The 70,644-nt window shown below is 43.2% G+C and overlaps 5 protein-coding genes across 6 annotated transcripts; 1 reads left to right on the top strand and 4 right to left on the bottom strand.

The window, feature by feature from the left end:
• Window positions 1-31,376: 31,376 nt before the first annotated feature.
• On the bottom strand, window positions 31,377-36,494 carry LOC119007546 (transmembrane protein 182-like). The gene is made up of 5 exons (XM_037077306.1): window positions 36,179-36,494; window positions 34,221-34,347; window positions 33,816-33,914; window positions 32,204-32,341; window positions 31,377-31,924 (listed from the first exon to the last, which is right to left on the bottom strand). Exons 1-5 carry the CDS (start codon window positions 36,350-36,352, stop codon window positions 31,704-31,706), a joined length of 759 nt encoding a protein of 252 aa, XP_036933201.1. The 5' UTR covers window positions 36,353-36,494; the 3' UTR covers window positions 31,377-31,703.
• A 382-nt stretch (window positions 36,495-36,876) lies between these two features.
• Window positions 36,877-43,546, bottom strand: LOC119007455 (sodium/hydrogen exchanger 2-like). Of its 2 annotated transcripts, XM_037077169.1 has the most exons (13): window positions 43,291-43,546; window positions 42,805-43,027; window positions 40,659-40,899; window positions 40,321-40,571; window positions 40,021-40,238; window positions 39,711-39,907; window positions 39,508-39,597; window positions 38,967-39,037; window positions 38,573-38,710; window positions 38,228-38,324; window positions 37,961-38,089; window positions 37,571-37,634; window positions 36,877-37,218 (listed from the first exon to the last, which is right to left on the bottom strand). In XM_037077169.1, exons 1-13 carry the CDS (start codon window positions 43,544-43,546, stop codon window positions 37,052-37,054), a joined length of 2,142 nt encoding a protein of 713 aa, XP_036933064.1. In that variant the 3' UTR covers window positions 36,877-37,051. The 2 variants fall into 2 exon arrangements, with proteins under 2 accessions (XP_036933064.1, XP_036933065.1); XM_037077170.1 differs by lacking the exons at window positions 42,805-43,027; window positions 43,291-43,546 and adding an exon at window positions 42,794-42,799.
• A 3,383-nt stretch (window positions 43,547-46,929) lies between these two features.
• On the bottom strand, window positions 46,930-48,504 carry si:dkey-237j10.2 (uncharacterized protein LOC568721 homolog). The gene is made up of 2 exons (XM_037076097.1): window positions 48,231-48,504; window positions 46,930-48,072 (listed from the first exon to the last, which is right to left on the bottom strand). Exons 1-2 carry the CDS (start codon window positions 48,391-48,393, stop codon window positions 47,393-47,395), a joined length of 843 nt encoding a protein of 280 aa, XP_036931992.1. The 5' UTR covers window positions 48,394-48,504; the 3' UTR covers window positions 46,930-47,392.
• A 3,327-nt stretch (window positions 48,505-51,831) lies between these two features.
• sh3bgrl (SH3 domain binding glutamate-rich protein like) lies at window positions 51,832-64,992 on the bottom strand. The gene is made up of 4 exons (XM_037077093.1): window positions 64,676-64,992; window positions 56,285-56,470; window positions 53,084-53,164; window positions 51,832-52,703 (listed from the first exon to the last, which is right to left on the bottom strand). Exons 1-4 carry the CDS (start codon window positions 64,718-64,720, stop codon window positions 52,668-52,670), a joined length of 348 nt encoding a protein of 115 aa, XP_036932988.1. The 5' UTR covers window positions 64,721-64,992; the 3' UTR covers window positions 51,832-52,667.
• Window positions 64,993-65,644: 652 nt separating this feature from the next.
• Window positions 65,645-69,333, top strand: hmgn7 (high mobility group nucleosomal binding domain 7). Its single transcript, XM_037077095.1, has 6 exons — window positions 65,645-66,095; window positions 67,041-67,073; window positions 67,263-67,292; window positions 67,998-68,045; window positions 68,139-68,258; window positions 68,356-69,333. The coding sequence occupies exons 1-6, from the start codon at window positions 66,081-66,083 to the stop codon at window positions 68,401-68,403; spliced, it is 294 nt and encodes a 97-aa protein (XP_036932990.1). The 5' UTR covers window positions 65,645-66,080; the 3' UTR covers window positions 68,404-69,333.
• The last annotated feature ends 1,311 nt before the right edge of the window (window positions 69,334-70,644 follow it).

Genomic DNA, 70,644 nt, shown 5'->3' with positions numbered 1-70,644 from the left:
TACTTTTAGTTAACATTTCTTGGCGTGAGCTGTTGTAGAAGATTTCAACAAATAGTTTAGTCAAATACAAAAAAAAATAATGATATGATAACAACTAAAAAGCTAATTGTGCATTCTGCCTTTAAATAACAGTCACAAAACACTTTCAGCATCAAATATTTCGACTAGTTTGTAACTTTCATTATTCCAGTCTATTGCTCCTAATACAAGTTTCTCTGTTTTCAGTGCGTCTGTCTGTCCCATTACTAGTAATATTCATATTCGAATCCATTTAATACATGAATTAAATTGGTTTAAATCAACACAATTTTGTATGAATTCCACTTCAATCGAAGCGGACGTGGCGGTTGGGACCTTTAGCAGGATTAGCTTGGTTTCTATTTAGCATCATGACTCATTTTAGCAAGTTCCTCATTAATTATTGTGGAACAACAAACTTAAGGGTTGTGTGTTAATCAAGACGGACACTTTTCATTTACAGCTGGAAAGAAAATCAATGAATAAATGTAGTTTCAGCTTATGCTAAAGCTAGCGGGCTATACCATTAGTTAGCTTTACATTAGCATACAGTACATCTCAGCAAAATATAGTCCAGTTACTACAGTTTGGCTTTGCTTTTAGCAAAGCCAAACTGTAGTAACTGTCATGTCATTTATACATTTCGATATTTCAAGTCATGTCATTTATACATTTCGATAACATAATTCATTTTCTACTGTAAGAAGCCTAAAGGTTAGATCCTGGTCTTAAATCAATTTTTTAACACATTAGTATTTCCCCCTGTGGTGCACAGCGTTGCAGTAAACTGGATCAAGTGCATACGTACCGCAGGGTGCGGCCCTGGAACAGTCTGTGTGGTGGAGCCTACAAGAGTGCGCTATTTGAGTTTTCCCTTGAAAAATGACCACGCACCCAGGCCGAGAAGTCGGACTGAAGGTTTAATTTATGCCCTTGTCGCCTGTCAGGAGGCTTGCCAGCTCCAGCCCATTTGGATTTCACACCGTTGTGTTGAAGGCTATAAAACATTTTATTTGTAATTTTGGTATTTTATAGCATATTAACACTGATGATAAAGCAACACAGTTAAGCTGTTACTCCCCTGAATGCAACACCGGATTATTTATGTTGATCCACAGTGCATTCAGCCCGTCCAGATGACCAATTAGTGTCTAAAACACGTGCAGGAATGCGACTATGGTGGCTTATATCAGATAAGAGAAACGTAAATCAAACACAACGCCACTTTCTTGAGCTAAACAAACGACAAAGGATGGATTTCATCTGCGGAATAACCGCCTCGCATTCATCGCATTTGAAAGGACCGTCTGCATTTACCAGCCAGGAGAGATGAGGTGCAGTTGACCTTGGCATGTGTGCGAAACAGACGCACGCGAACGCAACACGCGCGCACGCACACGCCACATGGGGGGGGCTGACAAATGGCAGTTCAGCAGCTCAGCTAGATGGTAAATGTGTGTTTAAACAATGCAGAGTGACGCTTACACACGCAACACTTAGTGGCCGGTCGGCGATATAAGATTGATTTGGTTCACTCTCTCACTCTCACTCTTTGAAACACGCACACACGCAGACGCACACGGACACACACTCGGTGGAATATGAGTGATGTGATTCAGGACACCTCTCGGCAGCCACTCTGCTTTCCATCCTAACGCCTGAGCAGAATACTAATCACTGGATCACATTACAGAGAGAGAGAGAGAGAGAGAGAGAGAGAGAGAGAGAGAGAGAGAGGGAGATGGTGGCAGCTATAGGAGGAGAAGAAGCAATAGCAGGGATTATATCAGATAACGGTAATATAAAGGTGGGCTGAGCAGACCGTGTTTTTTTCTTTTCATTTTTTTTTTTTTTTTTTACACCTACACCTTCTTGCCAGCTGCATGCAAATACCGGTGATGTCGGCAATGAAAAAGTAACAGCAGGGCTGGAAACATGTAGGAAACAGGGATGAGATCAGATGAAAGGCAAAGAAATAATGTCCACCTATGTGAAAGTCGTCTGCAACAGGCGGCAGTTTACAGGAACAGTTTCATTACGCAGCTTCTGTTAGCTTTTTTTTCAATTTCATTTCTATGCTACATAGAGGCGCAGTGTACATTTATTTAACAGCTACACCAACTGCATTTGGAATATTCATATTTTACTACAACAAATCTATAAAATAAAAGGTTATAGATCAAAATATCCAATAGTGTGTCAAACAATAAGTTCCTCGAGGAGTTATTACATCAAAGCCTTACGTTGAAGCATCGGTAGGAATTTTAATCCAGTATTATAATAGTATCAAAACACTGAGCTGTTCTGCTGCGTACTAGGAACCTTGTTATCTTAACAAAGACAAAAATCTATATGCATCATGGGTTTCCTGTAAAGTTAACCCACAGAGATTATCACGTCGTCTGCATGTTTTTCAGGCCCGCAACTTGTGGTGCGCGTTGGTTCACTCTCACGGCTCTCATCACTGTTGTGTGCAGCAGCTGCGATGTTTTAAAAAATCCCTCTGAATATACAGTACAATTATGGCAGAATCTAAAACCTTATAAACTGCTTAAGGTTTTTACCATAGTGTTGTCTTTCGAGCTGATTCCGCTGCCCCCAACTGGCTAAAAATGAACTAAGGGGGGATACACACATAATGATAATTGGGCTGATTTTGCTCCGATTTTACCCCTTCCTGACCACAGAAGATCATCTTCAGTCGTATAAGATTATCCTATACGATTATCCTGTGGTCTGTGGTGTGTTAAGAGTCAATTTGTCCCGATAATTTGCTTGGAAACGGGTCGTGGCCGACAATCATAAATGTTAAACTTGTTAAATATTCACGACGAAAAATCTTCGTGTGTGGGGAAAGCCGACGACTCCTGAGTCACTACTCCGTGAGATGTGACGTGAAACGCAACGTAGCCAACCAGCTGACTGAGGAACACGGAGGCGGACGTAAATAAAAACAGAGGCGAGATCTAACTTTTCCTATTGGGGTGTTTGAATTAGCCATTTTAATGTTTTTAATGGGTTTAGGGTCGGGTGGTTGCAATTGGTTACTGTAGATCACGTTTGATCACGCGATATTTCTGGCTCGGAGGACTAGATTCTAGATCGGCCTTGAGACAGATAATCTTTATGTGTGTGGTGTCCTGTGCTGAGAATATCGGAGCACACCATACACAGTACGATCAAAGCTGATTTTTTAATCTTCATGTGTGGAGGCTCTACAGATAAAATATCTCTTAAGATTTATAAAATCCTTATGTGTGTACCCCCCTTTAGGCTGATTTAAGTTCATTTCTACACAGAACATTATGGACCTTTACATTTAAGTTAGCTCTAAGTTAGCTGATTGTTGAGTCTCATCCCCAACTTGTCAGACACTTCGGTTTGGTGGCTGGACCAACCTGCTAATGAAAGTGTCACTATTGGACCACTTTAAGTAACATTTGTCTGCATTTTGGACAATTTTGTTTTGTTTTCCTCATGGACTACTGTTGTTTGTCTGTAGGCTTTCAACTATGTTATTTTACATGTGTAGTAATGATGCGTCCTTCATGAACAAACCAGTTGTATGACTCTGCCCTTTTAAGTGAGTGATGGAGGCCAGCTCAGATTTGTGTTTGTTTGTTTGTTTGATAAATGAATACAAGAATAATAGGTTGATAAACATAGTTGCTAAAACAGTTCTAGACACATCTGAATTTGGCAAAATTAAGCTCTAACATACACAACATAGTTCAATATAAAGAAAACTTAACAGTGTTCGACATTCTTTCATCATTATTAAAGGCTTTTATACGAAACATAATGTAGAATTTTGATATTCTGCAAATTAAAAATAAAAAAACCTTCACCAATCTAACTGATATATGTGTACACATTACCATCTTAGGTCTAAAGAGCCGGTTCTTTACGCTGAGCTGAGCCAAATGCTCCGGCTGCCTACAAAGTGCCAAGTTCCCGTCAATGGTGTGGATGCATTTTATTGATGGATACATAACTTTAATTACTGTTATTATTTCTGCAGGTCATCGTGTTTGTAAGCCCCAGGAAGACTAGCAACAACTTTGTGGAAGCTGATGGGGATGGAATAATGAACTGGAATGGCAGTAGAGTGCATACCTCTGCTCGATGTCCAACTGTTCTCATTAATCATAAATGCCTAAACAAAATCAAACATATTCAAATTTCTTAATATCACTCATAAATACCTTAAGACATCTTAATATGCCTGATTGTTTTTCTACATGATTCATTCTTAAAATGATTCACTCTGACATCTCACAATTTTAAAGAAAGTGAGAAAAGAATCCTGGCTCTCTATCTTTTATCAGGATCAAAAATTCCCAGGGTCTATCCTTAGCCGAGAACCATCCTGCATTTAAGTTCAGTGGAAATCTGTTGAGAAGTTTTTGTGTAATCCTCCTGACAAACCAACCGACATGTGGTGGTGGAAGTAATAAAGAAAGGACTTCTACATGTGGGTGGTGTATTTTCACGCTCGGGTGTCGCTACTTTTACTCTCAGGATCTAAAAATCTTTTTTCCACCACTGCTAGAAACAGAGATCACATGAAGGAGGGGAGGAAACGGAGCTCGGTCCACCTGTACAGGACTCGTCCTCGAGAGGCCGGCTGTGATCGAGACATTTTGCCCCATCAACAGAAGTTACCAGAGATAATTGCTGGAGCTCTTTCTCATGCGCAGCGACTCGGATTAGAGCTCATTTTCAGATTAATCCCGACCATCAAAAGCCAGTTCAGGTTGTGCGGTGTCCTTTTTATTCTAAGCGCTGCACTTGCCTGTGCGTTCAACATGCAAATACAAACACTCCAACCTCACACACTCTCCTTCTCCTCCTCCTTGCCCTCCCTCCCCTCCTCCCCTCCCTCTCCCCAACCCCATGCTGAAGCAATTATGTCCAATGTGTGAGTCTTCTACAGGCAGTGTGAGGGTGATTGATGATGCTGTCAGCACAGGGAACATGTTTTAACGTCAGAATAATCTCCCTGCTAATATATTACATCCACTGGATAGGGTTCAATCATTACTAATAGCGCTGCTAAGTTGGTGAGAGGGGAGCCGGCGTTGAGAGCACGTGCCTCGGCGTGTGTGTGTGTGTGTGTGCCCGTGAATTTGTGTGCGGGTCTCATTAATCAGAGCAGAAGTAGAAGGCAGGGAAATCTAGTAAGGCCAACCAATAAACAAGTACGCAAGTGCAAGGTGGAATAAGCAGCCAGAGAGAAGTGTTTACTTCTTACATAATTACTCACTCGTATCCTATAGTCGGTGAATCAACTGAGACGCCGGTATTGTGAGTGCGAGAGTCTTACCACCACTTGATATAATATCGTCTTATGAAATGAAAGAGGTGGAGAGAATGGAGCACAAAGGCGCCCGACGCTTCAAAAAGAGGCAGCCTTGTGGTGTCTAATCCGCGCTGTCTAATCTCTCAAATTGCTGTGACGTTTGATGAAGGGGATCGAGCTGGTGTGAGGAGAGAAACGGGCCCAGTCACAGAAGGAGTGTGTGTTTGTGTGTGTGCGTGTTGTTGTTGTTGTTGTTTTTTTGCTGATGTGTACAGTACAGATCCAGCTGTGCCCTCCGCTTCCGAACAAATCCTTCTTTAAATACAAGCTGTGTTGTTTACAGCAGTCCTCTGCCTCCAGACACCATCCTCTCTCCCTCTCTCTCTCTCTCTGCCTACACTGCCTCCCTTCATTTGACACTGCCTCCCTCTCTTATCTGCTATACGTACTGATCAGACGCACCATCCCCCCACTTTCCTATAGCTGGGTGGAATATGCATGTCGCCGCATGTTGCGTGCGCAGGCGTACACTTGCATGTACATCTGGGAACAAGGGAGGAAGAAAGACAGAAAGAAAGACAGAAAGACGGAGGGAAAGAAAGACTGTGTGTGTGTGTGTGTGTGTGTGTGTGCAGGAGAGAGTCTGTGGGGATTGGTGTTATATTCTGCTGGTGTCAGCTGGCTCGTGGCCTGCAGATTAATGTGTGCGTGTGTATGTGCGCACACGCATATGTGCGTGGCGCAAACAAAGGCGCCCTCACAAACACCCGTAAACAGATTAGCTCGTCTGCGGAGAAACAAAGGGTTAAGAGAGAATGCAGATTTCACAGGGAAGGGGAGGGAGCAGTGCGTCTAGTTTTGGGGTGTTTTTGTGTGTTTATGTGTGTGTGTGTGTGTGTGTGTGTGTGAGGGGGTGAGCGGGGCCAGCGCGGCGGTGGAGCGTCGTGATCCCTCTCCCTAATACTGTGTGGAGAATCTCCTCGCTGGGCTCAGCTGCCAATTCTCTCCACTGTAACAGTCCCATTCTCCTCCTCAGCCGCTGAAACAATACTGCCGTGCCTTTCTGTGCATCTCCACACAAAGAGCCCGGCGCTGAGACAGACGCTCAGAGCGAACTGAGACACAGCACCGGGACAATAGGCCGAGAACGGGTTTTTGTTCGGCATTGTGTTGCGTGTTTGTGGAGACAAACAATAAAGAAAGTTCCAAGGGGACGAGCAACTTTCTCCTCATTGTTGAAACTTTAAGAGGATGCACAGTTTACAGAAGTAGGGAGCCGGGGATTTGCTTCTTTGGAGAATCCGCGCGCATCGCTCGCAGTCACAGCCCGGAGAACATTCGGGCAGCGCCGCTTGGAGTCAAGATTTTTCCAAGCACCTCTTTGAGTGAAATAAAAACCCAAAGCTGATCCACTGATAAGGCCCGCATCGCTCAGAGCACAGCGCTCCCGTGGAAAATACTCAGACATCATATGTACAGAATAACAAGTGAAAGGTCCTCTAATGTGTGTTTGCAGGGGACAGAAACAGCTCCACACATCCAGAGCACACAGTGGACGCTACGCTGGCTCACTGGAAGTTCCCCCTCTACTGGTGGCGGCCGCCGCTAAGACGCACGGCCCCAAGAGGCCCACCTCCCTGGGACCTTGAGCCAATCACGACAGCCGAAACAAGCCTTTTATCTACAGGGGCTTATTAAGCTAATTGAATTAGCATGTTGTGGTTTCTGAACCCAAATACGATTAGCCTGTTATTACTGTGTTATCAGGGTCCCTTGTTACAGTAACAGCAGGTTACTTTTGGCTGCTTCATCAGTTTTTTTTTCCCCTCTCTCTGTCTGCATAGCACCGGAGCTTTTTGCACATTCACACGTCAGCTCCTTATCTGTTGAGATACCTGGCACAGTCACTCTGTCATGGGGGTCCACAACACAGAGCGTCTTATACCGGTTAAAGCTACACCTGCGACTCTTGTTCAAATTTGGTTTACTGACCCAGCAGATATTAGAGGGCTCTAAAAGCACCACACAGCAGACAGATAAGTTTAGCTGTTGATCATAGAGAAGCAATTAGCAGATATTTCTTTTGGGAGCCTCTGATAGAGACCAAAACAGAGCTAAAAGGGTGTAAACACCGGATTTACAATCAGCAGGTGGATATTTTAAATTGGTTGTATGTCCATGTTGTGATTACAGCTTGTTTTACTGCCTCCAAGTAGCCAAAAATCTATGAATGTAGGCTTCAGTGGAAAGTGAACTGTAATTGTGAACAATGTGTACAATGGTCAGCTCAAACTAAAGGCATGATGTGGTCAAATTTCCCCAAATTTTGAGCTTCAACCACAGAAAAGCAATTGGTTTCAATATCCCTTATACTGTGATGGTGGAGATTTGGCTTTTGAAAGGCTCCAATCTGTCAATAAAATGAAAGTGTAAGCTCAACCAAAAATGTAGTCATCATTTACTCCCCCTTGTGCTGAGGGAAAGTCAGGTAAAGTTTTATAGACAGCAAAAAAATTTCTGGAGCGTCACAGCAACAACAACAAAAAAAAAATGTTCCAGCATTCTCTTAATCAACTGAGGTGGATGGGGAATTACATTTCATTACCATTACTTGGGATTATAATAATAACAATAATGATAATAATAATAATAATTTATATATATATATATGGTCATAATTTAATTGAATTTAAACATAAAATTGTTTTAGTGAGATTTAAATGTCTTTAATAGACAAGACAAACTTGTCCAGTATAATTAAATTACATAAAATATGAAAAAGAATTATTGATGAACACAAAACACATCAGAACAAAATGTCAAAGAATACTATAGTTGCAGCAATAAATGAACAATGTAACAGGTCATTAAAAATGGTGTAATTAATTACCTAAAATGGACAAATAAAAGCATTGTAAATGTTGTGTTGGGACTTGTTCATTTTGAAAAAGAAACCCCAGTGTTTGGACTGAATAAACCTGTGTGAACACAGTGTTCCTTGTGAAGCCCTCGTTACCAGCTGGGCAGGGAGTCATAGAGGCCGGCTTCAGTGGGAGAGTATGAGGTGGGCAGACTGGGTGGAAGGAGGTGCGGGGGTGAGGGTGGGGGAGCGAGGGGGGAGCAGGGTGAGGAGGCTGAGAGACCAGGTTGGGGAGTCAGCTGGTCTCTCCGAGCCTGTGATTAATACACTGGGGCTGCTCTGCACCACCTCCACACCACACTGTCCTCACCTCCAATTAGCATGCTAATGAACCTGCACATGTGTGACTGTGTGTGTGTGTGTGTGTGTGTGTGTGTGTGTGTATGTGTGTGTGTGTCACCTGAGGGCTCTTTCTCACTGTGCAGCATAAACAGAAACAGGCTGGCATTCAGAGGAATGGCCGCCGCACTGCTAATTGACACTGTGTGTGTGTGTGTGTGTGTGTGTGTGTGTGTGTGTGTTGGGGGGGTTATGGACTGTGACCCTCGTCTCCCTCACTGCTGTTATGGTAACCGGTTGAATAGGAATGTTTTCCCTGCCTAGTTATACCTGTCATGGTGACCTTTGTTCTCTGAGAGGTGGACATGAGCAGTCACAGCTCGTTCTCCACAAGTAACATGATTTACAGGTCGGCCATGACACGGGGGGACATATCTAAATACTCAGGCAGCTATAAACACATTATGCAGTCAACAAACAGACACATACACATGAACACTATGTCAAAATGTGTTGAGGGAAATCGCAATGTAAAAATTAATTAACTTGAATGTGCTGTTTGGCATTTTAACCCTTTGGCATACAGCTTTATTTCCCCGGTAGCATTAAGGTTAGAAAATAATATTATTTAAGAGTGTTAAGAGGAAATTCATCATATTTTTCCTGAGGTTTTCCCGTTAATTGGAATTTTTCTGTAGAGTATTGTACAAACTAAGGCTGTCAAACCTGCTATGTTTCAGAGGTACTATCTGAGGCTATACTCAAGCTAGACAAAACATATCTACTATCACACATTTAAACACAAGGCTGCACAACAACAGGGAAGAAAATCAACTGGTCTTAAACCTTTCACAGCATTCTCTCTGTCTGCTCACTCGCCCCATGACTGGAGGCAGATGCAGGCAGCACCACAGGAGCTGATGTCAGATCAGCCAGCAAGTGACCTGTAGCTGTTCAAGAAGCAAGCTAAAGCTAATGTTACTCAAGAAAACAATTTAGTGTGTTCTTTATATTTTCCTTAACAGGCCGATCCAGAAATGAAGGCAAGAGATTTTCAACAACCCACGAGGAAACGCTTCATGACAGAAACCTTGGGGCAGAATCTATACTTGAGAGAGAGAGAGAGTGAGTGAAAAAGAAAAACATTTTTTTGCTGGTAGCAAAGGCGTGGGAAACAGGATGTCTACATTTGGGCAAATGAATGTATAAGACAAAAGCTAGCGTGACGTGACTTCCTTATGTTTTTTGTTTGTGGTGCCGAACCAAAACCACAATTTCACAGTCCAGCATCCAAAATGTGAAAGGTATGGAACACACGTCTGTTGCTGAATTTCAAGCAAATCTCAATCACACCTGCATATTAAAGCTGCTACAAGAGACAACTAGCAGAAACATTAGCTCACATGCTTCACAACGACCCTTCAGTGTGTCCACGATATGATACCGTTCTGTACTTTTACCAGATTACAACGATGATCCAGGACCATCGCTGCAGCTGCCCGATCACGTTATAATTTCACGACTTTGAGACTCAGAAAAAAAAGAGGGGAAAAATACAAACAGTGGAGACGTCAGTCCTTCTGACACATGGTTAACAGTGTGAAAGTGTGAATTTTAACATCTTGTACCGAACCTATTCAATCACCACATCCTGGTCCATATGTCGCGTATTGCTCATTTGCAGCGACAGTCCTATATCAACATTTTGACGATGATGATTGTAGGAACATCACACATGATGATATCAGATCAGTGTGTCGTCATATTGCTTATAAAGACATGCTCCCATTACGACACTTTGCAAACTTAAAGGTCCTTGTGAGCAACAATATAATCCTGTTTCCATTCTGGTCTTCTGGGTGCACATGTACGAGAATGTCTGTGCATTAAGTGCCTGATAGTGTGTGTGCGTGTGTGTGTGTGTGCGCGCGCTCACATACTGCTTTGTGTGTGTACAGACGACAGCGGGGAAACATTGAGCAGCGGTGCTACAGTAACCTTTGCAATAATCAGTTCTGTCTGATGGGCCTCTTTAATTAACCTTGTAGGAAATTAATCCCAGTGTTAAATGGACAAGAAAAAGATGTTTGATTACCACCGCGAGCCAACTGGGACTTCTCCCTCTGTCTAATTGCCCAGGAAGAGAGAACAAGAGGAAAAAGTAGCGAGAATGAGAAAGGGAGAAACAGATAGGGAGAGGGAGGCGAGAGGGGAGAGCGGAGAGCGAAGCGCCTTCGAATCCTGTGGTGTCATTAGCGTCTGTGTGAATGTCAGTTAGTCCCCGGAGCGCTGATAAGGCTTCAGCAAGAGGGGAGAGCGGAGGGAGAGAGCGAGCGGACAGGAGAGAGAAGGACACTGAGGAAACATTTTGTTGAACTGCGACAGACAAAACACTTTACATGTAGCGCACAGAAAGTCCTGAGGAGTTACTTACTAGCTTCAGAGCCTTAGGTTTAGATAGGATTAGGCAACAACACTACTTAGTTGGTTGGTTAAGAAACTACCTTGTGAGGTTCAGGGGAAGATTACGTTACACGTTACCTCAGTTAACTTACAGACACAAGTTAAAATTAAAGCTGCAAGCGGTGATAAACGGACATCGCGGTGTGCCGCGTAGATGTATTCAGGGCAAAACCCTCTACATGTTTGAGCAATTTGAGTAGATGGCAAAATTGTATGTGGAAGCCATTATGAGTTGATGGTTTCATGGTGAAGCATCAAAATGGACCGCGCCACCAGGTGTGACGTAGGTGAAAGCTTTTGATATGTTTTGCCCACAGATGCTACTTGCAAAGTTCGTTGCAAATGGGTCAAATGGCCTAGGAGGAGTTGGAAATAGTAAGTTTATCATTTTTTCACAGAGCCTTAGTGGCTCATGGGAAAGTAGTCACCTGAGTTTCATGTCATTGGGACAGACCAATGTGGGGATATGCAACACTTTGTGTTTTCAGCAAAATGTACAGGAAGTTTGTAGAGACAGCAAAACTCACCACTCTCCTGCCGCAGTTTCCTGTTGTGGGGAAGCCCTGCGAGTTGATTACCGAGTGCAGTAGAGTTCTGCAGCTCAAGGATGAAAATGTATGATTATTACTCCATGGAAATGCAATCAAAGTTCATATGTGTCTTACATACCAGTTTATAACAGTTATTATCGAGAGCGGACAGGGAAAATAACAGATTTGAGCATTTCTAACTGACTCGTCGGGCTTCCCCCAGCAGGAAGCTGTTGCAGGAGAGTGGTGAGTTGGGTTCCCTTTACAATAGAAATCCGGCTAAGCTAGCAGATGTTTGATGCCTTGATCTATGTGCTGGGACCCTACTTGTACTGTTGCTGAAGTTTGGTGCTGTTCTGAGCAATATTTGTGGCTTTTTGATGGCGGTTTCTTGCTGCTTACAGCAGTGTATTGTGATTGTGAGGTCTTTTTCTGAGGTTGCTAAAACTACGTAAGCTAGCAGTCTGCAAACTTGAGGGGTATTACTCAGCGTAATGATGTGTTAGATCATGGATTAAACTCACACCGGAATATCCCTTTAATGAACCAGTGTGTCGCGATTACTTCAGCTGATCAATGTATCCGTCTGTTTCTCATATCTGCAAGTCTTCATATTTTTACTTTGGTGTCCCAAGTAGATTATCGAAGAAAAACTGAGAAATGGCTTTTTCATCTGGGAATGTGCTGTTAAGTAAAGCTTTACAAATATCTAGGGATTCATCATTGTAAACTCATGAATCAATATTGTATTTTCAAATCGTTACATGTGATCCAGTCATGTTTACGTTTACTCTGAGGAGGTGATAATCAACATCCACCCTTTCCACGCCACTCCCTCATCTACATCTTTTCCCCTGTCGGAGCAGGTGCTTCCCCTCTCCCCTCACTAATGTCTCCAGATCTTTTGCACTGACCTCAGCTACCCATGACTCATCCAGCAGCGTGCTGGCTCCATATGTCAGTGTGTGTGTTGGCTGTGTTCATCGGTGTGTGTCGCCTTCCCGGATCTCTGCAGGTGTCTGTATCAATAATCCAGAGGGCAGAGCGAAGAGAACCAGCGGAGCTTTGGATGTTTAGTCTGTGCACTGATTTTGGGTCCGTCTGAATGTTGTGTCACAGAGTTTGGCAGGGTGGTCTATCATCTCCATCTACTTATGTAAAGACACTTTCTGGTCAGTTACAGCAACACAAACAAAAAATGAGAGTGATAACAAGTACCTTACAAATAATGCATTTTTAAATTTTACCTTATTCTCAGTCCGTCTTCATCCGAGGTGCCTTCCAACAACTCTGGTGCCTCCACAACCTTGTCGCATCTTCAGCATTTCACACATGTAATAGAAAAAAAGACACTCAAGATATAACATGCAGCCAGACTATGTTTTCGAAGGTATTTACAGATCTTTAACAGCTAACGTTAGCTAAGCCCCGGAGACTGCACGTCATGTTCCAGGGGACCCATCGTCAGCCCTTTTAGCTCTGGACACAACTGAGTGATTCTTAATGGAGGCTTACCTGTGGCTAGCTAGCAAGCTATTAAGACATAAAAAAGACAACTTCTTATTTACTTGCAGACATCTTCGGAGCACTTCAGACAGAGTGCTGGTAAGACATGTCAAGCCTGATGTATTTTCGCAGTAGCCTACCACTACTGAACTTTGCGTCTGCCAAACATTCGAACAGATTGCCTTGATAGTCGAAAACAAATATCATTACGCACCATTTAAGTCTTACAATGGCTACTTCTGTTACCACCCTCTAACACTTTTGGCATACTCCTGGGAACGGCAATCCAGGCATTCCCCCCTCACAACGCTGCTTTAAGCCCATGATTGTTTTCTGTGTAAGCTCTGAAGATATCCATAGTTGACACGCTCCTCTGTGAGAACGTACAGTTACTACACATCAAGGCTAATGCAACTACGTAGCTAACATTACTTAATGCGGAAGTGTGTTGGGTTGTGTTCTCCTGTTTTCATCAGATTGGTTCATCATAATCAACTCTTTTCAGTTACATTATCCATTTGTTCTGCTAGCATGCTCAGTCTGACCTCTGCTGTCAGTCCGTGAAGGCCGACAAAGGTGCCATGACCAAGTGCCACATTCAGTGATGAAACAAGCAAAAATGTAATACGCATTAATTAAAGGCTAAAAGTAGTCCGTCTCAAGTCTTTAAAACTTGGTTGGTGAGTCTTTATAAATATTAAAAACACTGACAATCAGATTCACTGATTTGATGTTTGTCAAATCAGAACGTATGATGTGAGTCTATTTTAACATCATTCTCGTCAGTCGATCGTCCACTGACGTCACTGTCTGCGTCTCACCTCGCCATCTCCTCCTTGCGAGCTCGTTAGTGCTAACTCATCAGCGGGGTCGAACACTGAAAACACACATTACAACACAGCCAAAAGATCACATTACGCAATTTGAATAAATACAAGGCAATTTGTCACTGTCATGTCAGATGCTGCCCCTTTCTCCGTCCGCCCTCGCCGGCTCTCCTCATCCCCACCCCCCTCCCCCCTCCACGCCCTGCCTCCTCTGTCCCGGCACAGCAGCAGGAAGCAGTAATGGTGATTGTATTAACCCCTCGCAGAGAGCGCTGACCTTCGCTTCTGTTCAGCTGGAGCTAATAGTGCAGGAACTCACACATGGACACATGTTTGAATGTGTACATGCTCACATTAAAGGATTAAAGATAGGGAAGGTGAAATACCAGCGCTCTGGGTCGGCATGTGGCCTTAGACTTGAACCCAAAGCGTTGATATTTGACTGCTAAATAGCTCACCGTGGCAGTATGTCTGAACTTCCTGAGTGGTTACTGATGTTTTTGACGGCAATATTTCTTAAATGCACTGGAGCTTTATTTGTCTGAACACTGAAATGTTGCTTTCATGCCGTCAACACGCACAGACACAGTGGGCACCGTGCCACACCACTCTGCATCTCGGGTCAAATCCCCCCACACTTTTATGACGGTAGCCTGTGCAGAAGATCCTCGCGTTGCATGTTTTCTCATACGTGTTTGGCTTTTAAGCTCCTCGGTATAATAAGTAATTGGTTTTCACTAATTAGCTAGATAAGGAATATCACGCGCTTATGTTGGCTGTTTTTGTGTGACACAGATAAGAGTGGTGTGTAAGTCATGTACTGATACATGTGGGATACTGAGCCAAACATTTAATTATCATCTGTGAGTGGTGAGATGTACTCCGTTACGGATGTGTAACGCTCAGACTGCAGAGTTACTACAGCTCCTTTTCTTACAGCCCTTTTAAAGAAGGAAGGTTGTGCCATCATTCCTCCTCCCAGCCCTGTGTAAGAGTGAAGGTGGTTAAGATGGTTACGACAACACCAGCCATCACATTTTTCCTGTGCTCTTTGCATTATATGCTTTTTGGGCCTCCACCAAGAAGGTTATGTTTTCCCCCTTGTCTGTTGGTCGTTGCAACTTTTCCAGTTGTGTGATAATGAATGTGTTTGTATGATAATTGTATCCTCTGCATTATGGAAGATCACAAATGGCAAAAATGTGTCTACTCTAAGATTCCACTGGATGCATGTCTGCTGCGTTCAGGCTACGCTATGGTTTTGCTCCGTCATCCATCATCCGTCACCCAGCAACCCCCACCAGCTATGTGTTGAGTACGGCACGGGGCAACACCTCCAAACAGCTGGAGTTTTGAGACAGAAGAGTTCCTGCGATAATTACATATTCATGTCCGGCCACAGTTAAAGGTATGTTTTACAAAAGCAACAACACAATGTGTTTCCAACTGAATGATTAGAAGAAGTGCTTACATTTGTCAGTGTGTGACTGTGGAAGAGCCGCGACAGAGCAGAGCCGGGCCGGACACGTATCTGGTGGAATAGAGGGGTTATGATAGAAGTTGGTTTTAGTCATTGCCGTCTTATTTTAAATAATTTCATGACATAATCAGAGCAACAGTATTGATCATGTCACCTTGTTTCAGACTGTCATCTGTGGCATAGGTTATGGCGATGACGTGATTCCGCAAACAAGGCTATCATTCTCTCTCCTGCCACTCGGCACTCATTGAACACCATTTTGAATTGGAACTTGAACTTTCTCACTCAGGTTTGTTGCGTCCAAGTCAAGTGGTTTTGAATGCACTGGTAAGCCTGGAGTTTACTTTAAATGTAAAATGAATGATCAATCCAGAGACGCATAACAGTTTATAAACTTTCAACACATGCATTTGTGCTAAATGTGGTATTCCATCTCCCCCGTACCACTGTATTCTCATCACAACACCACTGTTGTTGTAGCTATCGCTAACTAGCTATCTAGAATTTACATTGCCTAGCTAACTAGTTAACATTAAGGCAGTACAGTATGTTGGCTACAAACTGTGGAAATTAGCCATTAAAAAAAATAATAAATCCACAAACTGGCAGCTACCAAGACTCGTGGTCACTGACGAAACACAGACACAACGTGATTGGACGCTATTGGTTTACAAACCTTGTTGGAAGCTGGATCACAGACATAAACAAGACAATCATTTTAGACCTGACAAACATTGTAACAATATTAATTCACATTTAATCAATTATTATTTTTTTTTTTTACAGAAGCTCTGTAGATGAGTTACTATTTAACAAAATCATTTGTCAACATAAAAGTGTTTTCAATATGACCTTTAAACTTCTGACATCCCAAAATTTAAGAAGGACTTCAAGTTCAATTTGATATCAGAAAATCTTCCGGGGCCCAAACAAGATGTTAATCACAAGTCTGATGGGCCAGTGGGAATAACAGAATTTGTATATATCCTGAAGAATGAATGTTGAATGTGTCATTGAACTGTCCTTTGGTTTGTGTGACTAATAAAGGAATTTCTGAGACATTAAAAACTTTCCCATCTCAGTTCTCTTGAGAGTTAAAGCCTTACTTTTATTTTCATTGCCAGGTTGACAGAAGATTAGCGTGTTTATCACCAGTGAGTTCCTGTCCTGATATCTTGCCAGAATATGACCTACATGGTACCTTTGCACAAATTAACAGACAAATGAAGGACATCATACAGTATAAAGATTGGAATGAAGACAGTCTTACTCATAAATCTACATCAGCTGTTACAGTACAAGAGAGTGTTGTTGGCCAGTGTTGCAGCGGTTGCAGTACAATATAAATCCCATGTAAACTGTTTTGTCTGGAATAAACTTATCCAGATTGGCAGAAAGAAAAGCCTTTAATAAGAGAATTCCTCAGAGGAGTGTGTGGGGCGGAAGTCACACGGGGCACCTCCGAGTGTACGGGGGTTAGCACAACAGCTCAGACCTCCTGCACTCTTTCATCTGGCTGTTTCAACATCCCTCCATCCCCTCCACCCTTTCCACTGCACTCTCTTAAACAAATCCTCTTCTTTCAGATAGGCCTAACACACACACACACACACACACACACACACACAGACTCACAAGCAGCCGCGGGGCAGAGCTATGACCTATCCAGACTTTGACCTGTGTGGGTGAAACAGTCAAAGTCCTTGTGGGCCCAGATGTCCTCTTGGCTTTTAAAAAACTGCACAGTCTCCCCTTTACTTTTCCTTTCTCCTCTCCTCTTCCTCACTTGCTCTCCTTTCCCTGCAGCCCCTCTGGAGACTCAGTGATAACCAGGGTAGACGGGAGGAGGAAGGGAGCGGAGGAAAGCGGGGTGGATGGGGGAGGAACGGAGAGGAGGGTGGGGGGGCGAGAGGGAGTTGTGATGTCCCGACTCAGGGATATTTAATCCTCTCTGTGAGGGGCGAGCGTCTCTCTCCCTCTGTTTGGCTTTGGGAGATCAAAGAGGCAGTTCAGATCCTGGCGAGATCGCTCGCTCTCTCCTCCTGAGTGGACCAGAGACTCGCTCTCTCTTTCTCGCACACACACACACACACACACACACACACACACACACACACACACACACACACACACACACTTAAGTACTTGGGCTGACTGGCGAGGACATTGGTGGTGGTGGTGGTGGTAATGAGGCAGTGATTGATGGGACTTCATGCTTCTTTACTGCACTGTCTTAAACCACCAGTATATGAGCGCACTCCAAATATAATTCAATCTGTGTGCACAGGGGAAAAAAAAAAGCTAGAAGAAGACCCACATTTGGCTTCTACTGGCAATATTGTGATTTCTTTTGTGGTTGAATTTGAGCTTCACCTCTGTAAAGTTACTCCAGTTTCAAAGTTAAAGCAACAGTTTGTAACTATTTCACCTTCAAATCACATAATCCTCTGATGGCGCACCGACTTGTAACAGGGAGAACGGCGCCTCTTTAAATCTGACCCCATTCTCAACTGCATTATGTAACTTGATGAACACGGGTTGACTGCGTACAGTCTCCTACATGAAGTGCTTTCCATCACGACCTACACTCCACCAACTAAGGGCCTTCAGTTAGTTTGATATTCTCTGTCCGGACATCATCGCAGAATCGAAGACGCCAAAGTTGGCAGAGGAAGAGAAAAAAAGAGTGACTGTTGTGATCTTTCTGCTACCCAGAAAACAACATCATCCCTGTTTTCATGAAAGATTGCGACGTAGGCTGCAATCTAATCAGTGTGGTCCCCGTCTCATGGGGTTCTGTAGTTCTGTAGAGATCTATCCTCAGTGTTGTCTCAGGCCACCGAGCAGATACGCAAAACAAAGCTGCTTGTTTTGTTACGTTCACGGTAAAACAAACACACCTGGAGTATACTGTTGATTTTATGCAATAGCCACAACACTATTGTGAATACATTTGAAAAAGATTCCTTATTCTGCTTTGGCTGTCCGCCCACACCAAGATGATAACTCGTCCACCGGAGACAGAAGAGTTTTAAAAGTGCTCTCAAAGATGAAAACAAATTCCGGTCTAATGCTGTGATGTCTATGGGGAAAGTTGAGTTTTTTGAGAACACTGACGTCCGCTATTGAAAAAAGTGACGATGTGGTCCACTCCGTTGGTACAAAATACTATGAAATGGGACGACTCTTTTGCATAAGGGTCAAAAATGTGTAGCATATAATCACGTCACAAATTCAAATCAACAATTTGATTTTGGCAGGCGATGCGCACACACACACACACACGTTAGTAGTTTGTGTTAAACTTCTGGACAACAATTGGATGTATTTTCTCCTCATGGATTACAATTGTTTTGGGGATTCCTTCCATTATCCATTAAAATGTCCAATGTTTTGGTTAATGATTAAATACTTACCAAACTGTTGACATTCTCGGCCTCAACTCCACTCTGTATTTAGTTACAATTTGCAACTGTTAGCATGCTAATATGCTAAATTATAATGGTGTAAATGGTAAACATAATATCTGCTAAAAATCAGCATGTGTGTCTTGTCAATGTTAACATGTTGACGTAAGCATTTAGCCTAATAAAAAGCTGTTAGCATGGCTGTAGACTCTTAGTTGAAACATGAAGGATGGCCAAAACAAAATGTCTGAGGTTAGTGTTGTTTGTAAATGTTCCTCTGTGTGAAATTGTGGATTTTAAGGTGTAATATGTAAGAATTTTGGTTTAACACATAAAAAAAGCTAAAATTACAGACAGCATGTGATAACGTTATGTGAGAGCATCTGTGTATTGTGCTGCAGCGATATCCATTGAGGTTAGCATGCTGACCAGTCAGGTCTGGACTGCTAGCTGCACGGCTAACAGAGCTAGATAGCTACTGGCGGCTACAGCTAGCATTTAGCAGCAGTTACCGGTAACTCTGGTGATATGCACCCTATTTGTTTTGAGTGACTTTGCTTTGACAGTTGGCCAGTCCTTAAGTACTGCACCTTTAATCTTAATGTCAGAGAGACTCCCATGACTAGACAGCAAAGCAGTCCAAGGTTAGCTTGCTACAGTGCTATCACCAGCCAAGAAAACTGATATTGACCTTCAAGTAAAACCTTGGAATATATAAAGGCAATGATTTTAATATCCACAGCTATAGTATGGCAGATCAGGGAAAGATACTTTAGTGATCCAATATGGAAGTAATTCCTAGAGAGTCCAGGCTAATCACTTTCCATATATGGTGTTTAGGTAATGGTCTATAATTTCCGATGTTATCCCCGCAAGTTCCCACAGACTTGGCGCCGAATTAATTATGTTTGTGAATGCACTCATCTTAGGCTGAGCGCTTTATTGTTGGATGCAATAATGTTTTTCTCATTTAATGCCTAAAATGGGTTTCACACCCGTTGCAGCCGTGCCAAGTGTTTATAGTATTACTTAAAAGATATTCTCTGAGTCATAGAGTGAGAACATTTCAGCGCTTTCTGTTTCATCACCCCGGAGGAGTTTGTTAACAGTGGGGGCTAAAAACCGTATAGCTGGCGATAACAAAAGTGATGATTCCAATGTTTCCTTTCTATTTGTATTTTAATTTTATACCAATCCCCTGAAACACACACACACACACACACACACACACACACACACAGACTCATGCACTTACACACGCGCGCAAATGTAAACCCACGGCTCCCCTGCCACTCGGCTTCTGAGGTTTGCAGGTCTCTGATAGGAAGCCTCTGAAATGGAAAAGAGATAAGAGTAAATAAACAAACAAATACAATAAAACCGAATTTGTGCTGGTTCAGTGCACACACAGGGAGGTGGGGGGGTGTGGGGGCGCGGGGGAGAGGGAGCTGGAGGGAGCGCACTGTGCAAGGCCCAACGACGAAACCCCACAAAGATGCATTCTCAATAAAGCAAAGCAAGGTAAATACCTAAGTGAATTCATGCAAGTTCCATTTATTCAGCGAAAATCTGTTGAGACTGTGCGCTGATAGAGAGAGAGACACCATTTGGATCTCTAACAATAGAGCTATCACTTACTGCCTCTGTGTTCCCTCGATATGATCTCTGTCCATTTTTACACAACTGAATCCCTCCCCCCGAAAAAAAAAGAAAAGAAAGAAGCATTTTATTTCCATCACAATAATGTCGTGTGGTGTTGTCAGCTAATTCTCAACGGCGCGCCCAGCTTTTTTCTCCCGGCCCCTCCGTCGACACCTTAGCGGAGCAACCGTCGCGCTAAACCAAATGTTCTGCACAGCCGATCCGCCTTTAAAGCGGTGCCACGGGCTTTGATGTGCGCCCACACCAACACGCCACTCCAGCAGCCTTTCTTCTCAGATGTTGCTTAATTACACTATCATAGTCCGTTAATTACCTTATCAGTGCGGCATAATCCCGTGGTCAGTGTCTGAACGGCGTGTATCAAAGCAAAGCGAGTCTCTTTCATGTGGTGTTTTTGGTCCTGATTAGTGGATTCAGCAGCACCCAAACAGAAAATGTAAAGATGACAAGTTGCGTCATTAGACAGGGTTTTGTGTTGGAGCTGTTTCTAGATAAATAAAAGGTTCCCACCCAGCTCTTTAGTGTGGCGTTTCTGGCCGTAGCACAGGTTGCTAGATGGCATATGGTTGGTCTAAACAGGCTTTGGTTTGATTGGTGTAATAATGCAAATGAGGGTTCTGAAAACTTGTTTGCTTGTTTCTTTTTGGTAAAACTACTCTTTGAATATAGAGGGTCATGATTATTAATTATTTCTCATGAAAGGAAGTCAGTCAAGGAAACTTGAGATTCTAGTCAGCCTACCATTTTGCATCTTATCAATTCAAGTACAATAGGTGGCTGGTTTTGGCCAGGAGCCCCCCATTACGTTTGAGTTTTGAATATAATTTGGGCATCTCTGGTTTAAAGAAAGATACAATGCACTACTGAGCTTTAAAGCTGTTTGTAGACATTTTAGCTCCACCAAGGAGGTTCTGTTTTCTGCCTTGTTTAGTTGGTTGGTTGACTGCAAAATCTGACAAGATGATACATACTTGAATTAATCACATAAACTGTAGCCTCAAAGTAGACTGTTACAGTGTTACTGTTCTGTTGTAAGAGTTGAAAAGATTTATCAACTTTAATTGATTAGTCAACTTTCAACTCAGCCATCGATTTAGATGATTTTCTTTTCAATCAATCTGGATCTGTCCTTTTACCCAGATAGGTGGAAACAGTTAAAGGTGTCCACTCTGGGCTGAGACCAATTCTCTTTCCAGGTGTTTATGTAATCCTGCTGACAAACCAAAGCTGTAAATCATTCAAAGTTGACTTGTGGTTGTTGTTGTTGTGAGATTTTTGTTAAAATGTCCCGGGAAATAATCCATGGATCTAAACAAAAGAAATGAGGTGTATCTAGCTGGCTGTATCGACAGTATCAGTGAGTACAATATAAAGGAGGATTTTGGATCTGTTTTTGGTTAGGCAGTGGTGGATGGTTTAACATTTGAGTGATACAGAGCCAATGAGTTTCAAAGTGTGTTGGGCTTAATTTAATTAAAGAGGGACTTGGGCCTTGGTGACTTGGCGGCCATGGCCACTCTGCTGAGTGCCATTCGAGGCCCCTTAGCTTAATCTGGCTAACTGTTCCTTACTCCTGTTCTGCACATGTTGCACAGACACAAGATTTATCAATCTCTGTGTCTTGGAAAGGAAACACACCTCCCAAAAAATACACTTAAAAAGTCACTGACATCCTACAAGTCTCTGTGTTCAATAGTTAAATAGCAAAACTAAACAGTGTGTCTGTGAAATTTGGAAGCAAACGGGGCCAAGTCAAAGAGCAGAGCAGTCACTGTGGGCGCGCACATCTATTAATTTGCAACGTGAGAGAATCTAAATCTATGATAATGCTCACCACATCATAATCGTCTGTGTGGAGCTGTTTGTGTGAAATCATGGTGTGACTGCAAACACTCCTGGCGTCTGTATGTTTACCTCGAGTGCGTCTGACGTGTTGCATATGTGTCGGCTTTCTCTCCACGCGGCTCTGTTTCTCGATGTGGAGACGATAATTAAGAAATAATTGGAGGGGCCAGAGAAATGTTTCTCAGGCGTGGAAGATGCATGCCTAAATGTTAATTCCACTCGGAATATGTTAACGTATGCACAGATGTTAATGTAGTCTCCACGTTGGGGGGCCGTTGTGTTGTGCACCTCAGTGCTTCCCCTGCGCGCATGTCTTCTTCCCCTCAGCTCCGCCGGCAGCCTATACTGGATCTGTCAACTTGGGGAAAATTTCCATTTTGCAGCTAACTCTGCAGTCTTTTGATGGATACGTCTTGCCGACTTTTATCTCTCAGCGCGTCTGCAAACTAATTAATATTTTTTTTTTCTCACCACTCTCCCCCCCTCTCTTTCGCTCTCTCTCTCTCCCCCCTTCAGGCAAATATTTGTTTCCTCAGAAGTGAGCGTGGGCAAACCTTCCTCACAGCTCCATATGCTGCCAGCTGCCAATCAAGTGGGCTGGAGCCCTGAAACTAATCGCAACCCCCCTCCTCTCTCCTCTGTCTCCTCTTCCTCTCCTTCAGCAGAAATGAAAGAAGTTTGGGGGGGGGGGGGTAAGAAAAATAAAGACATACAGTAGAGAAGAAGAAAGGAGATGGTTGAGACACAAGCCCAAAGCAATGTCTCCTCTGTTCTGTGTCCACACAGAGCTCTTCCCGCCTCTATGCTGAGTTCTTTCTCTGTTCACTTAACTGTATTTATTCATTTTTTTTTGGTCAGATTGATCGTACTGTTCTGTATCGTTCAGCACAGATACATCCTCTCTATCTGTGCTGGATGTAGTTTGCTTGCCAGACAGATTCGAGAGTGAACATGACGCGTACACGATGATTTGTGTCTGTGTGTTTGTGTGTGTGTGTCCGACACCGGCATTGGCGTGCGTGTGTGCCAGGGCCAGAACAGAAACACACAAACTCAGGTGACAATAAAATGGCTTTTACAGCCCACCACAGATCAGCTGCAGGTGAATTAAGAAGGCAGCAGCCGCTAAGTGCGATTGTTGATCGTTGTGTTGTATAAATGACACCGCTGTATTTACTGCGTCTCCTCATCTGCCACCTCTGACTCAGCATCTGACCTCTGAACCCCAACGCACACATGCTCTGGGGTCATTTTGGGGTACTTAACATTTTTATTTTTATTTTACAAGGTGATGCATGGCTGGTTTTACAAAGCCTTTGCACTGTGCCAGGTTTGGCTCAACAAGCTGTCATTCTAGCACATTAAATTCGGGGGGTCCTGGACCTAATGTTCTGTAGGTTAACAGAGCACTAGGGTTGAGGGTTAGGGGACATATTGGGGGGATAACATGCCGCCAAATATTCAGACTGGAACCGTGAACCATAGACTGTCTTTAAAGATGGACAGCGAGTCTCCATTTCCTCCCACTGTGCAGAGATGAATGAGATGAGAGCATCAAATGACTAATTAAAACCAAACTTATTAGAAAATCTAGAATGGCACTCCACACCAACAGTCCCCTTTAATTCAGTAGAGCCTATTCCAATAGAAGATAAAACATATTTAAATCTAACAGATTTTTAATTTGGATCCACATCAAATATTACTTACTTACAGACACCAGCAAGCTAAATATGCCTGTTTTTTTTTTGTTCATCAAGATCCATTATTCCCTGAGAAATAACCCTAACCCAGACTTAAGAAAATGGCGGAAAACACATTATCTAAAAAAATTTTGGATCCGTCCATTTTTGAAACCACACCAGAAGTTAATGGAGTCTGTTCTGGGTTGAAACCCGTCGTCTATCTGAGTTTCCTGGAAATACGTTCAGTAGTTTTTGTGTAATCCTGCTGAGAAACCAACCAAACAACCAACTAACGAATGTACAGGGACGAAAATATAACGGAGGAGGTGACACATTAACATGCAATCAAGATGTTTTGACTTGGCTTTTGGTTAGCAGTCCATCTTTATGTACCGTCAGTGTTGGGGACTGAAACTTCGGGCCCAATGAGACCCCCCAAACCAGCTTGTAAGTTAGATCGGATGGCCGTTTTGTTTGAATTCGAAACGTAGGGCCAGACTGAGACAATGGGAATCTTAAAGGGTTCATTTTGCTTCAAACAAACCAGGATGTAGAGCGCATCGTCCTACGTATCCAAGTGTTCTGCACGGCCGCACTGGCACGCGCCGTGGAAAGCCATTATAGCTCCAATCTACCTCTGTGATCTCTGGCCAAGAACTGTTGTGTTGTTGTTGTTGTTGTTGTTGTCTCGACATAAAGAATCATACAAATGACGATAATGGCACGCACTGTCCGTCCACAACAATCCACTGTAAGTCCCTAAAAGTGGAATAATATAGAAACAGCATCTGCATTATGCTTACATATACACCACAGTCATTTTTAAGATTAAAAAAAACCTGTATGCTGTTTACTATTATTTTGTTCCTAAAAGTATTCAAAAAGAAGAACCTCTTCCACTAAATACAAATACAGAGCAACATCCAGCCAGTCCTTTAGCCCTAGAATTTTCCTGCCAAATGTTTTGTTTACTTTTGATCGAGCATTAATGCGAAAGCGTATATAAATCAGTACCGTCCTCTTTGGATGTGTAACTTCTTTACCGTTAATGAGCGTCAAAATGTATATCTCATAAACCTGCTGCAACACTAGAAAACATTATTTATATTATTTATTAACGTTATTTTCTGGTAGTTTGAACTGCGAGGAATGTTTGCACACTGTGTCAGAAGACATACGGCAATGTCCTCTACTAATAAATTGACTATTGTGTTATGACTTGCGATGCTGAAGAGCCTGCCTATTGTATAGAGAGCAGCCATTTACATACACAGTCTGACACACATACACACACACACACACACATCTTCACTGTTTCCCTCCTGCTATCATCATCAGATGTGTGTGTAAGTGATCCCGTCTTTGTGAGGTTAATTGAAGGCAGGAGCTCTGACTGTCTGAGACATAATCTGTCTGCATGAACATGTGAGTGTGTGTGTGTGTGTGTGTGTGTGTGTGTGTGTGTGTGTGTGTGTGTGTGCGTGCATGTGTGTGTGTGTGTGAGTGTGTGCTCACTTTAAGGGGTGGATGTCTTTAATAAGACTGATCTAGTTGTTTATACAAAAATAGAAAAAGAAAAGACACACACAGAAACTCTTCTTTATGCCTCCACCTGCTCCCTCTCCACCTACCCCGCAATACAGATTAGCGAGTGTGCGTGTGTGTTTGTGTGTGTTCAGGGGGTTGTGGGGCCGTTTCTGGGGATTTGGGGTGTACAAAAGAAACAAAAAAAAAAAAAAAAACACAGAAAAGCAAGAGTGATGCCATAAGGCTCGGCGTTCTCTCATATCAGCTCGTATTATCTGTAATTTTTTGACAGGAGAAAAAAAAAACCCTTTATCTGGGAGGAGCTGTGTCCGTCTGGTCCCGCGCGTGAGCACACACGCACACACAAAAAGGGCCGCACTCGGGGCCTCACACACACACAGAGCAGGTAATCGGCTCACTAGTAGAGTTGGGGGGTTAGAGAAAGGAAGGAAAGCGCTCTCACCAAGTGTATCCCCCCTCCCCGTCTTTGACTGGATTAGAGCCCACCAGTGTTCAGTCCAGGTGCGCCGGAGGATGGAGGGGTGAGGGGGTCCTCGCAAGGGTTAACTCTCCCTACCTAGTGTGAGGCCACTTCCTGCTGTTTGCTGTCTGACACATCACCTACGTGGGACCTTCAGCAAATAGTGGAAAAATTAGCAGTGAATAATGCCGCTGTGTGCCTGAAACTATACATCATACATCCACACACACACACATGCAACACACACTCATTACTGCTAATCAACAAGACGCACGCTCTTTGGGTTCCTCGGGTCTGTTGGGGTTAATTTGCAAACCATTTATTACTTTATTATCATGTCATGTCTTTATTCACGTGACACTCACAACGCATATGCATAATATTATAACGCCATAATTGCTGACACTTCAAGTGCACGATTATTTCTTCCTTAAATGAAGTGATGGTGTGTTTCCATTGTTGTGGATGACAGGGGAGGAGACATAAGAGTTAATTAACTATGATTAGGAAGAGCTACAGTCACTGAACAAGCCGGGGTTCTAGCTCGATACTCGCCTCAGTAATTGCTTCCTTTACTTTCCTTCACTTTCCCTTTTCTCTCCACTCGCTGCCCCCTCATGTTTTCCCCTTCTGTCCATCCTGGCTAGAGAGGTTTTTACTTCTCAAAAGGAGAGCTGGAGAGCCCTCTGCTGGCTGAATGTGTGTAAATCACACATCAGAGGCGGGAACTCTGTGGAGATACGGACCAACTAGGTACAGTGGAAGCTTATCAGTAGTTTTTGGGATATATGAATGTTTGAAAATGGAGCCAGAGCAAGTCCTTTCTCATCAATCCACCGTCCAGATTATAACGGATGTGAGTTTTACTAAAAACGTATCCAGATAACTTAGTAAAGCATGCCTCCTGAAACAGGCTGGGTCCTGGCTGCCCCATCACCAGAATAAATGCTGGCTTTGTACGTCGGTCCAAACCACAGATATGTTGAAAATGTACATTTGATGTGTTGAAAACTTGTGTTTCTTCATGTTGCAGCTCAACATTTCTGTGCATATGGTGTGGTTAGGTTTAGGCACATAAACAGCTTGGTTTGGAGAAGATCATGTTTGGCTGACCTGGTTTTGTTGCCACAAACACATCTGGATATTTTCCCAAGTTCTTCCCAAACTACCAAGTTTTCATCTGAAACTGTCCTGACAACCGATCACAAATATTCTGCTTTGCTGCCACTTGCATGCCTGGAAAATATCTCAACGTCCCCTCAAGATTATCAACCAGTTTTGTTCTTACAGATGCTGAAATGCTATGTCAGACAGAGGTCTCTCGTTAAGAATATCCAGTGGTTACATGTATACATGTATATGTAGAGACACCATCTCGTACTGCCGTGTCTCACTTGTCAGCTGTTTGTAGCTTTTTTGCCGCCACCATAAGTCAGCTCATATACAAGTAGCCTGACATGTTTTGTGGAAATGATGATGTGATACAAATGTCATGTATTTGTGGCTTGGAGAACTGTACACAGTGGTCCTGGAGTGAGACCCACTTTTAAGATTGGTATCAGATAATAGATGCTTGATCAGTAATCGAAATAACTATAGCTGATGACGATGGGTGGGCTGATGGATGTGTGCCTGTGTGCTCACGCATTGCAAGAGAGAGCAACAAATTTGATAACCCACAGCAGCTAACGTTAGCATTCAACCACTTCCTGACAAAAATTAGCTTTTGATAGACAGGAATGGCGTAAATGAACTCTAAATAAATCAATGCACATCTTGGACACATTTATTTAAGTCTAGAAGTAAAATACAAAGGATGTAATTAACAGTAATGTTAGCTAAGAAATGCTAAGATTAGCTAATTACTCACAAGGTTTTTTTTTACCTGGATATATGGCCCGATGTCACTCCAGATGTTCGCTATTCATTGTGTTTTTATTTGCTGATCAATTTGGAAGCAGTCAGATGATGATGATTTGCCAGATTCTCTGCATTTGCATGACTCAGGGGAACACAGCAGTGCGGGATTGTCAAAGGAGACTGGTCGCCATGTGAATATGGTCTGTGGCCACATTGAGAACAACTCAGTTAAAAACAGACGCTCTGACCATCTTTGTCATTTAAGTGAAAATAAAAAACAAAAAATGTCAAGAAATCCTTAAAGACATCACTCACAGCCGTTTTAAATAATAAATATTGCACTTTTAGGGTTGTCACATTGCCCTGTAATAGTTGACTTCTCACCCCACAGGAGTTGATGGTTATGGACGAGGATATTTAAATTTGTTCGCCTTTGGTTCAAAGAAAGATTTGTTGACCGCTTGCCAGATTTCTGTTAAAGTTGTTAGTTTGTTGTTAGTTGTGAACCATCAAAACACCCTGACCTTTCCACCCGCAAGACATTATTTCCACATGTAAATATTTAAAAAATCTAAATGTTAATGCTGCATTTTCACGATATTTGTTATGCACATTCATGTTCATGTGAGGATGAACCCTTTTGACCCTATTTTCCACTGAGAAAGGCTTGTTTATTCAGTTAGTGAAAAAATGAATAATTGTGAGTTTTTGTTATTACCTCATTAACATTGTAAATATTAAAATGAATTTTCTACATGCCCTTAAGGTGAATAACAGTTAATAATTTTACTTTTTCAAAAGCAACCATTTAATTTTGAAGCATCCGAATTATGAAAATTCTGATTCACAGCAAGTTTTTCTTTAAAAAAAAAAAAGAAGAAGAAGAAAACTAAAATTCTTTTTTTAGTTAGAACTTGACTTAGAATTTGAAAATGTAATGTTGACCGTTGCCTCAAATGTATGAGTTTTCTAAACTTTTTTACATTACAAACAATTAACTGTGCTATTTGTAAGAATAGAATTTTTAGAATTTTAGAATTTTTTAGTCTTATTCCACTGCAGAAACTGGGATGCCGGCGGGCCCGTCCCGTAATCCCAAAGCTTCAGTTCTTGACGAAAATGTTCTTTATCATGAAACATTAATGAGATTAAAAACTTACTCTTTCAGACAGATGAGGCAAGATATATCATAAATCTGTCATGTTTGAATTATAATAATAGATATAAACTAAATCATGTGTCACATTACCAGATAACAATCGTGTAAGAAGACCACAACCTCTCTGGTCACAGGCACCACAGTAAACTCAGCTGACCTCTCATTTGATGGCTGCGGTGCTCTGTTACAGCATTACACTGACTATCATACGTAAATCTTAGGATCAGCTGTGTATCGGCAGTAAAAATTACAGTTATTTCAATAATTATCACAGGTGTGTTCTGGACGGTTTAATCACAGCATGTGTGTACTTAGGAGTGTGTTTTTGTGTTTGATCAGCGAGTTCCTTTGAAGTGAACATGCCCCCCTCCCCACACACACCACCACTCCTGCTCTGTGAGGAGCAGATGAAAGCTGATATGTGTGATTCAGCGTCCGCCCGCTTGTTTCCACACGCTGCCCATTCAGACCAGTGAAAGAGGAGGATGATCTAATATTGTGGCAGTTATGATACAATCACAAGTCTGCGCTTCCCGTTCGGATAAGCCCGTGGAAAAATGAATGAACGGGTGTGAGATGGATGTGTGTCAGCGGATTATCTATTAGAGGCGAGGGTTTCTGAACTGAAGGTTTCTGTGAACATGTCGACAGAGACACAAACAGTGTGAGGCGGGGAAGGGAAAGTGTCGGGGTTTCATTGAGGGGGTGAGATGGGACTGGGGTGAAGGAGGCAGGTGGCCGGCCTGCTGTACACCAACCCAACCCACAAACAGCTGTTCATTTCTCAAAGCCCCCTTGTGCCCCCCTGCAAGCATCAATTCTCCCTCTATCCCCCCCTATATTCACTCCTCTGGTGCTCCACCCCCACCCTCTACCCAAGCCTACCGTTTCTGTCTCCCGTCCATCCAGCCGTCCCTCCCTCCTCACTCTGCTCCGGCTAGCCTACTTTGATCGTGTGCCAAGAGCAGGACAGGGGACACAGCTGTATGGTTCACCCTTCCGCAATATCAACTCAACATTTGCAGTAATAGAGTGCATACCTCCGCCAGGGTCCAACGTTCCCGGTTTAATTCAGTCAAACTTAATCCAGTGTCAAACTTGATAACTACCTGACTGTAATGTAAGATCAAAGATCGGTAACAGCAAACCAGGAGGGCACCAAAACACTGCAGATGGAATCATAAAAACTGCTAAAAACTTGGGCAAAACTAGATCATATCATGAAGATCATGAAGACAGTGTTTTCTGGTTTTCCCTCCAGTGTCCTTGTTGTGGTCTCTGTTTTTGCTTAGTTATTTCCTGTTTTGTTTGTGTTTTGTTGTCTCTTTCCAATTCCTGCTCGCCTGAGTACCTAGTTCCCTTTTAGATCCTACTTTGAAGGGTTACTGTTCAAAAGGCACAGGAGCACAGGAGACACGTGAACGAGAAACAGACGAGCCAACAAAGAGTGAGGGAACAACAGGCTTTGATTTAAACTAAACTAACGTGGGGGTGAGGTGCAGGTGGAGAGACACTGACAACTGGGCAGCGCTGACAAGGCTGATGTGGGAAAATCAGGCTTAAGATGAGGACAGTAGGGAACCAGAACACTGGGAGCACATTTGAGCAGGAAGTACAAAGTGACAACAAGACACACAAGGATATAACTACAAAATAAAACAGGAAATAACAAAATGATGGAAACAAAATCATGACAGTCCCGATGAACAGATGGCTTCACTTGTTGCTAAAATAGCCGCTAACAGTGGCTAACTGTACCGAGCTCCAAGTGAACATGTGCTGTGTCAGGACTGAACACAAACCCCAAGACCAACTGTGACCACTGTGACAACAGGTAATCCATTTCCTAGGTGGTTTAGGGAGTTTAGCTGCTGTAAGACAGCGTCAGTGGTCCTGTTAGCTGTTAACTTAAGGCCCTGGGTTGCCTGGAGCCAAACTTTGCGCTGCATTCCTGTCATCAGTTTGGCAGCCCTCGATCTCGGGTGCTGCACCATGTTTGGCCAGCACTCTCATCACTTAATTGGCTGCTAGGAGCTCCAGGGAAGCACAGTGGTTAGCGCTGTCGCACCACAGCAAGAAGGACCTGGGTTCAGCACCAGGCAGGGCATTCTGTGTGGAGTTTCTCTCCGGGTACTGTGTCTCCCTCCCACAAACCAAAGACATGCAACTGTAAGGTTCAGCAGTTACTCTAAATTGTCAGAGGCGGAATCAGCTCCAATCGTGTAAAATCGTGCCGAAGCAGCTGATACTCCACTTGTGGACTATATCCTGGTCTGCACCAAAAATGAACGGGGTTTGTTCCCATCTTCCATCGAAGTTTGGTGGAAATCAATTTAGTGGTTTCTGTGTAATCCTGCTGACAAACCAACCAATCAGAAGAATGACAGCAGGATGCAAATGAGTACAGGAAATAAACAGACTCACGCAATTTATTTAAAAAAAAAAAAAAACAGGCACGTCATACATGGTTCCTTTATCCCCAATTCACATCCATATCACACCACACTAATCCCATAGACTGTACATCTGAGTTACTGTGGTATCATTCTACAGTACAGAATGATTTTATAGAAATAATCAAAGCGTGTTTGTAAAAACTGATACATCGACTCATTGTCTCTGACTGCACGCTGCTCTAATATTAATCGCGTCTTTGCAGCTTGTATTTACATCCCACCAGTGTGCTGCTCGGTCCCAGTTGCAGGACAAATAAAGGTCAGTCTTTTGTTCCACCACAGGCCAGATGGAAAGCTCACTTGCTGGCATGCAGCGCACGGCCCACCAGCATGAAGACCAACCCGGAGACGAGCTCCAGGGGCACGCCGGCAGCGGCCACCATGAACGACAGGCCGTAGAGCACTGAGACCTGGGCGCTCGGACACGCCTCCATTCTCTCCTGCAGGACGTAGCGCTCCACGTCCACCAGCTCCATCCACAGCACGTAGAGCAGCAGCATGAACAGGAACAGGCAGGCTGGGGAGTGATTTAGAGGGTGTCAGTGAGAGACAGATCGAGGCTGTCACTGTGAGTAACAGCAGAGGAATGCACCTCCGATTCATCCGGCGGCGTTTAACCTGCTGTTGTTATAGCGACGGTGCCGCAGAGTGACATCTGCTGCTCTGTTTGTCATGTGACAGGTGTGAGCGGCTGACAGCGACTTGTGTCGGTATCCACCTATTCCCCTGGCAGCACATTTCACTCTGTACATAAATACTATGAACTCCACACATGTGCACAGACTCTATATTTTACCAGCAGTGACGAGGAAAGCGCCACCCAGCTTGTAGAGCTTGTGACTGATGAAGGGGCCGCCGCACACCAGGAGGAAGAGTCCGGTCAAAGCTGCCACCAGGCCGAGGATTATGAGCACGGTCCAGAAACCCCGAAACACTGCAGGAAAAACAAACAGGCGGCCATCAGAGCAGTCGCCAATGTATGTTTACAGCATGGCAAGAGCGGGATTTCACTTCTGCTGCAGCATTGAGGACATTGAGGTCGTGTTCTCTGTGTTTCTACGCATGTAAGCATTTTAGCAACCTGGAGGGACATTTTATAATTAAAGAAATGTTACTTGCTGTTAAAACTACTAACTAGCTTTTTCACCAAGACTTAATCAGCTGTCCAATAAATGCTGTTAGAAGCTAGGGAGATAGCTAGTTTAGCATAAAGGCTAGAAACAGAGGGGGGACAGCTGGCTCTTTAAAGCCAACAAATATAGTGAAAATCAATAAACTGCACAACATTTATTACCTCTACATTCCAATGTCTGTGTAACTGAAGAGGAACAACCCCTGGAGGCAAAGTGCAGGAATTGGGTATTTTCTCACTGCATTGTTGTGTCACAGAACTTGACAGGAAAAGATTTATAAAAGGTGCATGTAGTCGTGGCTCAGTGCCTGTTTAACAAAAGCACACAAACTGCAACTCGATCCAGATCCATGTGTGCAATCAACATGATGTAATATAGCCGTAAACTGTCAGAAAACAGAACAGTATACCACGAGGAGTAATGGAGTGGTGACTCAAAGTAGCAGGTCCAATGGTCAGGGAGGCTGCTTTTTGATGTAAAAATATGGATACTTGTATGCAGTCCATCAATAATCATATTAATAATGTTGTAAGTGGAAGCGATCCTATGTTTTGTCCGCCTGTTTTTTACATGGAGCCCTGCTAGCTGTGTCCCCGGGCATGCAGTCTTTATGCTAAGCTAGGTTCTCCTAGCTTCATATGTAACAGACAGATATGTTACTGGTATGGATTTTGTTATTTATCTCTCAGCAAGAGCAGTGCTACAACAGTGTTGGCCAAAATGTAGAATTATTCCTAAAGTTCTAGCTATGACCTTGGTTTACATTTGGAATCAATAAGGAACATGAACACCATCTTTGCATCCATTTACCTGGTTTATTTACATGCTCCTTAACCCTCCACTCTCTCAGTGTTACTGTGTAATCTTTCTGTCTTCAGCCAATGTAACCGATATTCTCAAAGACCAAATTATCAAAAATGTATGTGTGTGTTCCCGTGGAAGTGTGGCCGTGGACAAAAGTTTTGGAGAACTATAATATATTGATTATTGAACCAAACTTGGGCCTCAAGACTGCAATGTTGTTCCTTACAACTGTGTGTTGACCACAACATATAGAGATGATTCATGGTTCCTTGACGAGGTGTGAGGCCAACATGAGCCTCAAGAACAGCTTCAGTGCTGCTTGGCATTCACCGATCATCCACGGCGTTACAGTAAAAACCAGTGATAAGTGAAGTGCACATTAATCATCTCATTGAAATATCACGTACCACCCACCCGAACACCACTGCAGACCAAGCACACCCCCTCATAGCAACAACCACAGTGTGTTACCTGCTGTCGCATCGTAACTTGGATGCGGAACCTGTCCAAGAGCGACAGGCAGAGGGAAGAGGTAACCATGGACGCAGACCTTGGATTCTGGCTGGTTTGCTACATGAAAAAGAAAAAATTCAAACAGTTTGAGGCTCAAAAGAATCGACCTACTGTATGTGATGAAATACAAAGAGAATGAGATATACAGCACAAGAGCAAAGTGTAGAGAAAAAGCCAGATCACCACATGAACCAAAATGAATGCCCACACATTCTTCCTGCCCTCTTACTGTACATTTTCTGTCAAACATCCAAATTATAGACATTTCTCTTTCCTGCTCTTGCTAGCATGTCAAGCAGGACCAAACTGCCAAGCACGAGACGTGAAAACCACACTGGACGGGCCCCAACGAAAACTACATACTGAAGAGAGTGGCCAGGACTGCGTGCGCTGAGGGCTCCACCTGGAACACACACCGCCAGAAGAAGCCCTCGTGGTGCAGCGTGAGAGACGGAAGAGGGCCATCAGTGACGACCTCCACCGACTGGATCTGAACGAGACAAATAGACAGTCTGACATCAGCAGGCGGACAGAGAGACGGGCAGGAGTGGAGACGGCTGATCTCGGTTTCCGTCAGCTCTGTCGACACGTCTGACGGCCGCTCTCCTCTGCTCTTGCTCTGTGTGATTCTGCACTTCAGTGGTGCCACGGCATCAAACGTGGTTCTGATTATGGCCCGCTCGTCTGTGAGGTTTTTCAAGGGGGGAAACTTATGAAACACGCATGAGTGATGCTCTCCATTTGCTTGTCAGAAATATGATTGATGGCGCTGAATAACGCACAGCTACTTTAATCATCCGCTTTTATTTAAAATGAAAGACTTTTTTGCGCTGTGATGTTAGGGAGGAGCTCACCGGGGGGATTAGCTTTTAGAAAATATATTCCTGACGGTGCGTTTTTCCGATTATTTTTTTCCACAAATGGAAGGAGAAACTTAAAGGGGCACTGCAAGCGAGTTTAAACATGAAGGTGAGGAGGATTACAGCGTCAGTGTAAAGGCTCTGGAGGAGCTTTCTCAACGAAGATATGACGATGTCATCGGGGTTATTTGACTTGGAGGACTTCCGCTAACTTTGACAGTAGTGAACCTTAGCCGGACGCAGTTATATGGCATGCCAACACTGCCATCTTCTGAAATGTGAAATTGTTAATGTTGTGCTGTTAAGTGTCATCGCTGGTCGTGTCAAGTTCAGATGAAACTTCTTCACGAGTGGTTACGCTTTTAAGAAGTCACGCACCAGAGGTTTACATCTGGAGGCGTGTCTGCAGATCGTCCTCTCTGTGTCACTGCATGAACGCAGAGTGGTCACAAGTAAAACATTGCATATACAAGTATTTTTGCAAGTTAGACAGTTTTTCTTGCAACTGATATGTCAGCATATTTGCAACTTTACATTTGCAGCATTTACTGTTGCAAATTTGGATGTAAGTATAAGCAGGAGTTGCCCTCAAGTAGGCAATTTAGAGTTTAGACTGAAACACAACAGGCTGAAGAATTCTCCCACATGAGTCTGTCCCGCTGCTTCACATAAGTCAGTGTGCTGCTCAATAAAATCTGGATCTGATGATGTTTTGTGATGTTTCATGGCCTCGACTGTTCAATGTGCCATATGTGTAACTGTATGTATAATCTGTGTGTAAACTTCATACGTGGAGCTGCCTGAGGATGCTAAGTAGGTTTCATTGTGAACTGACAATAAATTTGTATTGATTGTATCGTAGATAGAGATAGCGTGTTAACATATTAAACTAGGAAATTGAAAAATTGTGCCTTCTTAACATCGGCATTTTAGTGTTTCCATTTTGAGCATGTGAGAATTTGAATGAAAGTAAAGCCTCACAGAGCCGCTGGCAAGACTGCAGTCTCTCAGTCTTGTCACATACAGTCTGCAATACAACTGGGAGCATGACATTTAAATGACATGGGTGTTTACCGCACACAGAGCCTGACAGATATTATTCTCCGGACTGCATTACAGCAAGGGTAGGATGTCATGTTTTGGGGACAGGGCCACACTAAAAGTCATTAGCGACTTGATCACAGCTGCATTGTTTTAGTCCATTCTGTCCCACGACTATGTCAAAGCCAGAGACTGAACTATTCTGGTAGCGTGCACACATGTCCGATCATGTTCCGTATTGGTCTTATTGTGGATCTCACATGAGATTCTTCAGTGATAAAAATAATGTGCGGTTATTTCTCTGCATTTGTTTAGCTGGAGGTCACAGACCAGCTCTGACAGATAGTAGGGTTTGCGCTCACTTTTCGTATTTGCGTGGGTGAACATGGACAATCGTGTGCATACATGTATCCGTCCTACCTCAGTTCCATTGGCATCTTTCTCCCCTGTCAGTGCTGTTTGCGTCGGCCATGTATTCGGTCCACAGTTGTCACTGGCCACCAGCCAGTAGTCTGTAGCAAAGGCTATGAAGAAACACAGAGTCCCCACTGACCCAAATATACCCCCGACCAAGGTAGCAGCCCCCACCTTCATAACTCTGACCCAAAACCTCCCTGACTATCAGTTAAATCCTCAGCTCGTCGGCGGTGTCCACTCTGCTGCCCTGTGCCCAGCCCCTGTCCAAAAGAAAAACAGTCTGGCGCTCCCTGCCACTCGTTGGCATGGTGGGGGAGCTGTGGGAAAGAGAAGCCTCAGTAATGGAGGGGGTCAGGCAGGGGGAGAGGGGTTATTTTAAGAACCTGTAAGCCTGTCCTCGTCAAATTACCAGCGGGTGTGGTCTGCATTTTATAAAGGAAAACAAGGAGCGGCACATTGGTGGTGGTGCTTGTAAAGTGGACAGCGAGTATCAGCCTTTATGCCTGCGAGGCATGTCTAAGGTAGGTGTTACACTTGGAGTGCCACTTTGAAAATAAATTAGACCGGAGATGCAAATGACCCTCAGACCTCCGCTGAAGGTGTTCAAGAGGTGAGACACGGAGGAACGCTTTATTGTGGCTGGAAAACACTCACAATGATTTCCTTTTTTAAAAAACAGAAACTGAATTGTTTGATCATTGTTTTACATTTTTTAATCGGAAGATATCCATAACATTTCTGTCGTCAACCCATCTTGAAAACTCTATGGCTAAATAAATATGAGGTACTTTTCACTTTATGGAGCCAATTTGAAAAGACCGAACACAATAAATTCATAGGTTTACAGTCTTTTTTTTTTTTTTTATCTCTCTGTGTTCATTGCTGCTTCTCGTTCTCCAAAACAAAGCTGAGTTGTTTCTTGGGGGCTCTCCCCGCAGGTTCTTGGTTCTGCGGAGAGATCTGGTCCTCTCTGCTGTCCGCCTGCACCGAGGCCGCCGGGGCTGCCGAGTCCTGGAGGACGAGCCTCGGGCTTATGGAGCACACTGCCAAGAGGAGAGCCACAAAGTCAGTGGTCACACCATCACTGTCAGGGTCAAAGGTCAGGAGGTAGAGAGAGATGAGAGGCAATCTGATGATATGTCTCTATGTTCTTATAGAGAGCACTGAATCTTGAGAGGAGACTTGACTTCATTTTAGTGATTATCCTTTCCCACAGCAGTATCTTGGAAACAGCAACAGGACGGATTAGGGTTAGAAAAGAAAACACACATGAAAACATACATGTATTCAGGACCTCAGTCTGGGATGGAAGATAGAAACTTAAAGAAACTTCCATATTTTGTCTTATAGGAGTTTTTTGTATGTTTATATGTCTTGAATTGCCCGTCACTTTACCTGTGTGAGACCTGCTGAGCCCTGCTCTCACTCTGCGTGAGCCGTTGAACTCTCCTGCCTCGCCCTGCCACGGAGGAAGTGCACAGTAAAACATGCTGCAGGCCGGAGGACAATCTACACTGTTTAACTATTACATTTACATCTGAGGACATTTGCCTTCAGAAAACAAGTTTAATAAGACATGTTTGAATATGAATTTATTTGTTTTTTTGTAAATGTCTGTTGAATTGCCGACTATATTACGGTATTTCCTTTACTCGACATCACTGTAAATGAAGGCAAGCCCTCAAAGAGTTTACAGTTTAAATAGAGGTAAATTTTAATTTTGCAGCCCCACATTGTTTGTTTAAAACTTCACTTGCTTCTTGACAAATAACAGACGCTTGATACCTGTGGCCAGTGTGTGATCGTGTTATACGTGTATCTCTCTCCCAGACTGTGGTGTCTGTGAAGAGGCTTCCTTGTTCTGTCCATGGTGGCGTCCTGGTGCAAAGTGTGTCTGCTGTAGGCCGGTGTCTGCTGGAGTGATGACACACACAAGGACAACAGTGAACACAATTAGTAGATGAATAATTACATACCTACAGTGCACGTTCAGAGACTCCCTTCAACCAAACAGATATCCACACACAACAGCTGCTGAAGCTGTGTGTTTACCTTGTTGTTGAAGTTCTGAAGGTTTCTGGAGAGAATCCGTCGGATGCTGTCCATCTCCTCCGGTAGGAGGGGACGGCTGTGGGAGCGAGGGTCCACTCTAACAGTAAAATGTGGATATTCACATGCATTCAGTCAATTTAATCATTTAATGTCAATTTTCAGAGACATACTTGGGGTTGAGGAAGTAGGAAGGAGTAGGGGACGAGGCAAGAGAAACTCTATAACTGATGGGCATTCACTTTGTTTCGTTTTTTTATATATATGGGATTCATTCCGAGAATACCAGAAGATCCCTGAGCTCTGCCACAAGAGACACTGACATAAAGTAAAGACGTGTTTCCTCACAGTGACGCTGGCGCCTCCACGTCTCCCCCCTGCTCCCTCCTCTCCAGCTCCTGATAGACTCTGAGGATGCTGGAGCGAGCCTGGTGGTCCTCACGGATCAGGAAACGACGGAGGTACTTCCTGTTAAACTGCTCAAACCTCACACACACACACACACGCACACACACACACACACACACACACACACACACACACACACACACACACACACACACACACATAAACTGCCTTACAGTAACCAGTTGGCATGATTGTGAGCCTTGACTGAGTGATCTTTTTCTTTCGGTGTTTGCTGCCACCTACTGGGGGTTTCACGTCCCAATTTTTATGTGCATGGACACTGAATGGAAACACAAGCTGAGGGTAAGGTCAAAACAAAACAAGAGAAACTAACTTGTCTTTCCAGTAGTGCTGACCCCAGTAGCCGACCACGTCCTCTATTCCTGCCAGCAGGTGATCAATGAGCTAAGAGGAGACACGATAGAAGCATCTGTCACATAATACATCATTCTCCACACACTATAGATGATTTTCAGTGTGTGTCGTGGTTTGTGTCTCCAGTTGTATGCACCATCTTTCAAGAGAGTGTGGTCAGAAAACAGATTGCTTCTTCTAAGCTGAGCCATTATGTTCATTTTCACAGATGAAAGGAGTAAAAGTCTGTGTCTTGTGTGGCCCTGACATCAGCGCAAGATGAAAGACTCGTTCACATCATTGCAGAAATCCTGAATCAGCTGGAGAACTGCAGCCCATCGCCGTGGCATCTTTACATTATAAGAAGAATTCGGCAAGGTGCTGTGAGATGAACCCAAAACAGCAGAAAAGGTGCTACAGAAGATGAAAATCAAAATAAATCTGGACATATTGATATATATTGTGCTCCATAGAGCCCTTATTGCAGCCCAGCAGCTCGCTGTCAGTGCTGTCATTCTCACCCTGCTGTGGATCTCCTCGCTGACAGTGGGCAGAGCTCTCTTCTTCCTCTTCACATCCAGCAGCTCGACTAGAGGCTTAATGGTCATCCCCTGGAATCAGGACAAAACTAAACTCAACAAAAAAAAATCCATAAATGTGTTCCATGAAGACAAACGAGAAAAACTGCTATCTTTCAAAATCAACATTAACATTATGCTCGCACCTGTACAAAGACAGTGAAGAGGATGACCACAATGGTGGTTGTAATGAAGAGTCTCTTCTTCGGGAAGTCGTCAATCAGGAAGACGAGGGAGAAACAAATGGCCCCTCTGAGACCTCCATAGGCGATGATGAACTGATCTCGAAAGGTCACAGCGTTCCTCCGGAGCTTGTTCACCACAGCGGTGAGCAGGAGGACACCTTCAGAGGAGGCCAAATGTGTTGATTTCCTATATTTTGTTTTTATCATAACATGTGCAAAGTCACCCTTTTTTTTTTTTTTGTTAAAGTGCAGGGAGGATTTGAACAGCTACCTGTGGCCCTCCAGATGAGGCAGAGCAGCAGTGTGGAGCAGACAAAGGGCCAGCTCCACATATGGACATCCTGTATTGTGGACACGCCCAGGAAGATGAAGATGAGTGTTTCGCTCACGCTGCTCCACATCTTCAGGAAGTACTGGATGCTGGTGTTGCTGCGCTCGGACACGTTCGCCTCCACGTACTGCTTCATGGTCACAGCACAGGTCACAATGCTGCAAATGTGGAAAAAAAAAAAAAGACATGGCGAACACGGAGGTCGAACATGGAGGTCTCTGAGGACTATCTGATTCTTACGCCATGATGCCAGAGAGGTGAAGCATCTCCGAGGTCAGGTAGGACAAGTAGGAGTAGAGAAAGACGAAGAGCGGGGCGATGACCTGGGCTCTGGAGGTGAACCGTGAGGTGAGGGCCGCCACCAGGCCGAAGAAGAGGCCCACAAACAAACCGCCGAGGCCGACCACCACCACCCTGCAGCCCCCCAGCAGCACATCCAGCCCTGACACCGACGGCAGACGGAGGAAGGACTCAAACAGCTTGTAGAGGACCTGGGAGGAAGATTGTAGATGAATTATGCACCGAATAAGGTTGCCTTTCCTTTTTTGCACCTTCCTGGTGACCACCTCCTCCCTCACCACAGTGACAGCGTCGTTGAGCAGAGACTCTCCGAACACCAAGATATGGAGCTGTTCGTTTACATGCATCTCCTGGAAGACGGAGAGCACGGCCACGGGGTCGACGGCAGCGATCAGAGAGCCAAACAGCAGGCAGTGGAGCAGGGAGACGTCTCCCAGCGAGCTCTGGGCCAGCAGACACACACCGTACAGAGACAGGCCGATGCCCAGCACGTTCCACAGGGTTCCCAGCACTGCATACCTGGAAATATATACACAATGAGCCGCTTTACAGGGAACAGAAATGGCTGTGAACACAACACTGATCATTATCACCTTTGTTGTAATGGATCACATCAGAAATGAGAGAACATTAGCATTCAAGTCATGTTTCTGGCTACCTGAGGAATGTTGGTGCAACACTTCACTCTCCTTTTAGCCGCTAAGTGCTGCAATATGTTCATGAGCGAGTCGTTAACTTTGTCTGCAGGCTGTGGAGCGAGAAGAGTGATTATAAATTTTGGCATGGAAAATATAAATTTGGCATCGGAATGAAAACCCGAACTGGAAAAAAGGAAACATTGGCATTGAAACAAAAAAAAAGTTGCACTGGCACGGAAACAAGTTTTGGAAAGTTAACTTTAAACTTAACTTTAACCCAGCATCATTCTGGTGAACTTCTGGAAGCCATTTTTTGTATGTGAGGTGTGTGGTTATGTTTCTAAACGGGTCACAAAGCTCCAGCAACACTTGTGGTATATAGAACAACTTTATTCGAATGATGCAGGAGGGGAGTAGTTGAGGAATGTAGAAGCTGAGTGTGTTTTTGGCTTGTGGCCTTCATCAGAATTAAAAATGCACTGAGTCCAATAAAGTTATTTTGAAAACTGCAAGTAATATTGAAGCATTTTGATCCCCCCCCCCCCCCCACCAGTAAAAGTAGGTGAAGTTGTGCCAGAAAGCCCACTCTAAATGGACGATGACAAAAAAGGTGAAAGAAATATGAAACTGAAAACCACTGACCTTCTAACAATGTAAAAAAACCTACCACATTAAAGAAACCAGAAATCTAGAAAATAATAATAAGAATGTCATTAAAAAACTAAAGATTCCCCCCCAAATTTTGTTTCATCGTTAATGTTTCCTTGTCCACTTCAGTTTCTTTTTTTTTTTCATTGTTAAATTCTATTTTCCATGCCAAATTTTAAAGTCACTGTTCTAGCTCCATAACAGAAAACAGCTGCCTATTGTCTGGAAGCAATGCTCATGAGGGTGGTTGAACCAAATCAGTTTAATTTCAGGCCATAAAAATCAAAACAATTATGTGAAAAACACAACAAATAGCTTCATGGAGCCGAGGTAAAGCACTCAGCAGGGTGCACCAGCCACATAACAATGCTGTTTCATGTCTCTTTATATGAAGAGGAACAATGCACGAAGAACATTAACCTGACATTAAACAAAGAGAGGTATTGTGTACCAAATTTTGGCAAGTTGCTATTTTCCACCCTTGGTCCCCTGGCAGGTGGGTAAAATAATGACATAGTGAGAAAAGTAGACATTATAGGATTACAAAAATAATAATGTTGGCTAACAAACTGAAACACCCCCACACCCACAACCCTGAAAGAAAATTAGAATGGATAAAGTTCAGTGTTAGCTTTTTAATGCTAACGTTAGGATGCTAACATGCTCACAGAGACAATGCTGTTGTTTAGCAGGCATAATTTAATTTTGCCATTTAGCTTAGTTTGCTAGCATGCTAGTATTTGCTAATTAGCTTTAAACAAAAAGTACAGTCACTGTAGCCGGGGAGGACACTTCCACATAAACCACCACATGTACATAAACCAAAGTATTTGGTATTATGTATTTTTGAAGTCATCAGGAATTGTCTTCTTAGGAGAGAAATTGTAGCTTCACATCATGCAGTGCTAGTTCAGCTGTGTATACATTTCCTTCTAAATCAGAAAATCAACATTTGGTAACTTTATCCCTACTGGAGAATGGGATGTTGAATTTAAAAGAAAACTCTGACTAATAACATGTTGTAAAGGTATAAGTAAAAGAGATCTCAAAGGGTTTTGCACACAGACCCAAGTCAACATAAATACACAAACACACAAACACACACACATGAGAATCAAAACACTGACTGTGGACCGACCAGAGGATGGTGCCGAGGTTCTCAAAGAACAGCCTCCCTGGCAGGAAGTATCCTGCATCCAGGACGATGGGCGGGAGCAGAAAGAGGAAGAAAGCATCAGCGCTGAGAGTCGGAGGAGCAGAGTGGCGAACACCATATATCACCCCTCCGACCAGGAGGCCGACCATGATTAGGAGACAGCTCTCTGGGACGACTGCCGGGACTCGACCTGACCAGTGGAAACCTGGATGTTAGGAAGGAGGAGACTGAAGGAAATCCTGCCGATTGGATTCAACAATGTTGTGAACTAGTTTTACCCCATCATGACATCATGAGAGCACAAATATTGACTTGTAGATGAAGTTTCTAGCCCAACATAACAAACCCTGAAGCATTTTCAGACAATTTCAGATTTTAACCATCTCCCAACATTGAACCACCTCTAACAGCATCGTGTCTGTCAATGTTGGTTTGTCACGTATAAACAGAAAACCAACTAAATCTTACCCAGCTTGGCCAGTGAGGCCAGCATGATCCATAGCACAATCTCAAAGGGAGCCTGCACATGGTGATAGTCCATGCTGAAAACCCTCAAAGCCCTGGACAGATCCACAGACAGGCTGCCATCGCTGCTGTTGATGCCCAGCAAGGGGGGCAGGTTGTGGGGCTGAGGGAGCTCAGCTGGGGGTGTGAGGGCCAAACATGTAGGCCACAGCAGGCAGCAGGGAGAGAGCAGCAGAGAGAGCATCCACACAGCAGCCATCCTGCAGCCATGCTGGGACAACAGGGGCTGGAGAGACTGGGAGAGAATGGGACGGGGGGTTGGGGGGGTAGGGGGAGGGCAAGTCACACACACACACACACACACATACACACACACACACACACTCACAAAACAGAACCTGAACATGACTCGTGGAGCCACTAATGTGCACAGGAATCCCTGAGCTAGCATTGACTCCCAACCAGCGTTTCAAAGATCAGCACACACACACACACACACACACACACACACATTCCTAAATTACCAACGGTTATCTACACTGGCCACATGTGGGACAGTTTTTCATGTAATTTCAAAAAACTGAAATTAAATAGAAATCTTTTATTAAAGGCAGTTTTTTTTTTTTACATTATTTTTTTAGCAAAAAAATCTCATTTTCTGTTCAAAATTGTCAGGCGTGGACCTGCTGCATGGCCTATGTCTACATATCTAAGAGAAGTCCTCCCCAACCTGCAAAAGGAACTCTCTATGGTGAACACAGACTTAAAACGTTATAAATATTTTCTTAGATATCTGCTAAGACGTTAGCAGTCCATCCCAGTTCAAGGCCTCTGTGTGAGAGGCGCAAACACAAACACATCTTCGGTTCTTCCAGACTCCCACTCTGGGCCGCTAGCTGCACAGCTAACTGAGCTAAATAGCCTCTTGCAGCTACAGTTAGGGACAGTTAGCAGTTACTCACATGATATGCTGCCCCCTTTTTGTTGTGAGTATACATTCTGCAGGTGGTCAATTGTTACACATTTCACCTTTAACTTTAATATCTTTCTTTCTCTTTAATTTCAATTATCAGTGACTTGGGTACATGCACTGATATCGTACATTTACCAAGAATTTCAGCATCACATCTGTCCTGCTGCTTTTAATGAGTCCACTCGCTGTATAGAACAAGGGTGGTCCTTCTCATCTGCATGAATTCGATCTTCAGCATTATTTTTAAACCATTTAAATACAAATTAGATAACTTAATTAGCTTCATGTCAATATTTGCAGGTGTTGACCCTGCTGGTGCAACATATAAAAAGAGATTTTCATCTTTGTGTTCAATCTCGGTTAGTCTTTGTTGAGTTCTTGTGTCCTTTGTTTTGTTGAGAACTTTTCAAATACACAGTGGTGATAGTAGCAAATATGTTTGGATCATTTTTTCCCCGTAAGAATGATTCACCTTGGTTATTTCTCCTTTTTTATTTTAATCCATGCTGGAAGGAACTATGGCAATCTGGGTGCTGCTGTCAGTCTGTAGTGAAGTGTGAACATTTCTCTGTTATGTGCAACAACAAACAAACAGCATTCCTGTTTGAGTAGATCAAGAATAATAGTAAGATTAGTTGAAATTCTACAACAGTCGGGGGATTTTTTGCAACATTTTTTGAAACACGCCTCTGAAATGAGTACACATATTCTCTCATGGCAACAAAATGATTTTAATTTGCAGCAGAGACACATAACTCCCCTTTAGCGTCTCATTATATTCAGGAGTTTTGAATCCTTCACATTGTCCTCATTTTATTTCAGTTGTCAGTTTCATGGCCGACATAAGTGCTTGTGTCAGAATAAAGACGTCTGCTGTAAATTTCCACTCGGAAAAATAAAGAACGTATTTCTTCTGGTCGTTCACACAAAGAGTCTGCTGTTAATCCTAAAAATATGTTGCATATTAAAGTTGCTGTGACTCTGTCCCTTTCTCAAAGATTTCAAACAGATGGGATGTGAAAGTATTTATTCTCCTTTCTTTTTTAAAAATCTGTTGCTGTTTTGGAATATTTCTTTTTTTTTCTTTTTTTTTTTACATGTTGTTGTCGAGTCCAAGAGAGCAGATGGAACCTGAGTTTGTCTTTGTCTCAAATCTGTATTTATTGTATTTATATTCAATGGAGACTGTTTCAGCAAGATTCAATCGTTACAAGATTAGCCAATGAGCAGCAGGCGATCCAAATCGCTGTGTTAATGTGCATGTTAATGGGTCACTACAACCTTCACTGTGATTCCGTGAGCCCGGCTGTGACGGTTTGTCCTTCACGGGTTAATCAGCCAAATGCAGCGTAAATCTTCAGGCTGCTGCTCCGTCAGATCAGGCTGGACCTCAGTGTGGTGTGCAGGTGCTCGCTGCGATGGCTCTGTACCCCGCCAAAGAGATGACATGGCGGAAAGTCTTACAGCCTGCCAGGCTGTGATGCACAGCCCATCATTACCTCATTAAAGCAGCATGGTCATGCTTTAGTTGGATATTTTAGCAGGAATGATTTAAAAACTCAAATAGACACCCTTAACAGGGCTCTGGTCCTTCACAGGTTTTGACAAGTGATGTGAGGTATGAAGCTATCAAAACCCCTGACTCACATATCTGGCCTGTAAACTCCCCGCTGAAAGGCCTGGTAGTAATCACGGGATTCATGGTATTTCCATACATTAAAGGAACCACAATAATACTGAATTAACACCTCTGTACACACATGCTGAGCACTCATCCTGATCTGGAAATCAAAGCATCAAGATTAACTTTATCATTTGTTAACCTATTCAAGTGGTTGAAGGCGACCCTATACCAACCTCATTCTGGCCCTTAGATCATTTTGTTAGTTCTGTCTGATGCTAAGCACAAAAATGTGCACATTTTCCTGTTCTTTTGTATACATAATGTTCCTCTTTCGATTGTGGAAACTAATAAACAAAGCAGAAGCAGAACAAAAAAACAAACAACGAAAACTTGCAGTGACGTTTAAACATTGAACTTTGCAGGTTGGACAAAGGAAATGTAGTCTGGCCCTTTGGCACTTAACTTTTATTCAAAAGTGGCCCTTCTAAAAAAACTAGTTGATTGAACTGAACTATTTTGTTAAAGGAAATGAAAATTAGCTTGGAAGTGAAGTCATGCTACAGTCTCACATTGAGATACTTTGGTGGTGTGGTAACACTTCAAACATTATCTATAATCTGCACTCCACCTCAAGTTTCCTCTAGTCTTTATGTTTCCAAAACTGTACACATCACCCCGTATAGAAACACCATCAAAGAGAACAAAATAAATGCATCCTAAAAAATGCCATTAAATTGCACTCGGACAGTGTCCACATAATGTTGTTATGTACTTGTGTTACATTCCTCCGATTCGTCTTGAAGTGCCATGTCATAATGATCTCATATTAAAGTTATCAAGCAAATCATACGATTTACCAACCAAACCATTAAGAATGATCATGTATTTCTCTAAACATCAAGAAAACTGTCAGTTCACATAAAACCATGCAGAGGATCTCGTCTGCTGCCGAAAACCTAAACTACACACAACACTTTCCAGCATATAAAAACATCAGATATCAAATAAAATCAACTTTAAAACAAAAATAATGAATCATCACATATTTGTTGATTCAAATCCAAATCCTCCTTTAATGATTTCTTTATTTCACTTCATTTAAAGCAGATGGTATAATACACTACTGTGTACATCTCTAATTACAAGACAATGTCAGTGTGCAGTATGAGCTTACACTAGTTCACAGTTTGCTTTGCTATAATAAATACCTCAAACACACACACACCCAGGTATATACGGTCAATAAAATAAAATCTCACGTATGTCAGGTGTTGTCAGGAGGTGTTGTACTAAAATCTAACAGCAGGTGGCACCTGAGAGCAGGTAAATATGAGGCATCATTCCCTCAAATAAGTAAACAAAGACATTGTGAAAATATATGAAATGCATGCACTAATCCACTGGCCGGTCTCTTTGTCCTGGTTTCCATGTCACAGTTGCATGTTCCTGTGACTGAACTAGTTGAGCATCACATGTAACACTTCTGCAGGATGTACGCATGATTGCATTCACTGCGTATGAGCCTTGTCAGCCTCTGAGATCCTCAGCACAGGGGAGCTGAAGTTGGATGAGCAGGGAGCAAAGTTCTGCGTGTTCAGATAACTAATCTTCTTGCTGCTGTCCCCTCCCGATCCCTCTTCCAGACTGGCCTCCAGCGAGTCCGGTCCCTGCAGCTGGCTGCTGGGCTGCGGCGGAGGCACCAGGCCGTGCAGCAGGCTGTTCCCCAGGTGGGAGTTACATCGAGCCAAGTTGTCAGTCAGATGCTGCATGTACACCTCCTCCAGCTGTTTGTCCAGCAGTCCGTTCAGCACCGAGTTAGACATCGGCTCCAGCCCTGACCCGGGCAGATCCAAGCTGATGTTCACACTGGCCCCCATCGCCAGATAACCCTGATCTGGTATCGATGTGAGGGGCTGACCTTGTGTGTGTGGGTCCTGTTGGGCTAGCTGATAGGACAGTTCGGAGACAAAATCATGCTGGCCGATGTTGGCTCTCAGTTGGTTGTGTGTGTCGGCCACCTGCAGGTCTGGGTACTGCTCCAGGAGGCTACAATCGTTTAAGCACGCTGTTAAGTCAGGGTGCAAGGTGAGGACAGGTGGACACCCGGGGATTGAGAGGCCTACAGGACCATGAGGCGTCACTTTTAGCCCCTTGAATTGGTTGTGATCAAGTTCTTCCTGGTTTGGACCTGATCAGAGAACATTAACTGACATTAAAAGTTGCTTTTTAGAAGAAGAAGGCTTTAGTAAAAGGGAAGATGTTGAGATGTTAGTACATGAAGTACATTAAGTACAAAATTAAACATGTGACTGCATCAGACCGTAGAGACATTTTAAGGCTGTGTACCTGCTTCAGCTGACTGTAGATCTATGGAGTCTGCGTCAGAGAGAGAAGACTTATACGGATCCCTGCAATGAGTGTGCGTCTGCGACCTCTTAGGCGTGGAAGCTGAGGCAAACTTTCTCTCCTCTCTGTAGCGCAGCACTCTGAGAAAACCTTCAGCCAACATGGCTCACGACGACTGTCCTCTTCTTCTCTGCCTCTCCTTACAACACTTTGCTTCTTACGATTGTCAGTCTGAAGGGCAAATGGCACAGTGTGTAACTGTGAAGTTCTACTGGCCTGTTTCACTTCTGCAACAGAGAAGTGGCCCCTCCGCCCTCACCACATACTTCCTTTATTAGTGTGTACTGAAAATCACAGTGGAGAGAAAAGAGAACAGTAAAGATACACGCATGCTGTGAAAAGTCACAATGGTGCACTGAGGGACAGAAGTACTCCGATACTTTACTGAAGTGAAAATAACAATACAAACTTTCAAGAAAGACTGTTAAACAAAAAACAAGAATTATAATCACTAACAACAGTTGAACAACAAAGTGCTTAACGTTTTCACTGAAAATAATGAATATAGACACCAAGACACTTGTTTTTATGACAGTTTTTCATTACTTACTGTACCAATATATTTTTATTCATTTACAACTTCAATACAGTTACCCTCGATAAATCCTTGCTGATTGTTGCCTTTTTTCACTCTGAATTCAAAGATAATTTCTATAGTTTAGTGAGGATATAGCTGGAGAGAACTTGCATAGAACTTGTAAATGAATACTTACTGGATTAAATATCCAAAGTAAAATTAAAGAAGAATCATCAGCAAAATGTATTGAAAGTATCAAAAGTAAAACAATGGAAATTTCTGGGTGACATGAGGGTGACATTAAAGTAAGAGGCCAAAAACAAACTATTCATGGTTGTTTCACAGAAACTACCAGAAATGTTTCCGTCGCACGAGCACAAGTGTTGTTGAAAATGTTAAAAAATGAAAATGTTAAAAAATGAAAATGGCTGACTGACACGCACTGCTTCAGTAGATTGTTCTATTAAGATGGTGTTGAATTTGTAAATGTGATGAATGTGGATGACTGCTGATGACATTATGTGTTTTAAGCTGAGTATTGTCATATTGCCAGCACTATAATAGGCTATAGGCTAAGCCCTTTTGTAATTTTACCTCGCTGTAATTACCTTCTCTGACTTCGTACCGATCCCACCACCACATCGCCTTAAATCTCATACAGTGTGTTGAAGACCAGACATCCCCAACACTTTTCAACATGAAGTGACAGCCTTGATAACAAGTCACAGCGCTGAAACATATCGTTTGTACAGTTTTACCTTGAAACAAAAGGGAATGTTCGGAACAAGGAGGATGAATTCAAGCATTACAATCATGTGATTCTGAGACAATGACAGCGGCCTATGATTTTATTATAAGCGTCATTACTGTAAGGTTATTGATCCATTAATGTCATTACATTACCAACTTTTTATCGCAATATTCCAAAATATTATTATACTATCAACAGAAAATTTTGCCTCATTAATATCTTTAAATGTTTTTCCATGCTTTCAACCTGTTGTGTAAATTTCAGCCTAATATTACATGTATACCTATTGTTAATACCTAGTTAATATCTCTTAACTGTCAAACTAGTTCCATCATTCAGGCTGAAATGCAAAGTGCTACTGTCTAAGTATGTATTATTGTATATAGAAAAGCGGCTCCTGTGAGGGATATATTATGATGTATTCCATTCTAGGATTGTTTACACCAATGCATGATTATGTACGTAGCATTTCACAGTTGTAGGCTGGTTAAAGTGCAAGTTCACCCAAAAGATGAAAATGTCAGTCATCATCTATTCACCCGTATGCAGATAGAAAGCACAGGGAAGTTCTGCAATCCACAAGGTGCTGCAGCATTCTCTTAAATAACTGAATTAGATGGAAAAAATTCTAAAACATTAAAAAGCAACCAAAAAAACATAAAATGGCTCTGCGTAGCTACAAGGTCTCTGGAAGCTACAAGATCACAAATTCATTTGAGAAAGACTTTATTTAGACCCTCAGTGTTTGGCCGAGCTTTCGCACCCACTCCAGACTGGGTGAGCACTAAAACATTTACTTTAGCAGCTACGGTGAATATCTCAGCTTAAACAAAGGTGTAAATAACATATTTTCATTTGTTTGGGACACTGCTGCAACTTGCTGTGAAGCTCCAGAAAAGTTTCAGGGGCCAAAGCATGTAGGTGAGTGGATAATGACTGAATTTTCGTTGGGGGGGAACTTATTCTTTGTACAGTTAGGTAGGTGTTAGTGGTTCCCATCTCAGGGGTCAGCCCCTCTCCGACGGCCCAAAAGATAAATGTGAGGGGTCACAGTATAGTACAAGGTAAGAGAAGAACTACAAAAGTATGCACAGCTTTGGTTTTGTGGAATATTGGATTAACTTGTGTATGTAACAGTTTTAAATAGATCTGTCTTAGAAGTTTAGAGAAGAATTTACCCCTTGGAGCTGCAGGGAACTCAAAGAGATCTTAAATAAATTATTCAGAGAGTCAAGAGTCAAGTTGGTTTTTTTTAAGAAGTTGGAGAAGTCATGCACACATCCACAAAACCGCCATGATATAGGTGCTGGATGGAAAAAAACAATATAATCACAAAACAAGGAGGATCCACACACTGAAATCACAGCTCCAGTCCCTACTAAGTGTTACCTTATAATAATCATCTTCACTATCTCTCTCATACAGACGTGGCACTGTCCGCCATGGTGTCAATACTGAAGAAGCCAGAGAAGTTTAAGTAATCATGTGCAAATCCAAAAAGCCTCAGCTGGAACCACCACGTTCCAGAGCAGCTGTTCTCCTCTGTGACTGTGAGACTTTTCGATTCCTCCTCCGATACCCCCACTAAGTTTTATTCTTATCGCTCATGTTTAATCATCTATTTATATAACGTTTGTTTCTTGTGAGTAGCACAAAGGGGCTACAACAATGATTTAGTTACACAATCTTGTGTTGCATAATTATATTTGAACTGAATCTCCGATACAAAAGGACATGTTTGTGATGTGTTCAGTTCAGTTTCACTTGGTTTAGATAAACAGTCCCATAACAATATAAAATGACAAAAAGAATACTTGATTTAAAATCTTTATCTGAAAAGGTAGCAGTTACTAAAGCTGCCAGATAAATGAAGAGATGTAAGAATAACAATACTTGTCTCTGCATTGTGGTTATAAATATACCTTAAAACTGTGAGAGTAAATGTTTCCAGTCATCATTGAGGGGCACTTTTAGCAGTTGGGTAATTTGTATTAAAATTTGTCACTGACTTGTGACAAGTGACGACTTCTTCAAAACTGCGTCAGTCTCTTTCACAATGTTTATATTGCTAAAACTATCAAATCCCCCACTTCATATTTGGATGCCATGAAATCGCACAAAGTCCAACCATGCTCCCTGAAACATAAGTCATATTCTGTAAACTTAACTCATTTATTATGCATAAAAAAAGTATGTCATAAGAAGGCAAAACTTGTTCAAAATATGTCTGTGTCTTCATTGGAACTTCAAAACCATCAAGGACAACTTGTGAGTCAGGCTTGCGGTCTGATTCTTTATTTTTATTTTAGGGAAGGCATCAACTTATGTAAGACAGGGATCACCAACACAATGTGAAACAGGACGCTTATAGCGAAACGAAACCAACTCCCCTAAAAGAACAAAAACAACAAAAAAACCCAACTAAATCTCACATCCCTCTATGTTTGCAGATTTGTAATTTTGGCATGTTTTATCATTTTTTTAAACACATATCATCTTGTAGAAAAAAATTTGCTGTTAAAACAGCATTAAGACAATATAACGAAAATACAAACATCAAGAATGGGATTGTAATAAGTACGTTTTACAGAAGGTGCAGCAGTTTTGGCGATGACATGACTGGCAGGAGCACAACATTTGACTCAATGTTCTCGGGATTCAACAGTCGAGTTCTATAAGTGATGATTATGACGATGTGGGTGACGTTCTGTTAGCCAAGTGATGAATCTGTGTTACGATTTGCAACAGAGCATACATTTTCTTGTGTCTGATGATGTCAGGAAGCTACACGTCCATGCTAAAGGATTGATTGACATGTCATTAGGCCAATAGGCTTAGCAGGCTGAGGTTAATAGGAGGGAGCAGAGCTGCTTGTAGATACCCATAATTCTCTGCTTTAGCACCTCCCTTCACTACAGCTGACAAGGCACAGCTGAACACAGATTAGTTATAATTAAAAAATACTGAGAAAAAAAAAAAACATACACATATTTATAAGCTGAGTGAAATGTTGCTTTTTCGTTCTCCTGGATCAGTTCCAGGTCAGTCTGGGTCCAGGTGTGGGTTTAAGACTAGGCCTGAGGTCACAGGTAGAAAAGGTGTGAAGCTGCTACTGCTGTGCTTTCTTCAATAGAGCTTCGGCCTCCTGGAGAGAGACGGGGGGGAGAATGGAGGAGAAGAGAGAGAGCATGTTGTATTAAAATGGAGGATATTGGTTTTTATATCCTCTGCCACCACACAGAGGAAAACCCCTCTGTTTCTATGGTAACTGGCACACCTCCCTGCGCTTCCTGCTGTGGCAGAGGGGAGGCGCCAGTGTGCAGCAGGGTGAGGAAAGAAGGACGAAGGATATCATGAACAGATGTATTATGTAACACGTGTGTTTTCTGTATGGAAATCACACTGCGAGGATAAATATATTTTTAGGCATGTGAGCTGCTGTTACAGGAAGTATGGTTAAGCTGTAGGAATGCCGTTCAAAGAGCGGACAGATAACAGTGTGTGTGTTTGTGTTCCAAAGCTTACCTTGGAGCCTGGGGGAGCGGTCAGACCCAGAAATGCATAAACAGCATTCTCCTCTCTGGCATCGAAGAAGGCCTCATAGTTCTAGAGACAGACACAAGGGGAACTTTAGAAGCAGATAGATCGGAGGATGAGCTCGTATAAACCTGAACCGGGGAACCATAATGTGAAACAGGCTCTGGATCAGAGCCTGAGGGAGACAGTCTGGGTGGCAACGCCACATGGAGAACAGACGAGGTTGTGTTATTTGTCCAGGGTCAGGCTAGTCAATCTGATGGGCGGGTATTGTAACCCAGAGTAAACAAGCTAACACATTCATCCATTTACTGCAGTCTGTCTCTCATTCTTGTTCCCTCACTCTTTCTTGTTCCTTTGTTTTCCCCGAATTCTCTCCCAAACACACACACATACCAGTGCACGCACACAAACAGCTGCAAGTATCCTGGGAAATGCTCCTCTCTTTGTCTTTGTGACATTCAATACAGCCCATCCTGCATGTGCAACTTCACCTCCAGCCATCCATTAGCTGCACAGCATGACAGTTCAGTGCACCCAGGCTGAAGGTCTTTCTAATGGGAGTAAATTAGCAACTGCGAACACAGGGCAGAAGGCTAGGGCACACGGTGGAGTATACGTGAGTCGGGCCGAGTCAGGATATAAGAAATATGGCGACTCCTCCCTTCTGACAAGTGTGTGAATAGCAGCCTAAAAAACTGATTCATTCAAACTGTTTGCATCTGTGACTCGTAACTCCGCACATGACATGTTGGGATGTACAATTATTGACTTTCAGGTGAGAGTGAGATGAGAAGAACAACACCAGTCTTATACATGCCTGTTAAACATTAAGCCAGAGCAAGGGGATGGTTAAATTAAAGCTAGGGTTGGTAAATTATTCTACAAGCATGTTTTGTTATATATGTAGAAAATCTTGTGACATCTTGACACAGCTTGGCTGCTGCAGGCTTCTAATAATCCCATCCAATCATCTTTTTCGGCCTGGGTGTAAAGATTGGACCTGCCACCTGTCTATCAACATACGTACCTGTCTGCCTCCACGCACGCTGCCCTTTGCACTCTGCACCTAATGTGTATGACCAGAGTCTTCCCACAGGAATAGGCGGATGTATTGCTAAAGCTATCAGTGAGTTACTGGCACATGAATGGCCAAAGTGCAGCCAAAACTTCCCAATGCTAGCCTGAAAGGGATTGAGTACTAACAAAAGCCATGGTCATTATGATATTGAGTTATATTGTTAGGCATTTTCTTACATGTGAGTGAGACATCAGGTAGTTGGGTATGGTTAGCGATGACCAGGTTAAGCCTGATGTTCAGCAACCAACCTCCTTCAGAGGCTAACGTTAGCACCGGGCATACACCTCCAGCAGTAAGACACAACTGTCCCCCTGAGTAACCATTTTGGACTGAGGTATGTCCGTGTCAGCTTATCTGGGTTGTGTTTATTTGCTTTTGGCATTCCTGCATTTAACAGAGTTGTTTGTTTATGTATTTCTCCCATCTAAAAAAAAGCTTTGCGAGCATGTTGAACGCAGCAAACTAGCCACTAACACGTCTCCTAGCAGGAGGACAAACACGCTCCTAGCAGGAGGACAGTCTGCGTCAGACAGTGCACATTAATGTATTTTGAAAGAGTCTCAGGTGGGCCTTTTTGGTCGAATAATAATTTTTGGCTTGCTCTTGCTGGTTTCCCCAATCTTACACAGCTTTAAGCTAAGCTAACCACAAAGTTCAGCACAAAGACTGAGAGCAGGAGGAAACAGCTAGCCTGGCTCTGTCCAAAGGCGAAACAAAAATCTGCTTACTAGCAACTCTAAACCTCACAAATTCAACACTTCATATCAAGGTTTGTGGACAGATTTAACATCCATCCATCCATTGTCTGTAATAGCTTATCCTTTTCCAGGTCACGGGGGGGAGGGGTCTGGAGCTGATCCCAGCTGACATTGGGCGAGCGGCTGGGTACACCCTGGGTAAGTCACCAGTTCATCACAGGGCTGACATATAGGGGACAAACACTCATTTCACGCTCACGTTCACACATGTCCTTCTGGGTGGAGCCCGACTAGCTGTTTCCCTCAGGTTACATTGTTTATGCTAAGCTAAACTAGCCAGCTTCAGGCTCCAGTTTCATGTTTAACAGACAGATAAAGGAGTGATATTGGTCTCCTCATTTAACTCTCTTTCCTCAAATGTTTTAAGGGACCCCTACATAGCAATTTGTGGCATTTTTACATATATTAATCAGTATTTTATCGACCATATGTGAGTGAATCATAATATGATGTGAGAAATGAGACCTGTCATGTCTCTCTGTTGCCTGTACAAGCCTATATGTGATTTATTTAAGCAGTTAAATGCTGCTGGACTGTGGGTTTCAGTGTGAAGGACTCACAACAGTTCAAAGGATGCAACTTTATGGACATTTTCGAGCGCCTCGTCTCAGTGACTCTCTCTGCGCTCTCTCAAGGTTGCTCACATAAACTAAGCTTAGAGAAGTTCCAAAGAGCCCCTTTAACCCTCAAGGATACATTTCTGCTATGAAAAAAAAAACAAAAAACAAAACTTATATTTTAGGCCAGTATTAGGCATATTGAAATTATAAACGTCAGGTATCTTTTTTTTCTACTTGGGGCAGCAGAACAGGTTAATATTGATATATTCTCACTGTGTTGCTTAAATCCAGCAGATCACTAGCAATATATATTTGCACTCTATTTTATAAATTCAATATTTGCTCTTTTTTGCTCTGTTTACGTCTCCATCAACTTCTGAAGGATATATCTGTCTCTTTAAGTACTAAATACTCCACTGTGTTCACCGGCTAGTTATTAACTTAATCTGTCTACACTCTCTGCTGACATATACAATGACAGTCATGAGACTGAAGCAAAACAGCAAAGTTGTTGGCCATAAAACCTAAACAATGGTCTCAAAGACACTGAAATGGCAGCACATCTGAGGAGTTTGTCACTGCTAGTGATACCTTTCACATTTAGCATTTTAAGTTGATCTGTTGTTAGTAGAACCATGTTGATTAGAGCAGCTTTAAACATATTTAACGTTAGTCTGAACCTCACCTAGCATGATTTTCTGTCTACTGAGGACATGGAGCTTGATGCCCTCAAAGATTACTACAGATACGTGCCAGTAATTCAAAGCATCTGTGTGCATGCGAGCCTCACCCCACAATATTTGCTTTCGTTAAATATCTGTGGGGGGAGAGGGTTCCCCGTGGCCGGCCTGGACTCCTCCGGAACGTTCTCCCTCATCCACTTCCTGTTGGCCTCGTTGGCCGCGATGTCACACTCCTCGAATTCGATCTTATTGGCCGCCAGGAAGCCCATCACATCCTGCTGCTGCTTTTTAATCTGTGTGCGGAGGGGGACAGAGGGGAAGTTGTCAGTTAGACATGTGTTAACTTCAGCCTCACGAGGAAACATAAGGGCCTCGGTTCACCATACTGTCATCAGTCTGCTGCTGTGAGTTATTACACTACAGCCATCGCTGGCTGCTCTGTTACTAAGTTACCACTCGTCGTTTTTACACAAGTCAATGAAGTGATAGAAGAGTCTTGAAGAGGGTGAACTCAGGCAAGGCCAAGTGAGGACGGATTGTGTTCTATCTGCATGAAAAACATCAGATAGTGAGGAAGATGGCAACTCCCAAGACCGGATATTTCACTCTGTTTATAGTACAACCATTTCAAAACCTACACTTAACATGTTGCATTCTTTTAATCTGACATTTGTATACAAGAATAAGAACAAAGAACAGACTGTGTTGGCAATACCCATGAGAGTCGCTGTCTCGCTATCCGGGTTTTCCATGCAAAAGTGATTATTTTTGAAAGGCACCTTATTTTTACTAAAAGGCTGCTCTGTTGCGTTGGCAGAAAAAAAAAAAAAATTAACACTTGTCTCATTTGTGAGACATGACAACATAATACATCCTGCTCTCATTTCAACTGAATGAATTCACACAACCACCTCAAGAGGAAATGAAAGTGTCTACAGAATGACGTGGTTACATTGTGTATAGGCTCTCACTGTTTTCAGAATACATCATTAGATCTAAGTTCATCTGTGACACACAGCAAGAGAATAAGAGCGACAGAAAACACAGAAATATGCAGATATGTTGTTCCTGCTTCTGCCTCTATCTATATGGATGTGTGTGTGTGTGTGTGTGTGTGTGTGTGTGTGTGTGTGTGTGTGTGATTAAGAGTAGAACACTGCGGTCCAATGAGGTCTCGGTGGGTGTGTGTAAGAGGCAGGATGGCCCTACAAGGCCAGACGGAAACAAGAGCTCCTCCGGGACTCAAGAGGAGGTAACTGGTCAAACACGAGCCAAATAAGGCCTGCTGCAAGGAGACACTCACACACACACACACACATATACACCCTCAGCTGCACACACACACACACACACACACACACACACACACACACACACACACCTAAAATCCAACTGAGCCAACTTCATTGTAAAACAGTTCTGTGGAGGGTTATCAATGTATTGTCTTCCTGTCAGTCCAGACACCTCCATGTGAGGCCTCCTCCCTGCTTTACGGCATGTCGACGAGGCAGGTGGATTACTGAGCAGCCATCTGCGGGAACAACACGGGGGCATGGAAATGTGGGAGCAGACATTGCTGGCAGATAAGACTCGAAACCGTTTGAATCATTTAATGTCAGTTGCACTCCCCGAGGCCAAAGTCCTAAAAACCAGCTCTTTGCCCACCTGCTCTGGGACGAAAGCGACACAGTGGAAACACCATGAGCTCAGACTCACTTTGACTCACTCTGTCTGTAAACACAGACAATCCTCTGTCTGCCTCCTCCACCTCCCTTTTCACTTACATTAGCACAGTGCACGCTAAGCTAGTGCTATTACCCAAAACGACACTAGACCAACTCTATCCCAAATTGAGAAAATGGCAAGTTAAACACAATGATCCACTTTCTCCTCTTTCCTCTAGTCATTTGCTGCACTCACTGGCCAATCTCCCAGCAAGCCTGCATTGTACTGTTGCCAAGCAAAATTAATTTGTAGGGCTAACTGGCCACATGCCATCTGCCCCTGACTCTAATTGCACAGTGACAGTTCCAAGCTTTGCCTCTTTTTAGCCATTTGCATGGTTCCCTGGCGCTTTGAGTGGATCTCCTAGCGATTTTAATGAGGAAAAAAATGGACTGTCCCCAGATTTGGGTGTGGTAATAAACAGCTACTCTTATCTTGTTGCCCTGTATTATTCGCACCTTATCTATTTCTCTGGAATGCCAGAAAATGACTCCTCAGTACAAGAATGATGAGAGAGTGAGCTGAGATGAGCCAGTGTCAGACTGGCATGCAGTCAGAGGGCTGAACATGTAGGGCTTATGTTTTGACCTAAACTGCCTTGGTATGCAAATATACACTGAAGCTAAGGCCAACAACATACAAAAGCAGGAGAGACAGTCTCTGTGTTGTTTGCTTTTAAGTAGACGTGGATCAGGTAGCAACTCGTGGCTGGTTTTCCCTATGCTAGCTACATTGCTCTGAGGAAGGCAATACTGGCCAGTCATTCCATCACATAACTAGATCGTTATGAAATTTTTGAGAGACATTCATGGTCCCCAGAGAAGACACCCTTTGATTTTGGTGATACCTTATTATTTCTGTGTTTCCACCTGCAGGTTTTCGAATTCCAGAGAAATATTTCCTTGATGGGACAGATCCAAGTTTAATGCAGACATTCAGAGTTCCCAGATGATACACCTTCACAAATTTAGTGGCTTTTCTTCTGGAGCCATATGGCATGACATAGGGCATTTTAGGTGAAATTACTTGACAGTGGATGGATTGCCTGGAAATTTGGTTTAAACATTAAATTCCACCTCAGGATGAAGTGTAACAACTTTGGTGACTAACTGCTCTGGCGCCTCAATCAAATTTGTGTTGTCCAATAGCACCACAGCTCCGTCCTCACATTACTGTGGTCATGACTGCCAGATTTTATGTAATAAATTAGGATTATTTGGTAAACTGTCTCTCACATAAAAGTTTATAAACTGATAAAATGTTCCCTTCTGGTTTAGGTACACTGACACAAAGACCGCACGAAACAAACACTGATCAGTTTGTTTACTGTACACTGGCACTACACTTATGCGTTAGCACATTATGCAGACAGTCCAAGTACACACCCATACACACACCCAACTCTAGTAATCATTATATGATTCAGTGTGACCACAAAGGTGAGGAAGGCTGAAATTACTGCATTTAGTTTTACATGCAAAAATACGAGTGGTCACCAGCACACCGAAAGTTTCTGACGATCAAATTGCTGAAAATAAAAATTAATGGAGGAATGGATCTAAGGTTTATCAGGCGTGTTGTAGTGAAACATGTCTGTTGTTTCACGGATTCTTATTTTGACTCCACATAACAAAAGTGCAGATCTGGAGAAAAATCTGCTAAATACACCATCACATCATATCCATATCATCATCACCATCATCATCATCACCATCATCATCATCACCGGCAGCAGCAGCAGCATGTGAGAGCTGTGGCTGGGCAATGACATCAGATACAGATTGATCAACCCCTTAAAAGTAGAGAACTCTTCCAACAGCTGCCGGACAATGGCAGACATTGACTGGGTGCACTGTATCACAACACAGGCTTGGATCAATGTGGGTCAGACTGATTCAATCAGCTGTGTTGACTGGGGACTCGGGGCAGGGGTCAATTCAATCAGGTGAAAAGGAAAAGAAGCCTAAACTGAATATGTCAAAACTGCTTAGATTAGACCAAATGACCTTCATAATGGCTTAGGAGTCCCAACATTTGGAAGCAGGAAACTCCACAGTCTGGACTACAGGAAACATGAATCAACTCCTGCTCGGCATGTTTGGGGGAAATAAAGGTTTTGTGTTGATTAGATCAAGTCTGATTTGTGCTGAAAACTCTTGCTATCTGGAAATTCAGCAGCCACAGTAGCCTCCACCCAATCCTGAGCTGTCGGTATTACAGCATTGTTACAAAACAGCCAAAAAAAAACAAACCCAACCTGTTATGCAAAGTGAGTCACTGTCACAGCTGTCCAACTGAAGCCTGACCCATAGACCCTAATGTCAAACCTACAGCGAAAGAAGAGCAGTTAATATGAAGAGGTAAGAAGAGAACTTGGACGTGATCTTTGCTGTACACAATGAGTATTCCCAAGTGATTACGACTCAGTACATTTATTGTGGCAATGAGGAAATTGTACAATAGCATGCCTGTGGTGCATAAAGGGAAATGAGGCAGTAAAAGTGCAGTGGTGCCGGTGCCAACGTTTCAGCTCTAGTTTTCCTTTTGGTTTTTACGTTACAATGATACATGTGGACCAGCTACAGGTGTGTTATGTGTGTATTTGCATGAGTGTATTTAAAATAAAAAAATCCTAGTTTGGTAGTCAAATCTTGCCCCTGTGTTACCCGAGCAAAAAAAATTGTTATTTTTATGACACAGTTCAGGAGAACGCAGGTTTGTAGTGTGACCTCATCCTTACAAAGACTTTGACTGTAACACTAGAAGTCCCTGGAGAATTCACCATGAACCACAACGCCGTTTCTTCAGGTGACTCAAACACTCTGCTTGTCATTACTGGGTGGAAACACAATGATGTCAGCTCTCAGACAGGACCAGCACAGGTCAGGGGTCAAGGGGAGTGGGGGGGGGGGGACCATAACACACACCAGCTGTAGCAGAGAGCAAACCTGAAACACTTTTTTTTAAACTAAATGGGTTCATTTTTCATGTCAGACAGTTGTTTATCATAAGTGAGACAGTGTGTGGCCTTTTTTAGGCTTTACAGAAGTAACACTTAATCCAAGACTTTCACATTGGAAGTATAAGCAAAGCAGCAACAGCAGCTGAACATTCGCCAGCATTCACCTTGTTGACTGCTGTCGGCCTATCAACAAGTAAGATGACACTCAATGATAGTACTGGCTAGTGCCATCTCTGATCAATTTGTCAAATTACATAAGAACTGAAAAATTCTTCTCATAGAACACACACACACACACAGCAGCCACTTCCCTTCAACTCCATGCCCAGGGTTGGAAGCTTGAATGCTGGGATCATGTTTCAGCACCATGTTCAATGTTGTGAGTTGTATATAGGTAATAAATCTGACAAATCATTATCACTTCACCCTATCCCGGTCCATTAGCAACTGAAAAGATGGAGATTCTGGAGGGACGTCGGGCTGTATTTCAAGGTAAAACATCAAACTTGATAACCCATTAGCTACTGTTAGACAACAGCCAACGTTAGCATTCAACCCCTTCCTGCTAACTTTAATGTTTGATTACATCCAGAGCATTTTCACTTAATATATGATCAAATTTTAGTATTAATTTATGCCTTTGCTACTTCATTGTGTTACACTATCAAATAGTCACATTAGCTAAGAAGTGGTTCAATGCTAACAGTAGCTGCAGCTAATGGGTTATTTTCAAAAATGCTGTTTTACCTGGAAATATGGCCTGATGTCCCTGTAGCTTTTCACTATCCATCGTCTCTTCTGTTGCAGATCATTCAGGAAACATTTAATAGATAAGAATTTGTCACATTCTTTACATTTATAGGAACTGCCAACTGGAACACACCGTGGGCACATTGTGAGAGGAAAATGGCCGCTGTGTGAATATGGTCTAATTAGTAGGCAGTTGTAAAGCTGGTTGAAAAATCCTTTAGATAAAGTTAGTTTTGAAAAAAGATCTTGTATAATAAAGTCTGTTTCATGATGTATGACTGAATTTGAATTCTTTCAAAAGATGGTGTAATAAAGGCCTGAATGACTTTAAAACTTTATTTTTCATCATGAAGAGTTCTTTGCTTCACGGGCAAAAGGAATAAATAATAATGACAACAAAACATTGGTATAATCACTCACTATTGGCTGAATGCCATTTCAAACACTGTGTCATATAGGCCCACAATTTGAAAATCTGTGCATCCTTGCTTGTAAGTATATCCTTGTTTGTGCGAAACAAGGGCTGATGGGCACACACCCAATCTGATCTATTGACCACTCAGGCAGGCGGGAACAGTCGTGTTGATACAATCCCCTCAGTTCTACATGGTCACTGATTTCTGCACAACACTTCCATCTAACTGACATTTGTGCATCATTACACATCTTTTGTCAATCAGCTGGGGTTGTTTAATGATATAGATTGAAGTTAAGTCCTTAAGACTTTAAGGTTCTTGAGATGTTTACCAGCCTTGATGCTACAACTTCCAGCTGTTATATGGATCAGATTCTTCTTCTTCTGCATTTTTAATTTGCTCTAACATTGAACAGATTCCTTTAATAAAGTACATCTGCTGAATATAGTAGCTTGTCAAGCACTGAATCTGATACATCTCTCTGACTAGTTTTACACCACTTCTTTCACTGGCCTGCAATTATTCCCTCAGTGGAGCGAAAGCTTTAAAGTATTGTTTGTGAAAACTCCTACTTGTCTCCCAGTTCGGGATGTTGCTCCATTCACACACTGAACTAGATTGGAGTGATTAATGGAGCAGCAGACAGACCGCTGGTATGTGGAATGCAATCACATTGTTTTGTCACTGATGCAATCGAACTGCAAGCTTGGCCAGGGCGGTTTCGACCACAGTTTGTCAACGGTAAAGACACACATGACAGAGAGAGGATTTTAACATGAAGTACTCTATAAATCAGACACGGAGTGAGAGCTGTGATCTCTGTTGTGTGATGGCACATCCCATTTCAAAATGCAGCCAAAGAAAAGAGAGCGGATCAAGAAACAACAAATGTGATGTGCTTATTCCACTTAACTTTAGTCCGAAATGCTGTTGTTCTGCACTAAACAAGATGCAATATTGATATGATAACACAAGTCTGAGTGTGTCTATGCAGCTGAGAAGACATAAGAATTGAAATTACTTCAAGCAGGCCTTAGTACAGACAGATCAATGCGAGGTAATGCATTTTCCCGGACAGGCCCCAGCACAGTAATGGCATCCCTGGCTCTAAACTCCGGCCGCTCTGACTTTAAGACGCCTCCCGTCCAGCACGACTGGTGCTGAGCTTTTGCAAGTGTCATTTACCATGAGGGCAATAAAGTCAGTCAGAGCTGCCCGACCGAAAAGAGACTATTCGCTTGATCACTTCCTGCGTGTGTGCATGAGCCGTGAAAACAAGCTGCTCAATGAGAATACATCATCCCGGAAGGTTATCTAAAACTCCTGCAGTGACAAGGCACTTTTATTACAACCGCACTAACATGAGCCGTTTAAAAAAGGTGCACTATGTCATTTTAGGGAGGAAATTTTAATCTTCACTGAGTGATTATTTCATATACTTTAATGAAGAAACTGAGCATAAAAAGGAAAACAGTTTCATACAGTTTTACATTGTTTATATGCGGCGGACCCTGCCACCATTCTAGCATCAGTGTTCTGGGACCTTATTTTCCTCTGAGCGCAGCTTGTTTGTTCAGTTATGGACAAGATCAATAGTCCTGAGATTGTATCATTACCTCATTAATATTGTAAATATTAAAATTCTTGGTATGAATTTCTTCACAAAAACTACATAGTACACTTTCTGACTACTACTTCTGTGCATTCTTATAGAGTACCTTCAAAATAAACATGTTACTGACCATCTTGACCCTCTGTCCTGCACGTTTTAGACGTTCCCCTGCTCCAACACACGTGATCCATATAAATGGCTCATTATCAGGCTTGAGCAGCACTCGATAACGAGCCAATCATTTGAATCAGGTGTGTTGGAGCAGGGGAACAGCGATATCTCCCTGTAACGCTGAACGCCACCGATGGCTGAAAAGTTTGTTGTACTTGATTGCGAGAATAACGCGTTCTGGCCAGAGTTCAGGTAGGAAATGTGTGTGCTCCTCCAAATCCAGACCCCCAACAAGTCCTAAACAGAGCCTAAGTGTTCCTGGGCTGCAGCTGCAGGTCTAGAAAGGGGCCCCGGAGAATTGCATCACCATCATTCCTCTCTCCACTCTGGAAGAAAGCTGGGAAAGATTGGAAGCTGAAGGTCCACCAGGCTGCGGGACAGTGAAGGCAACACTTGAGACTTTTCACTGGAGCGAGTCAGATCCCTCTCACAGACTGTGCAGCAAACCATTCCGGCATTAGGTGACAGAATAGGTGCATTTATTGATTCTGCTGCATACTGTCTTGTTTTCAGCTACACAAACGCTAAATTGTCACATCAGGAAGCGCTGACAAACCACAGCTCTGCGAGATGTGTACCCAGCCTCAAACTTCCTCTCTGCCTCATTCTCTGTCACAAAGTTAAGGGAAGGCAGAGAGAGGAGGAGACACTGAGGGACCCCATCTGGCCCCAAAGTCTTGAGGAGGACAGAGCAGCGTATTTACTGATGAGTCACAGCACTCCTGACTGAGGGATGACAGCCTGGACATCACTTAAGAGAGTTCAATAAAAGTTCAGCTGCCTCTCTACTGCATGCTGCACACAGATCCAGCTTAAAAGGTCACATATAATACAGACGCGGTAGCATTGTTTTATCTCTTACCGAAGTGGATCCGGAGGACGATGCTATGTACACTTTGATAACCATGATTTAAAAAAAAAATCCCTGATGCTGAGTCCGGCGAGCAGCTGTCTGTCTGTCTGTCTGTCGGTCGGTTGGATGGATGATTTGTTGCTCTGGTCTTCCGGCTCCTGTGCAGACACCTTGCTCGGCAGACAGTTGACGGAGAACAACAACAACAACAAACTTGCCCCGGCTGAAATGCTGTGTGTCTGTGTGAAGGCAGCGCAGACTATCTGCGCAAATGCTCCAGTTCTCAGCACTGGATGGAGCTTTGCATTCCTCCTCCGCCTCTACTCTGCCTCTCCGCCCCTTCTAGTCCCTCACTCTCTCTCTCTCTCTTTCTCTCTTACACACACACACACGCACGCGCGCACACTCAGACACGTACACGCACAGAGAGGCTATAGGCCTATCAGGGCGGCAAGACAGCAGGGTTATATTGTCTGAATATTTCAGCATCGACCCCATTGTCTGCGAGCCAGACGCGGGGCCATTGTTCTTTGACACTGTGGCTGTGCCCGGCTGCAGGTGGTCCTCTGAATGCACGTGTGGTAACATAAATATAAGGAGTCAATAAGAATTTTAAAAAAGAAAAAAAAAAAATCTGCTGTGATTTTTGAACACTTACAGAGAGCTTTTTTAGCGTGTGTGTGTGTATGCGTGTGAAACAGCTCCGCCACAGTATTAAACGGGCTCTGTGGGCCCCCTGCAGGCGTCTGGGGCAAGACGACGCCAGGCTTTTCGCCCTGAAACGAATTTAGGAAAGCCGACTGACAAACAAAAAAAAAAAAAAAAAAAGTGTCGGAGAGGAGTGGGCGCCATGTTGGACTCAAACACGAAGTGAATTTGTGGTGACATTTTCTCCTCGCTGGTCGCTGCAGATGTGAGCCCCATTGGCTTTAAAAGGCGAGCCAGCGAGGATGCATGGCTTTCCACCGGGGCATGGAGCCCGCCGCCGGGGCCTGCACAGCGGCGCGCTCAGGCTGACGGCGCGGCCTCCTCCTCCTCCTCCTCCTCTCCTCCTTTGCTGTGATTAAACACACTCATACGAGGGCAATATGTCCTCGAATGCAACCCCTTTTCATTCCTGCGAGGCTTCCTCCCATCTCTTCCCTGCAAGAAGCCATTCGCGCAGACCCCAGATCATCACCGGCTCCAAAATTCCAAGTGTTCTGCAGCTCCGAATGGCGTCACCTGATTGGCCGAGAGCCTATCAATCATGCCTTTGGCCGCACCCCTCCCCCCATTCAACCACTCGCCTCTCTGTTCCAGTGTGTTTACTACACTGCCGAGCATAAGGGAGACACTCGTCTTCACATGCACTGAACCCGCTAAGAAAAACAGTTTTTAGTTGTATTTGTAAGAAAACCTCCAAGAGATCAACATGCCCAAGAGAAAGGTACGTATTTTCAAAATAACAAAAATACTTTGAGGGGGAAATCAGCTATTAATGCAATGCAAACGATTGGAAGACATCCCTCTGAGACATTACTTAATTATAACGCAGTATATATCCGTTATTTTTCGCCGTGAATTTTTGCCTATTTTCTAGATATAATGTACATTTTTTATGTGTTAGAATGAATATTTTCCCGCTTGGACACGGCCTATAAAACGCGTTTTGCTCCGTGAGCCGCTGTCCTTTGGAGAGTCAGAAGTCTCTCTCGGTGTCCATGCAGTTAAAGCACAAGCAGCAGCCATGCTTTGCAGCTCTTGTCCACCTTCGTCGCCGACCTACCGAGAACAAACGCTTCACTTATCGCCATTTCGCCACCGAACCGGCCGAAAACGGCACCAGAAAATTCCACAGTGCCTTTACTTTGCATTTTGGCCGCAAAAGCAGACATTCCCCGACGCGTTTCGATAAAATTGTATATTTTCTCTCTTTGTTCATAGTCCCAAATGGCTGCGATGTCGCGGCTCCGCCGCCGGGTGGCGCGCGAGAGCCGCAGCAGGTCCCTCCCCCTTCTCCAAGACTCCCGCGCCAGCTTTCAAATCTGAGCTTCATGCATTGAATGAGAGAAAGAGATGGGGGAGTGAAAGGGGAAAGTAGGGCCCGGGCCCTCAAAATATGGCTCCACATGCCCACATGGCTCAGCTCTCACAGCCCAGTACTGAACTCATGCACTGCCCCGACATTTCTGGGCCATGAGCCTTTAAAATGACCTGTATTTGAAATAAATTTTAGTTTTCACATGAAACAAAAAAGTTTTTTCAGCAGGTCTATTACTGTTCATAATATGGGCCTGAGGCATTTAGCAACTGTTTCCTGTTATTATAAACTCTCAAAAATGTTATAATGAATATTTTTCTGTTTTTAACTTGTTGTTTTTGTGTTTCTCAGTCACAAGGAACAGACGGCGGGGACAGGGAGGAGGTAAGAGTCGGCGTGCTGCCAAACACCCCAAACATTCAATCGCAAGTACATTTTAATCAGTATTTTTGCAATAATGCAGCTCATTATCAGGAGGAACGTACTCAAGTGTTTAATGTCAAAGTTGTGTTTCCTGAATAACGTCCCAATCGAAATGAAAGCCCTGTGATAACAGTCTCTCTTCTGTTTCAGCCTCAGAGGAGATCAGCCCGGTTATCGGCGGTAAGAAGACACACATACAAACACAACCAGCTCATTTACATCAACACATACAGTTAAAGAAAACACACAAAACAAGGCAGAAGGCTTAAAAGTTGCAAAAAACTTGTTACTGACTTAATAAAGCAACATTTTGCTTTCAGGGAAGCAAACATGGCTAGAAAAGTAGGATATCTTTATGTAAAATGCCTAAATTTCATTCCTAGCCTTTAAAAAACACAGTTTTTACGTTATTAAGCATGAGGTTCACTTTAGATTCCTCAAATAGGGAATCAGGTAGTAATTAAGTTGACAGAAATATCTTTAATCTAATTTAATGCCTTATTAAAGTAAAAAAATCTGATTTAGAAAGGTTTCTCATGAATAGAAAGTGCAGGGCTGGTAAAGTGCGTGCTGAATACCAACAGTGGGCATAATAGAGAACTATTAGTGTCGACTAGTATCTTAATATTGTCTAAATTCCTTAATTAACCTATTAGGACACAGTCATTGATATTGTTAAAAACCTTTAGATAATGTCTGTCAGAAGAAGTTCTCTTGCAGGGAACGTAGCAGCTTTGATCCTGGTTGCCAGTTTAGAAAGTGTCTTACAGGAGCCAAAGTCTGGTCGTACCTTCAGATAACCAATAAATGTATCAAAGTAGCAAAGAAAGTAGTGTTGTACTTGTACGTAGTGGTTACTTGATCCTTTCCCCGTTGTCTTCGCAGAGACCAGCTCCGCCCAAGCCGGAACCAAAGGCCAAGAAGGCAGCAAAGGTAAGAGACGAGCCCGCATCACAAAGCAGAGGACGCAGGTCGTGTGTGAGTGTTCGGCCTCCCGTTGACGGCCTGTTCTGTCTTCCCCTGCAGAAAGAAAAGGCTGTGAACGACAAGAAGGAGGACAAGAAGACCAAGAAGGCGAAGGAGAACGCAGAGGCAGAGGCAAACGAGGAAAACCACTCTGAGAACGGAGAGGCCAAGACCAACGAGGTGGGTAGACGTTAAAAAAAAACCCAACAGCTCCCGACCACAGGACACGTGAACCGGCTGCAGCGTTTTGACCTTGCTCGTCTGCTTTGTCCCACAGGTGGAGGCAGCCCCCGAGGAGGCCAAGGAGGAGGCAAAGTCCGAGTAGCACCACTGCCCAAGCTTCCTCCTCCTCCTCTACAATCCCTCCCTCCCTGAACCCCCCCCAGCCAGCCAGCCAGCCCCCCCAAGTCTCTCACATGGTTTCCCTCCAAGGCGTATTGTTAACAGAGGAATATTTTTATCAATGATTTTATAAGTATCCGTACAGATTTTTAGCACAAAAAGCAAAGCTGATTATGGAGCGCCTTGCAGATTTGCAGTGGTCATATCAAGTGTCTGCAAGCAAGATGAACACACTAAAATCTTTTTTAAATGGCATTTCATGATTGTTGAAGGCTTGTGTGGTGTAGTAAGTGCGTCCCTGCCGGATTGGCTATGTTGTGAGTTGTGTATTCCTGTGTTTTTCCTCCCTTCCCCCCCCATCCCCCCTCCCACCCCACCCCCCAACCAACCACCCCCACCCTGCCCGCCTCACCCTTCTCCCCTCTCTTCTTCCTCCACAGAATAGACCTTCCTCTCTCCCCCCCCTTACAGTTCAGCCTTTATCCATGTTTTATTAACGGTTCAGCCATGTTAATGTGGGTGATTCTTTTAGACCTCTAAATGTGCAGTGAGTTCCCTTTTGCTTCTGTCTCTTGTTTTTTTTTTTTTTTTTTTTCATTGAAATCGTGTTTTAAACAAACAAACAAAAAAAAAAGCGTGTTAAAAGTGTGTTGTCCACATAAGAAAGAGGAAGACGAACATGTGAAACATTCCGGGAACAGCGATTGCCTCCGACCTGTCTCTTCTTAGACGACCCTGCGTGTAAAAACAGCTCCTGCTCCATCCACGCTGTCATGTCGGCTTTTCTAAACACTCTGGTTTTTTTAAAACAATTAAATTTGGAAACCTTCTTCTGACAAATGCAGGTGTCTGGTCCCTCTCTTATGTTCTGAAATTCTCTTAATAAAAAGAAGTCCTGGGAATTTTCCTCGAATCGATGTCTCCAGTTTGTTTCTTTGAGGCGTGGAAGTCGAAGCCTCCACGTCAACGCCACAATAGCAGAGAAGAAAAGGTGTTTTTCTTTCAGCTTTGTAGTTTGCATCCACCTAGAGCATAATCAACTAGTACCAATGTATCACCTGGAAACAGGAGAAGCTATATTGTAGCCTGTTCTCAATCAAGTTGTAGCCTTTATTACCAACCACGCGAGAGCTTTCTTCTGTTTGTCTGTACAGGCAGATATGAAATCAGGCCTGTAGTGCACACTTGACATTCATTTAAACATGCAGATGCAAGACGACGGGATACAGACGGATGCCGCGATCCTCCGACTAAATGAAACATGCCTGTGAAGTAATATCACTAGATGAATCCAGCGTGTCCTATGAGACCGCTGCTGCAGGATACAGATTGCAAACACTGGCAGTCCATCCTACTTATTAGTTCTCTCCCAATTAAACAGTGGGAGTTTGTTGATCTGAGCGCGCTGTAGGTTTGCTGAGGACTGTAATGGACGTGATGAATCCCACAGATCTGTTGCTGCAGAGTCAGAGGGTGGGCCACAGTTAGGACACTTGTTGGGGAGTATTTTCTTCCTTCTTCATTTTCTCAGAGTGATTCACAGTTGTTGTGAATCACTGAAGCACTGAAGTAAAGGGCACGACACCAAGCGACTCAAGGCCTCCGCTGAAGCCCGTGCCCTTCATCTTCCTTGTCTTGCATCCGTCACGGGACAGAGGAGAGGGGTTATAGAGCTCAGTGTGTATCTGAAGGAGCGGGCAGCCTTCTCCCCACCCCTCCATCTTCACTCCCCTTCAGGCATCACACACTCCGATTTAACTCTCCATGAACTCGAGCGCGAGCGGCGTGACCCACATTCACCTCACCCCTCGAATGAAATATCACTGATTTATTTAGCAACGTCACATAAAGAAGGCTCCATGTTTAGTTTATAAATATACAGAGTTGCTGCGTGCATCCACTGGAGAGGATGCATGTAGTCTGCTGAGCAAATACAATATACCTTCTCCTCCTGCTCTATGTGTCTGTGTGTGTGTGTGTGTGTGTGTGTGTGTGTGTGTGTGTGTGTGTGTGTGTGCGTTTGCCTCCAGCATTTACAGTGAATGTGCATGCATGTTAAAAGCACTTTAATGTCAAAGAAATGCAAGAAAATGTTCTTGGTTTTTTTTGTTTTTTTATTATACAGTGACCTCCACTTAAAGCCAACACAAGAGCTGACTGGCTGCAGCAGCAGATCTCCCTTTCTCACACGAATCCCAGCATGCATTTCCCACATGCTGTGACG

This window comes from Acanthopagrus latus, chromosome 18 (genome assembly GCF_904848185.1).
Source record: "Acanthopagrus latus isolate v.2019 chromosome 18, fAcaLat1.1, whole genome shotgun sequence".
In the NCBI taxonomy this organism is placed as follows: Eukaryota; Metazoa; Chordata; class Actinopteri; order Spariformes; family Sparidae; genus Acanthopagrus; species Acanthopagrus latus.
Note: the sequence above shows the minus strand (reverse complement) of the source record. Positions and strands in the feature narration are given on the sequence as shown.

What these genes read in the sequence shown, in the direction of transcription:
- LOC119007546 (XM_037077306.1), bottom strand. Translation starts at nt 36,352, where the DNA reads ATGAAGGTGGGGGCTGCTACCTTGGTCGGGGGTATATTTGGGTCAGTG. An exon ending in AGTCCTGGCCACTCTCTTCA is followed by an intron (nt 33,915 to 34,220) that starts GTATGTAGTTTT and finishes TTTTTCATGTAG; the next exon opens with CAAACCAGCCAGAATCCAAG. An exon ending in CGCTTTCCTCGTCACTGCTG is followed by an intron (nt 31,925 to 32,203) that starts GTAAAATATAGA and finishes ATCACTCCCCAG; the next exon opens with CCTGCCTGTTCCTGTTCATG.
- LOC119007455 (XM_037077169.1), bottom strand. Translation starts at nt 43,546, where the DNA reads ATGGCTGCTGTGTGGATGCTCTCTCTGCTGCTCTCTCCCTGCTGCCTG. An exon ending in CACCTCTCTGGCATCATGGC is followed by an intron (nt 40,239 to 40,320) that starts GTAAGAATCAGA and finishes CCACATTTGCAG; the next exon opens with CATTGTGACCTGTGCTGTGA. An exon ending in GCGAGGAGATCCACAGCAGG is followed by an intron (nt 39,038 to 39,507) that starts GTGAGAATGACA and finishes GTCTCCTCTTAG; the next exon opens with CTCATTGATCACCTGCTGGC.
- si:dkey-237j10.2 (XM_037076097.1), bottom strand. Translation starts at nt 48,393, where the DNA reads ATGTTGGCTGAAGGTTTTCTCAGAGTGCTGCGCTACAGAGAGGAGAGA. An exon ending in TCTACAGTCAGCTGAAGCAG is followed by an intron (nt 48,073 to 48,230) that starts GTACACAGCCTT and finishes TTCTCTGATCAG; the next exon opens with GTCCAAACCAGGAAGAACTT.
- sh3bgrl (XM_037077093.1), bottom strand. Translation starts at nt 64,720, where the DNA reads ATGGTTATCAAAGTGTACATAGCATCGTCCTCCGGATCCACTTCG. An exon ending in CGTCCTCCGGATCCACTTCG is followed by an intron (nt 56,471 to 64,675) that starts GTAAGAGATAAA and finishes CTCCGCACACAG; the next exon opens with ATTAAAAAGCAGCAGCAGGA. An exon ending in CCGCTCCCCCAGGCTCCAAG is followed by an intron (nt 52,704 to 53,083) that starts GTAAGCTTTGGA and finishes GTCTCTCTCCAG; the next exon opens with GAGGCCGAAGCTCTATTGAA.
- hmgn7 (XM_037077095.1), top strand. An exon ending in ACGGCGGGGACAGGGAGGAG is followed by an intron (nt 67,074 to 67,262) that starts GTAAGAGTCGGC and finishes CTTCTGTTTCAG; the next exon opens with CCTCAGAGGAGATCAGCCCG. An exon ending in AGGCCAAGAAGGCAGCAAAG is followed by an intron (nt 68,046 to 68,138) that starts GTAAGAGACGAG and finishes CTTCCCCTGCAG; the next exon opens with AAAGAAAAGGCTGTGAACGA.